Source organism: Papio anubis, chromosome 6 (genome assembly GCF_008728515.1).
Source record: "Papio anubis isolate 15944 chromosome 6, Panubis1.0, whole genome shotgun sequence".
NCBI classification, from domain to species: Eukaryota; Metazoa; Chordata; class Mammalia; order Primates; family Cercopithecidae; genus Papio; species Papio anubis.
This window is the reverse complement of record NC_044981.1, coordinates 140,365,304-140,437,392: the sequence shown is the minus strand read 5'-3', so window position 1 is coordinate 140,437,392 and position 72,089 is coordinate 140,365,304. Positions and strand designations below refer to the sequence as shown.

Here is a 72,089-nt window from a genome sequence, read left to right as displayed (position 1 = left end):
TGGCTAGAATTGTCAACATTTTATATGTAGGGGCTTTCTTTCCTCTAAATACTGGCCTAAGCCATTCCCACCCCCAACCTTACCCTCCTGGAGATATTGGCATGATGCTGGCTGAATTTCTCCTTCATGAATAAGCTCCGAGGAAACCTCTTGCATAAGCGGTGAAGAGTTGGTTTTTCTTCAGATAGAGTCTAGATAGAGTCTCTTGGACCTTTGTCTAATCTAGTACACTTCTGAAAGTGAAAGGGGACACTGTTAATAATTATGCCAGGACACCATGTGTGAATTCGGATAGTGCCCAGCAAAGTAAGCCTTGTGGCTCTACTTACAGTTTACAGACAGTGTAGTCTGTTTCCCAACCCAAAATTTTAGCCATCTCTACCTCCTCCACATTGTTATTGACTAGTCTTTTGCCATCACCTGCTTAGTTCAAGAAAGTTATTAGTCAAGCTGGGACTTGCATAGGGTTAGTGGTCTCTCTCTGATATTGTTGAGTCCACTAACTAAGCCTGTGTTGTTTCCATTGATTTTTTGCTGTGGTTTCTTTAAGAGTCCCAGCTAAAGACAAAATGCTGTTTTCATAAAGGCAAAGCAAAAGAATGATGCTTACTCTAGACAAAAATGCTTAGCACCTCTCTGAAAAAATTCTCTCTGCGAGACTAACCGATTCTCTCTGGTTTTGTAATGAAATCCCAACTCCTCTTCAAAAACAAGCTCTGTCTCCCAGCATTTGCCCAGGCCCCTGCTTTCTGGCAGCCCTGCAGGGTAACTAGGGCTCTGTCTTGCTGTGCTTTTGTACATATCTGTTTTGGAAATTCAGAACTTAAAGAATGGGCTCTAAAGATAATTTTCACCCCTCCCTAAGTGTTCTCCACTGATTTAGCAAATTGAATCTTGGCAATTTACAAGGCTCTGCGGACTCTTGTTTCTTTCTTTACATAGACTTTCATGCACCTACTCAGAAAATTTAAAGCATTCAGTAATTCGCTCACACTCAGTCTCATCACTGTCCGCTGGTTTATCTAGAACCGTATTGACTTTGGAGTCTCCTCCTCCCATCTGTCACCTCAAGATGACTCACTGTGGTGCACATATTTGTCATGGATGACCTCCTATACACAGTGGGTACTGTCACCGGTAGAGGGTCATGACTACAGGTTGTCCAGGTTCTTGGCATTTTGAACAAAGAATTGGATAAAACACCTAGCAAAACAAAGAAGGAATGAAGCAACAAAAGAATTAAAGCAGGGATTCATTGAAAACGAAAGTACATTCCACAGTGTGGAAGTGGACTCCAGCAGCGACTCAAGGGCCTGGAAACAGAATCTTCTTGGGTCCAAACACCCCCCACAGAAGTTTTCCATTGGCCACTTTATGCTCACCTCATGTAACTGAAGTGGTAGCCTGCAATCAGTCTGATTGGTTGCAGACAACAACCATTCAGAGGCCAGAGTGAAGTTTACAAAGTTGCAAACAAAGACTAGACGGGCACTCAGGATGATTTGTTACCAGTCTCCCATCTGCCAAGCAGAAAAGGTCAAAGGGAGTAGCCTCTGGTCCTTTTATTACCTAGGCATGGAAACTTAGGGTTTTCCGTTCAGTTTAGTTATAGGAAGTCAGCGTGAAACAGCCTTAGGTTCCCTGCCTCCAGACCCTATTCTCCTGCCTCAGGTACCGTTATCAGCTTACAAGACTCAGCTGTATAAGAAATATAACTTTATTTTTCTAAATTTAAACTTAGTTTTAAATAGGAGTTCCATAAAGTGGTTTCTGCCTAATCTTTTTCAATTTAGATAAGCTTAATTCACTTAAGGATTGTCTTTAGTTGATGAATGTGTTATATTTCATAGAGAAAATCACACAAATATTTCCTCGTCTTCTTGTCTTCTTTCACACTAAACCCACCAGCTTCCTGCTTCAGTATCCACATGCTCTGCCTTCCTCTTATGTTTTTGTTTGTTTGTTTGTTTTTAGATGGAGTCTCGCTCTGTCGCCCAGGCTGAAGTGCAGTGGCGCGATCTCGGCTCACTGCAAGCTCCGCCTCCCGGGTTCACGCCATTCTCCTGCCTCAGCCGCCCGAGTAGCTGGGACTACAGGCACCTGCCACCACTCTAATTTTTTTATTTTTAGTAGAGACAGGGTTCCACCGTTTTAGCCAGGATGGTCTCGATCTCCCGACCTTGTGATCCACCCGCCACGTACTCCCAAAGTGCTGGGATTACAGGCTTAGCCACTGCACCCAGTCGCCTCCTCCCTATTTCAATGGAAGAAATGTTTCCATGCCTGAGGCAAGTCCTCCACTGTGCAGCAGCTCTCAGACCCTTCCCACTTCTGGATGACTTCTCTTCTGAAATGATCCACTTTTTCTTCATTTGCCCTGAGACCTTCAAAATCTCGACTTTTGTCAAAGGTTCAGGCTTCTTAAACTGAAAAACATTCGCTTTGAAACTTCTTCCTCCTGTGCTCCCCTACTCTCCCACCCCCCACCCACTTTTCAGTGGTAACAATGGATGTTTTCTCTAATTCTTTGAGATCGTTGTTTCCTTCTGTCTCTGTGTAGCCTCCTTTGAAGTACATGCGCTAAGACTATCCTCTTTTCTGTCCCTCCTTGTTAGCCTAAGAACTTCCCCTCACACCTCTTCATTTCATGAAAATTAAATTACCTGGCTCACCACCTATCTCTTAAACTCAGCATCATTTTTGTAGCCTTCGTACCCATATAGAAGATCTATCCAACTCCCAGGACTTGCAGTTCCTGGGTGTCCTTTTCAATTACACTGTTCTCCACCTAAACTCACCAACTTTTCTACTGGTTATTTCCCAGGTATTGACATCACCAATAACCGTACCACTCCCAGATTCTCATTCTCTAACAATCACTTTTTTTTTTTTTTCCAGTTCACTACTTCCAATAGTGCTACTCCAAAAGGCTTTAAACCACCAGGGATTTCTAAGCAATTTACTCTACCATTTCTTCCCTGTGTCCTCTCTCTCACTTCCTCACCTTGTCAATACTTGGCTTATATGTCATTATCTATTGCCGTACTTCCTTGCATATATCATAAAGTCATTTGACTCTTTGTCTCTCCATTGTCCTCACCAAGTGAAACTGAACCCTAGCAAAATTCATCTCTTTTCTTACTCTGGGCTGCATTTGAACACTAAAAACCAGGTACTTCCTTTTATTATTAATTTATATTTCTGTTACATCTCATTATAATATAGTATGAACTATTATATTATACAATATTTATTATAAAGTGTGAATTTTTGTTTAATATCATGATTCTTAAGTGAGAATTCAGCATTTTCTACTTCTCTCAGTATGTTTTTTGAATGAATTCCTTCCCACTTTCTGTGAGGTGCCAGGTCTGACCAGCAGACCCTAGCCAAATGACAGATGAAAAAATGCACTCAGACACAGGTATCCAGTGAAAGAGTGGGTTAGGGGACCGGGCCACTTAAAGACATTGAGGAGGATTTTGTAAAGAGTCACAGCGGCCGTGGCCCTGACAAGTCCATGCTGCGGGCATTTATACAGCACAGATTAATGACAAAGGCTTTGAGTCAACACACTTACACTTATGGGTAATTAACATGGTCACGCACCCACCCCTCCATGAGTGACGGGTGACCACTCACTCCTTAGAGCACTTCTTCCTTTGGCTTCTGATATATGACACTATCCTTGTTTTCCTCTCACTTCACTGGCCTCTCTCAGCTTCCTTGTCTGGATCCTTCCATTCTTCCTGATTTATGAAGGCTGGAGAGTTCCTAAGGCTCAGCCTTTGAATCACTTCTTTGCACTGTCCACATTCACTCATGGGAAACTAAGGATTAAGTGATCTATTAATAATTTGGTCCCATGGCTTTAAAGATCAATCGTATCTTCTGGTTTCTCGTAAATGTATATCTTAACCATAAACCTCTCTTGTGAACTCCAGACTGCTATATTCAAAAGTCTACCATCTGATATCTGCCTTGAATGTGTAATAGACATCTCAAACTTATTTCCAAGATACAGATATTGATTTACCCCGTCCAATCAAGTTTTTTCTTTTAGTCTCCACAATATGCTAAGTGGAATTACAGTTCAATCAGTTCTCCAGCCAAAAGTCTTGTACTCTTTCTTGACACCTACCTTTTTATATGTGGGACAGCATCAGATGCGCTGGGGCTGAGTAAAAATCACCAAGAAGATGACTGAAGACTAAATGTGATACTACTATAAAGATCGTAAATTCCCTTCTGGCCCTTGGCCCCTGACCCTGTCATGTCATCCCCTGTCCTCAGATATTAGATGAAATGTCGTAGAGAAGGAGGAGGGAGTCCTTAAATTGTTTTAGTGAAACGTTCAAATCCCTCAATAATCACAAATTAAACTGAGTTTGCAGAAAAGTGACTGAATAAAGTGTTCTGCTACTAGATACAAATGAGAAGTTGAGTTAATAATGAAGTTCAGATAAAAACAAGACAAATAAATACATTATTACATGTAGATCTGGGCTGAAAATTTATACCCACTATCCTTGAGGCTTCTCTCCTACTTGTGTGGATTGCAGGCTTTCTCTGATGATTGGCTTGTTCCTTTGGGGGATGTGCATGCATTCCAAGGTGTCTGCCAAGGTGCCAGAATAAAATATTAAGGTGCTAGAAGAAGAAAATGTTAGTATTCCCATTAATATTTAATTTTATATAAAATGAGACAGAATTTGATCTTTACTGAGATTTACATGTGAATTGACTCTAGTCTGTTACTTAGGCATGTGTCAGACAGTCACTTTTCATAGTATCCTGTTCTCACTTTTCTTCATTTCCCTTTACTGGGCTTTACTTCGTTGCAATGCAATAAAGTGAATTAAGTATATTTGTAAATTATGTTATCAAGTTTTTTTTTGTTGTTTTCTGTTTTTTTTTTTTTTTTTTGAGACGGAGTCTCGCTCTGTCGCCCGGGCTAGAGTGCAGTGGCCGGATCTCAGCTCACTGCAAGCTCCGCCTCCCGGGTTCACGCCATTCTCCGGCCTCAGCCTCCCGAGTAGCTGGGACTACAGACGCCCGCCACCTCGCCCGGCTAGTTTTTTGTATTTCTTAATAGAGACAGGGTTTCACCATGTTAGCCAGGATGGTCTCGATCTCCTGACCTCGTGATCCGCCCGTCTCGGCCTCCCAAAGTGCTGGGATTACAGGCTTGAGCCACCGCGCCTGGCCGACTGTTTTCTGTTTTTTTTTAAACAGAGTTTCACTTTGTTCCCAGGCTGGAGTGCCGTAGCACAATCTTGGCTCACTGCAACCTCCGCCTCCTGGGTTCAAGTGATTCTCCTGTCTCAGCCTCCCAAGTAGCTGGAATTGCAGGCATGCATCACTATGCCTGGTTAATTTTTGTATTTTTAGTAGAGATGGGGTTTTGCCATGTTGGCCAGGCTGGTCTTGAACTCCTGACCACAGATGATCCACTCACCTCGGCCTCCCAGTGTTATCTAATTTTAATTAAAATGAGGCTAAAAGACTGGGAGGATGTCTGTAAAACAACTGAGGATATAAAAGAATGCTAATACTATGTGTACAGCCTAACAACAAAAGATGAGTGCTGATAGGTGTTCTATTCCTAGTGCAAGTTCTTGTCAATCAAATTCTAAGGTATAAATTTGGGCCATATAAATAGTTTTAATGAAAAAAAAGGCTAAGAAAGTTCATAATTACAGGATGACTTGAAATGTGAATTTATGTCCATTGTTCCTGAAGATAATCCTTACCCTAAGTGTATATTGGGCTTTGAAATTGTAGCCAACAGTATTATGAAGCCATCTACAATTAGGAAGGCAATATATAAAAATATTACTTATGTCATGTTCATCTCATTGTCTCCACACTTGTTTTATATGTTTTATAATGTTCACACTATGTCAGTATGCTAATATGTGCATATAAGTTATGAATAAATAAATATACATGTATCAGGTGGACAAACTTTTTTTGATGTGGTAAAACATAAAAATTATTTAGGGACCACTGCTCAATAGGACAGCAATTAATATGAATGTTTCTAAATCTTAGAGTGGAAAATGGTAGAGCTACACAATGCTCTAGAGAGTTACTTAAAGAAACAAGCTCCCTTGGGAACAACACAATATTCTGTTCTCTTCTTTTTTTTTTTTTTTTTTTTTGAGACGGAGTCTGGCTCTGTCACCCGGGCTGGAGTGCAGTGGCCAGATCTCAGCTCACTGCAAGCTCCGCCTCCCGGGTTCCCGCCATTCTCCTGCCTCAGCCTCCCGAGTAGCTGGGACTACAGGCGCCCGCCGCCTCGCCCGGCTAGTTTTTTTTTTGTATTTTTTTAGTAGAGACGGGGTTTCACCGTGTTCGCCAGGATGGTCTCGATCTCCTGACCTCGTGATCCGCCCGTCTCGGCCTCCCAAAGTGCTGGGATTACAGGCTTGAGCCACCGCGCCCGGCTGTTCTCTTCTTGAGTTTTTCCTTTATAAAGGTATAAAGCAGGGCCACTAGCTTTCACATACTTAGAATGAGTTTCATACTCTCCCATTCATTGATGTATTCAAACATACTTATGAAGCCTTTCCTTTTTGTTGAGTATGACAGTACAGAGCCTAGATGTTCCTCTGGGCCTTTCCAAATGAGGTAGCAAGAATTCTTGGCAACAATTCTAAATTTTTCTCGGTATTTGGCCACAGACTTCCCCCATAGGGTGTGTGCTAGCTATGCAAATTCATCAGAAAGAGGTCTGTCATGCTGAAGCTGAAAATCTAGACATCCAAATAAATTCTAGTTAATTTGATTAAAAACTGATTTCCAGCAAAGGACTATTTTTCTTCCTCTTTCTTTTCTTCCTATTTTTCTCCTTTTGATGCATTAAAATAATGCTACAAATCATTACAAGCATCCAATCTTAATCAGGATTAGTCAGAGGATGCAGAATTTAATAATAGCTAACATGGATTGAGTACTTACTGTGACATTCTTCTAAGCACTTTATTTGTAGTAACTCATTTAGTCCTTACAACTACTGTTTAACTGTGACAATAATGCTTATTTTAAAATTAAATTGAGGCACAGAGAAGTTAACTTAGTTAGTTAATTTTATGTATGATGAGGAATATAAGGAGGCAGGATTTAGCCCCTGGCAGTCTGGCCGAGAATAGATGCTCTGAATAACTATGCTACGCTACTACTCTAACCCACTTATAGTTTCATTTGGAAATGACATTTTGTTTTTGTTTTAACTTTATTAAGATATAATTTACAGGCCGGGCACAGTGACTTATGTCTGTAATCCCAGCACTTTGGGAGGTCGAGGGGTCAGATCACAAGGTCAGGAGTTCGAGACCAACCTGGCCAATAAGGTGAAACCCCGTCTCTACTAAAAATACAAAAATTAGCCAGGTGTGGTGGCAGGCACCTGTAGTCCCAGCTACTCAGGAGGCTGAGGCAGGAGAATCACTTGAACCCGGGGGGCGGAAGTTGCCACTGCACTCCAGTCTGGGTGACAGAGCAAGACTCTGATTCAAAAAAAAAAAAAAAAGATATAATTACCATGCCATAAATGTACTCATTTAAAGTGTACAGTTTAATCATTTTGACAAATGTACACACCCAAGTATTCAAAGAGCAGTCGAGATGGAGAACGCTTCCATCACTGTTAAGAAGTTCCCTCATGCTCCCTTTAAGAAATAATTGAATAATTGGTATTTTAATCATTGTAAAATGTTCCTCTTTGTCTCTAGTAAGGTTCATTGTACTGAAGTCTACTTTATCTCATAATATAACCATTCCAGCTTCCTTATGATTAGCATTTGCATGATACATTTTCTTCATCCTTTTACTTTTAACATATGTGACTTTATATTTATAGTAAATTTCTCGTAGACAGCATAACTTGGGGCCTGTTGTTTTTTTAAATTCTACCATCTTGCTCTTTGATTTCTCTTTGTCCTATCCATCTGTTCTTTGTTTTTTTTTTCCCTTCTGTTCCTGCATTCTTTTAGATTAGCTGAATTTTCTTTAGCATAGTAATTTATAGCCACTTTTGGCTTATTAGCTACACTTCTTTTCATTTTATTTTTACTATGAAAAATATGACTGGGGAATGATTTACATTGTAAAACTAGTCTTTCATAAGTGGTTCTTTTTTACAAACAGCAAATATCTTAATTTGCTGTAACATTATATTGAATTTAAATGACATTTAAATCAAACAATGTTGTTATATAATAGTGGCCAAAATTGATATAATAAAAACTGCAAAATGCTAGAAATGAGAAAATGAATATATAATAGTGGTATATCACTATTATAATTTACATGAAGGCTTTGCAGCTTTGTAAAAGAGTAGTACATGGTTCTTCATTAACTAATCACATTTTTATTAAAATTCATGTCAAAGCAAGATTTATGAGACTTTCAAGTTAAAGTGAGCTTTATTTATCTGTGAACTCAAACACAACTATTTAGTTCTGTCCCTCTTCCCCAATTCTGTCTTTTAAAAGTTCAAAAATATTTTGTATCTCAAAGTTTTATTTTGGTAGAATTGTTTTGATTGCTTTGAACTTGAATCATGACAGCATCTAGATGATTGCTTCCTGAAGTATGAGATAATGTTTTCCTACAAGATGACTGTTAACATACACAGGGTAAGACCTCTTAACTTGTCTGGTAGAGTTTCTATGAGGTTAAATTTGAAAATGAGCCAAATAATGTAGAAATACCAAAGAACTCTAGGACATTAGAGAAAGAAGAAGTCTAAGAGATGATCAAGAGTAACACTGTGATTTTCAGATCATTACTTATATGCTAAAGTAGTTAGGTTATCTAAAGATATACCCTGTGTTTTGAAACTGGCCAGGCTATATCTTTTATGTAAAGATGTACCCTGTATTTTGAACCTGGCCAGTAATCTTTCAGAGTCAAAACAAGAAAATCTTCTCATAATAGGATTTCAATATAGGGCATTCAAAGATTATTATATTAATTGATCTAAGTACTAGATCCAAACAGACTTACGATTAAAAATGCTAATCCTTGGGTTGTAGAGTTTGCTTCATTTTGGTTTTGTTTTAATTATTATGAAACCCATGGCTATCTTCAGGAGAGTAAAAGAATTGATAACACATACTTAAATGTAGAAAATAAATATGTTACCCAAAGAAGTATCAAATTTTGGAATAAATGAAGTCAAAACCTCATGGTCTCTAAATGAGAAGACTTCATATAATACTAATTCAATCCTTTCTGAAAAAGAAATCAATTTTAACTCAATTTCTGGTGTGTTTTTGAAGTTTCAAAAAGAATATGTTCGAATTTAACTAATAATTAATAGCCTACCGACCAAAAAATGTCCAGGACCAGAAGGATTCACAGTCAAATTCTAACGGAGGTACAAAAAGGAGCTGGTACCATTCCTTCTAAAACTATTCCAATCAATAGAAAAAGAGGGAATCCTCCCTAACTCATTTTATGAAGCCAGCATCATCCTGATACCAAAGTTTGGCAGAGAAACAACAAAAAAAGAGAATTTTAGATCAATATCTCTGATGAACATCGATGCAAAAATCCTCAATAAAATACTGGCAAACTGAATCCAGCAGCACATAAAAAAGCTTATCCACCACGATCAAGTGGGCTTCATCCTTGGGATGCAAGGCTAGTTCAACATAGGCAAATCAATAAACGTAACACATCATATAAACAGAACTAAAGACAAAAACCACATGATTATCTCAATAGATGCAGAAAAGGCCTTTGATAAAAATTCAACAGCCCTTCATGCTAAAAACTCTCAATAAACTAGGTATTGATGGGATGTATCTCAAAATAATGAGTTATTTATGACAAACCCACAGCCAATATCATACTGAATGGGCAAACACTGGAAGCATTGCCTCTGAAAACTGGTACAAGACAGTGATGCCCTCTCTCACCACTCCTATACATCATAGTGTTGGAAGTTCTGGCCAGGACAGTCAGGTAGCAGACAGAAATAAAGTGTATTCAATTAGGAAAAGAGGAAGTCAAATTGTACCTGTTTGCAGATGACATGATTGTATATTTAGAAAACCCCATCATCTCAGCCCAAAATCTCCTTAAGTTGATAAGCAACTTCAGCAAAGTCTCAGAATGTAAAATCAATGTGCAAATATCACAAGCTTTTCTCTACACCAATAATAGACAAACAGAGAGCCAAATCATGAGTCAACTTCCATTCACAATTGCTTCAAAGAGAATAAAATACCTAGGAATCCAACTTACAAGGGATATGACAGATCTCTTCAAGTAGAACTACAAACCTCCGCTCAATGAAGTAAAAGAGGACAAAAATGGAAGAATATTCCATGCTCATGGATAGGAACAATCTGTATCATGAAAATGGCCATACTGCCCAAGGTAATTTACAGATTCAATGCCATCTCCAGCAAGCTAACAATGACTTTCTTCACAGAATTGGAAAAAACTACTTTAAAGTTCATATGGAACTGAAAAAGAGCCCACGTTGCCAAGGCAATCCTACACAAAAAGAACAAAGCTGGGGACATCCTGCTACTTGACTTCAAACTATACTACAAGGCTACAGTAACCAAAACAGCATGGTACTGTTACCAAAACAGAGGTACAGACCAATGGAACAGAACAGAGCCCTCAGAAGTAACTCCACACATCTACAACCATCTGATCTTTGACAAACCTGACAAAAACAAGAAATGGGGAAAGGATTCCCTATTTAATAAATGGTGCTGGGAAAACTGGCTAGCCATATGCAGAAAGCTGAAGCTGGATCCCTTCCTTACACCTTGTACAAAAATTAATTCAAGATGGATTAAAGACTTAAATGTTAGACCTAAAACCATAAAAAGCCTAGAAGAAAACTTAGGCAACACCATTCAGGACATAGGCATGGGCAAGGATCATGACTAAAATACCAAAAGCAATGGCAACAAAAGCCAAAATAGACAAATGGGATCTAATTAAACTAAAGAGCTTCTGCACAGCAAAAGAAACTACCATCAGAGTGAACAGGCAACCTACAGAATGGGAGAAAATGTTTGCAATCTACCCATCTGACAAAGAGCTAATACCCAGAATCTACAAAGAACTTAAACAAATTTTCAAGAAAAAAAAATCAAACATGAACAGACACGTCTCAAAAGAAGACATTTATGCAGCCAACGGACACATGAAAAAATGTTCATCATCACTGGTCATCAGAGAAATGCAAATCAAACCACAATGAGATACCACCTCACACCAGTTAGAATGGTGATCATTAAAAAGACAGGAAACAACAGGTTCTGGAGAGGATGTGGAGAAATAGGAACACTTTTACACTGTTGGTGGGACTGTAAACTAGTTCAACCATTGTGGAAGACAGGAAGGGGATTCCTCAAGGATTTAGAACTAGAAATACCATTTGACCCAGTGATCCCATTACTGGGTATATACCCAAAGGATTATAAATCATGCTACTATAAAGACACATGCATACATATGTTTATTGTGGCACTATTCACAATAGCAAAGACTTGGAACCAACCCAGATGTCCATCAGTGATAGACTGGATTCAGAAAATGTGGCACATATACAGCATAGAATACTATGCAGCCATAAAAAAGGGTGAGTTCATGTCCTTTGTAGGGACATGGATGAAGCTGGAAACCATCATTCTGAGCAAGCTATCGCAAGGATAGACAACCAAACACCGCATGTTCTCACTCATAGGTGGGAATTGAACAATGAGAACACTTGGACACAGGGTGGGAAACATCACACACTGGGGCCTGGCGTGGGATGGGGAGTGGGGAGGGATAGCATTAGGAGAAATACCTAATGTAAATGACGAGTTAGTGGGTGCAGCACACCAACATGGCACATGTATACATATGTAACAAACCTGCACATTGTGCACATGCACCCTAGAACTTAAAGTATAATAATAAAAAAAAAGAAAACAAACGACAAAAAAAAGATGTTCAAAAGAAATCATGAACTGTTTCATTTATGACCCATCCCCTTTTTGTTAAAAACTGCATATCTTCCCTTGATGTTTTAAGTCAAAACAACGGCAATTTTGAACATGGCTTATGAAACTGAATACATCTTCCCTGCCCACACCCAAGACCCTTCCCTTTGGAAAGCGATGTGTGTATGTTTGTCTTTCCTATGAGCTGATGATCATTGCCTTAAAGTGTTTGCCATTGTTCAGAATCTAGAATTAATCCTGAGGATTTTGAAACATGATTTGACAGCAAAACTTGATCTTGTCTCAGACAGCAGACTCAAGTCAACTAGGCTGTCAAGACTGTTGTATGCAATCAGACTTTTCTAATTTGCAAGGGAAATATAATTGCAGAGTAAATTGTGTTACCAAGTTCATTGCCTAATGTAGTTTCTTCCTGCAGATAAGTAACATGAAAACATTACAATGAGAATGCGAGTGTCTTCAAAGAGAAAAATCTTTTTTTACAGGCAAATGTAAGGGGGAAAAAATGAGTCCCAGCTTTATCAAAACATCTGTAACATTGCTGTATGTTCGTTTGGTATCTCAATTCTACAATAAAAAAGACTATGGGCAATCATACTGCTTATGACATTATAGGCATCTTTTTCTCTGATTGAATGTTTATTGGATTTTTTCCCCTTATGTTTTATATTTATTGATCTGAATTATATTTGATTCAAAATACTGCTAGAATTAGAAAGTTTAGGTCCTTTTTTCATTAAATCAGCTGACATGGCATTTTGATCTCTATATATAGAAAGTTTAGATAAAGATAAATCAATATAGATATATATCTACGTATATAGCCTATTTTCAGGAAATGAAAGGTTTCCTCAATAATGCTTTTGTTTATTGCATATTCCAGTTGTTTTGGTGTCATTCTTGGTAATCTGTACCTCTTAGGCTGTCTAGTCTGTCTTGTGTAATATTTTTATTTTCACTATTCATAATGTCTCTGCATTCTGAAAATTCTCTTCAAACAATGTCATTCTATTCATTACTGTCTCCTATGTTGATCTGATCCCTTCTATTTAATTATTAATTTTCTTGTATCTTTTCATCACCTCAGCTTATTTTTTAATTTTAGCCTCCCCACCTCCTTTCATCTGGCTCATTTTTAAAATTTCAATCTGTTCTCTTAGGAATCCTCGCTCCTGTGTCATAGAAGCCACTTCTACCTACTGATACGCCAAAAAGAGTTTTTGCTTCTTTTTGCTTTGACAATTTTCTGAGAATATACTCTTATTATCTGTCTTCAAGATAATGTGGCCTTTACTACTTTATTGTTTTTATAGCTCTGCCTACAGATTTGGGCATGCTGGATTTGATTATTTTCTGCTTCTCTTCTTCAAGTAAAGAGAAATATTTATCAAGACCTGAAATTTTGTTACAAACAATAGGAATGGATCTTTTTTTTTCTTTCCCTCAACATGCTGTCATATGGTAACTGATAGAGTTCTGCTCTCAAATATTTAGCTAGAGAATAGGTTTACAGGATCAGCTACCAGTTTAGAAGCAGCTGTGAGATGAGTTGGGATATTTTCTACATCTATTGCCTACTTCCCTGAGGCTTTTTAACATATTGTATGCATATTCATTAGTTGCTGCTTCAAGTGGTTTTTAAGTATTTGTTCAAGATGACAGCAACTTTTATGTAGGCACTATACTTCTTAGGGTACAATATGTTACTTTCAGTCCTTCTCTAACTTCTAGTGGTTGAAGAAAGAAGAAAGAAGAAAGACTGTGCAGGAAAGAAGGAACAAAGCTGTAATTACCTAAAATGTAGTGTTTTTGTGTGCAATATCCAAGGAAAGATATATTGCCGGATTTCTGGTTGGCACAGAGCTAGCATCCCATATCCTGGAGGCAGATGGTAGAGTAGATCAAAGACTTGCTTGTTTTATTTTAGGTCTGAGTCCATACAATATCAGATGATAAAGAACATACAACCCACCAGCATACATATTCATAATAAAAATGATTAGGGAATCAGGAATTTCAGGGCAAGGTTTTACTATTAAGAAAAGACTTTCTATAGAAAATTAACATCTAGAGATGATATAAATAGGTGAACATCAGAAGCATTCCTCGAAAAATCAAGAATGAGACAACAATGCAATGTGGTAGCTTATATTTAAACTTGAAGTCCTCAGTGCAATAATATTGTAACAAATATTAAACTGGAAAGGAGGAAATTAAAATACCATTAATTGCAAATTTTATGATCATTTACGTTGAAAAATATTCTACAAATTATTACAAATAATAGAATAGTGTAGCAAGCAGACTAGATATGTTTGCTAAAGTCAGTTATTTTTCTATATAACAGTAACAAACTATTAGAAAATTAAAGAGAAGACAACATTTTCAGTAGTCTCAGGGGACCTCACTAATCTAAGAACAAATCTAAAAAATATGTAGAAAAGCCCTGCAGGGGAAATTGTAAAACATCATTATACAATAATAATGACTACATATGTAAAAAAGTACATCATTTTCATGACTAGGAAGTCAATATCATAGAAGTATGAATTCTTCCAAATCAATACATAAAATAGATATGATTCCAATGTAAAAAAACATAATTTTTTATGGATGATAATAAAATGATTGTACCATATATACATATATTAAAGGGCCATAAATGGGATATTTCTGAAGAAGAGTAACAAATTGGGAGACTTGCTCTTCTGGTTATTAGGACTGCCGTGAGGCTATAAAAATTGACAGTTTAGCAATGTTAGAAGGTTACAAACCTAATTGATTAGTGGAATTAAATAGGGTTCAAAGAAATACATTAAAATACATAGAGGACTTTGATAAATCACAGAGATGGTATTCCATTTAGGTGGTGAAATGTTCAATAAGTGGAGTGGAAAAAATTATTTCTACATATTAAAAAGTGAATTTGAAATCCTACTTCTTATGATATACAAAAATCTACTCCAGCAAGTTAAGGGTTCAAATGTTAAAACTTTAAATCACTTGGTGGCCAGGCACAGTGGCTAAAGCCTGTAATTCCCCCACTTAGGGAGACAGAGGTGGGAGGATAGCTTGAGCCCAGGAGTTTGGGACCTGCCTGGACAACATAGCAAGACCCTGTTCTCCACAGAGAGGAAAAAAAAAAAAAAAGAAGTGTGAGAGAGAGAAAAAGGGCTTGGTAGAAAATATAAGTGAATATCTTTTGGACCTTGGGTAGGTGGTTTCCTTAAATAAGACATGAAACATATTGACAATGACATAAAATATTAATGCATTTGGCAATATTAAAAGTAAGAACTTTTGGTCATAAGAAACTACTTTAAAGAAAGTGAAAGTAAGTTACAAACTGGAAGAATATATTCATGATTCCCACACTACAAAAATTAAGATCAATAATACAAAATAAGAAAAACAGAACCAACCTATAGGAAAATGGGCAGGAGAACAGACATTTCACAGAGGTAGGAATCATAGACCAATAAACACATGAAAATATGTTCACTTCATTCATGATTAGGAAAATACAAGTCAAGAAAAAAGTTAAATGTCATTGTATATGCATCTGATTGGCCACCATTGGCAATCTGCCAATATTAAGTGTTGGGGAATATGTTGATCCACTGGAAAGAGTATAAATTGGTGAGTCCACTTTAGAAAATAATTTGGCATAACCTTCTAAAACTGAAGATTAACCTATGACCCATCAATGACCCATCAATTTCAATTCAAACTATGTGCCCAAAATAAACTATTGCACATGTAAAAGTTAATTCCTAGCATATGATATAACAACATAAAACATTTTATGAAGATTAAAAACCTATATTAGTATATATGTTTTAAGAAAATATGTAGATGTACTGAACTAAATAAAAGGAAAAAAACAAATGATGAACATGAGATTCAGGGATATGCTTACCTTGAGTTGCAGAAAGTAAGGAAATGGATGCAGGATTGTTTTCAAAATCCCAGGTTTGTTTTGAAAGGAAGATTCACATGTGGGTGTTTATTACATTAATGAAAATAATTATGTAAGTAGCCAAATAAATGAAAATTGGACCTGCATGGACAAGTGATAAGATTATCACACTAACCAAGGGGTATGATTAATACAACTTTGTGCTCCACATAATCAGAATTTTCTCTTAGAGAAGGAGCTGTATTATATTAGAAAATACTTTAATAAGCAATTAATACTGAGGTCATGGATTAACAGGTGTCAAGGAAATAAAAGAGAAGGCTACATTACTCTGGATTGAAATGAATAGGGATTTCATTGTTGAAAACAAGGAGAAAGGAATGAGGATATCACCATTTGAACAGGTTTTGTGTTTTTGCAATATTAACTGTGCTTCCTAAAACTTCAGGAAAAAGTGCCAGACTCAAAAATGCCTCCTGTCTGGTGGTTTCTCTGTGGAAACAAAGGAATGACATAGAGTTCCACATCTGCCTATCATAGTTCAAAACAGCTTGAGCACATGAGGATAGAAAAGCAAACCATACCCTGACATTCTCCATTGGTAGCAGCAGCAGGAATCTTGAAGTGATCCATGAAAACTCACCTCAGGGTTTTGAAGATATCATGATGATGACATGGACTTTCAAGGGAAATCCAAGCCCAATAATATTTTCTATCAACTTTTAATTTCCTTTTATATATTACAGATTCTACAATGTATAAAAGCAGCACTCCTCAAGACTCAATGGTCTTCAAAAATTGCTGCTGACTATAATTTATAAATGATATATTTGTAACATAAATCATAACATAATTTATAAAATTAAATTATATCTTAAGCTCTATTTCTAAAATTACATAAATATACAAAATGCATTATTATATATTTACGTAGCATCATTTTACTTTCCTTCAATTATTAGCACTTTCTTGTAAGTACCAGAGAGGCAGAAATAAATGCATTCAGAAAATGTATTTGGTTTCAGAATCACCTTAACTTACACAGAATCCCTCATATTTATTTATGTCTACAAATGTTATTTTTAGGATATTAAATATTTCCAAAAGGATAGAAAATTAATAGACTGAGCAGAAAACTTAGGAAGTGGTGGCATTTTCTTGAGTCCCAAATGAAGACTTATCCGTCAACAAATTGAGGAGTACAAACATTTGTAGTCATTCTCGTATTCTTAAAAACAGCAGCAAAAATAGTGTAATATTAATGGTTTCAACTAATCTGTTCGGTTAAAAAAGTTGCTTTGCGACGAAAGAAAAAGTAAAATAATGCCCCAATTTTCTTTTATTTTAATTTTATGCCACTAACATTCAAACAAAAGCTTATAATACTATGTTTCCAGCAGCTATTGAATGAGAAATACTGCAGATTTCAATGGCCTCCTTGTAATTTACAATGATGTTATTGATCAAACCATATCAATAGCTTCTTCAACAAATTCTCTTGCGAATAATGTGTTGCAAAGACTTAAATTTCAGTTAGAAAATATTTACAAGAGAATTATTGTTTTTTTTAATGAGAATAAATACATTTCATTCATCTGGAGGTCGAAATGAACTAGTGGCTCTCTTGGAAGAAGACTTTTTAATGTCTTCAGGCATGTTCCCATAAAAGTTAATAGAGAGATGATTAAACTTTGTGGATCTTGGAAATTTATATTATGATTGGGGATAGTCTTAATTGTAACACAGAGCTTTTCATGTTAACATTGGTTTAGCATATGTCATCTTTAAGGTAGTTGTAGGTCATATTTCTTCCCTGCTGCATAACACAAGACACTTTGATATGGAGGCAGTCTTGGCGTAAGCCACACACCATTTCTACGATCATCAGTAGGGTCAAGGAATTAGCAGTAGCATCAGTGGTCTTGTAGTCCTACTTTGTACATAGCGCTGAAGAAATACAGAATCTAAATTTACTAATGTGATTCTGACAGATTGGAATGTACTAGTTTACAAGTTAATAAGACATTAAATGCATTACATACATAGGATTTCAACTTAAGATTTTGTTTTTCAATACAAAGTTCAGCCTTACCCCCAGACTATCGATGTCAAAATCTTGATAAACTTGAAATTTCCATAAATATAAATCTTCCCAGATGATTCTAATGATCTTCCAGTTTTAGATACTACTACTATAGAATATTTTCAAACCTATACAATCTCTGTCTTTATTCTCGCCCTTTAACCAAAACATTTAAAAAATGTTCATTTATCTGTGTGATGGATGGGGTGTGGTAGATTGACTTATCTGATTTATGCTCTGCAGAAGCAGCAGAGTGTAAAACAGTATTTCCAAACTTCCCTATACTTATACTTGATTTAGGTTTTGCCTATTGCATATACTTACGCAATATTCTTGTGTAAGACTAGATTTCAAAATGTAAGTAAGTGGTGAGAGAGAATGCACACAAGTCATACATTTGCTGTTGAGATGCAGCCCATATGGTGTGGTTTCGGAATCAGTATTTCTGAGCAAAGCTCTCATTTCTAGGAAACAACTAGCAGGATATTTGGGAGCCAGCAGGTGGCAAAGCAGGTTCCTGATTTCCAGCTTCCCAATTATATAGAGATACCTGTTGCCTTAGCAGGTCAGCTTATGTGGTGGTGTTCTGGGAGTATTCCTGAAAGCTTAGCTCAGCCTAAAACTTGCTATTTCAACTCTTCCAAGTGTTTTGTAAGCATCTAATTCCCTATATGTTGTCCTTTTTCTGTTAAAAATAGCTACGGTGGTTTCTGTAATCTTCAACTGATCCCAGATTAGTAACTTCCTTTTATAGCTACCTACCTGGTAATCATTACTCAATGTACAGAGTAATCAACAGAGATCAGTAAACAAAAAAGATCTTCAAGGAATATATCAAAGAAAAAATCTGGCCGGGCAAGGTGGCTCACACCTGTAATCCCAGCACTTTGGGAGGCCGAGGAGGGCGGATCACGAGGTCAGGAGATCAAGACCATCCTGGCTAACATGGTGAAACCCCATCTCTACTAAAAATACAAAAAATTAGCCAGGCGTGGTGGTGGGCACCTGTAGTCCCAGATACTTGGGAGGCTGAGGCAGGAGAATGGCATGAACCCTGGGAGGCAGAGCTTGCAGTGAGCCGAGATCATGCCACTCTACTCCAGCCTGGGCGACAGAGGAGACTCCATCTCAAAAAATATATATAGATAGATAGATAGATAGATAGATAGATAGATAGATAGATAGATAGATTTACAAGTGATAATAACCCATAGTAAACAGACCAGAGGATCTATAGAAAGGACAATTACTGTTCATACTTATTGGCATCAGGCTTCCACATATGGCATGGCACAAAACTCTCCTACTCTTGTATTATTAAATCCAGCATGCATTTGAATGCTTACTAAAACTATTCTGTGTGCTTTCATTTCAAAGAAAAAAACCTAAAAACAGTGAGCCTTAATTTCCTCTTAAACATTAACATGATAGGATTAAAGAAGAGGCTTAGATAACTTTCTTTGGGGATCATATATTTTGCAAAGAGAAGAAAGGTTTGGCTGAAAACTTAGAAAAGATCATATGAACTCGAGTTTAAATGCTTATTTTTTTACCCTTTCTGGTTTTCTGTATATTTCTATATTTGTTCATATGTTTGGCATTTGTGGAGCACATATCAAGTGGACTTGATACTATGCTAGACAATAGTCATAGAGCACAATGCAGAATAAAATTGATGTTTCAAGGAACTTGTGTTCTTAAGGTGGGAGAAAGATACCAAACAACTGATTATAAAAGTAACAGAAATTATGATATATGTGTAATACATAAATGAAATCATAGGATGACATAACCATAGAGTTTTGACCCAGCCTTCCTTGAGGAAATATTAACTGAACTAAACCCTAAAAGTGAAATTAACCAGGAGGCTGGAGAGAAGAGTTTTCTTGGCAGAGTTGTGGCATATGAGTGACCCGAGCAGAAGGAAGGTCCCAGGACTTTTTAATAATAAACCTGGAATATGCAAAAAGTTCTCTTGTCAGTCACTATGTCAGATCTAGAAGCAGGCTAAGAATGGAATATTTAAATAATGGGAGGTAAAAGGAGAAAAAACTACAGAAAATAGTAGAGAAATGAGAAGGACATTTCTCCAAAATGCTTCTTTCAAAGGGCATGCCATACCTGGAGATGTATCTCCCTCTGACCTAGTCTATATTGCTCAGGCTGGACTGCAGTGGCACAATCAGCTCCCTGCAACTTCCACCTCCTGGGTTCAAGAAATTCTAATGCCTCAGCCACCTGAGTAATTAGGACTACAGGCATGTGCCACCACATTCCAACTAATTTTTGTACTTTTAGTAGAGAAGGGATTTCATCATGTTGCCCAGGTTGGTCTCGAACTCCTGAGCTCAACAGATCTGCCCACCTCTGCCTCTCAAAGTGCTGGGATTATGGGCATGAGCCACCATGCCCGGCCAAGCCTACACTTTCTAAAATGCAATAAGATAAAAGTTACATATCACCAAGAGACAGAACATTCACTCATTTTTTCCTACTCCCACACCTCTTCACACCATCAAATTCCGTTACTGATATTGCATTTAGACCTTGCTTGAAGATTGGAATCCTCATCCTTCCTGGGCAGGAGCTGGCTTAGCTGGTTGATTGGTAAGGGCAGGCATGATAAAATGTGTACCCATGAACAGACAGGTAAGCCCCTAGGGAGTGTCTGTACCATTGCTTCAGCAAAAACAGTTTGTCTGATCTTCCTGAGGAGAGCAAAGATCACCTGGTGGCCATCAAGCAGATTGTGCAGAAGCAAAACTCTTTTATCAGAGGAATTCGGAAGTAAGTAGACTTCCGTATTATCTAAAGCAGGTATCTGGTTGCAGGCTTCTTTCCCAAACATTTGTAACTAACTAGAATTTCTATATATCTCCAGGATACATGTGAATCAAAACTCATTGTGCAACCCTTGCTGACATTAAGGCACCAAAATGTCTACAAATGTAATCATTTATCATGACCTAAGTGGCTGATATGATCTAAATTACCCTTAGGTTCCTCCTTTAAGGACCATAAATACTCCTAAGGAAAAATCCACTGCTGCACACTCAGTCCTCTTAGTGAGGTGCCCACTGCACTCTTCTGGAGAATTCTTTCTATCTAATATACCTTTTCTTTTTAAATCTATACTATCATCCATAAATTCTTTTTGCCAACTCTTGAGTTGACCACTTCCCAATGCCAGGGTTCTGACACCTTGCCCAGCATTACCTCTCATGGGAGAGACTGTGGGCCAATGGTCCTTTTATTGTATAATTACATTTCATTTCCAGCTACAGAGATATTCAATTATTATTTTATTCTTTGTAATTTGGTAAGAGAGAACCTCAGGCAGCAAGTACTTTGAATGTTATTTAATTTTTGTTGCTGCGTAACCTTGGATATCTTACAAGAAATAATGTCATAATCTCGGTTAGCTTACTTTGCTCAAAACAATGTTAAAACTTTATTAACACCTTCTATTTTGTTAAAAAGGAAAAATTGTTGTATAGCAAGGCCAAGAGATTCAGCCTCATGCGAAGATTCTGCCAGGATCTCCTAAAGCAACTTCTCTTTGTTTCTTTTATTTCACTACTTTTTGTTTTTCAAACAGGTCTTTAAGATGAATTCTTTACCATTAGTGCCCTTAGTTAATAAATAAAGGTAACAACTCTGAGTGAGGAGTCAATCTGTCATAATCTTTCCCTTATGAGACTGTAGATGCATTTGTATGATAAAAGCCACGCAAAATCATAAATTGCTCCCAGGTTTAGAAAGCTTGGAAAAAGCCAGGAGAGGTGGCTCACACCTGTAATCTCAGCACTTTGGGAAGCCCAGGAGGGTGGATCACGTACGATCGGGAGTTCGAGACCAGCCTAGCCAATATGGTAAAACCCCGTCTCTATTAAAAATACAAAAATTAGTTGGGCATGGTGGTGCATGCCTGTCATTCCAGCTACTCAGAAGCAGAGGCAGGAGAGTTGCTTGAACCCGGAAGGTGGAGGCTGCAGTGAGTCCAGATCACGCCACCGTAATTCCAGCCTGGGCAACAGAGATAGACTGGTCAAAAAAAAAAAGAAAAGAAAGAAAGAAAAGAAAGAAAGAAAGAAAGAAAGAAAGAAAGAAAAGAAAGAAAGAAAGAAAGAAAGAAAGAAAGAAAGAAACAAAGAAAGAAACAAAGAACGAAAGAAAGAAAAGAAAGAAAGAAAGAAAGAAAGAAAGAAAGAAAGAAAGAAAGAAAGAAAGAAAGAAAGAAAAAGAGAAAGGAAAAGAAAAAAGCTTGGAAAAAGGTTTATTTGTTGAATGTTAAATCCTTAGCACAACATAGTCTCTGTTCTTTCAGTTTATCTTCTATTGAACTCTTCAATAATCAGAGCAAATAAGCTACTATTTGAGAAAGCAACCATTCCTAGATATATAGCCATTATATTCTGAATAATGTAAAATAAGTCAAATATGTCAGTATATGGAATTATAGAACAGTTCGCCGCTTTATTCAACATGGTATTGGAAGTCCTAGCCAGGGCAATTAGGACAAGAGAAAGAAATAAAGGGCATCCAAACTGCAAAGGAAGAAGTCAAATTGTTCTTGTTTGCTGATGACAGATGATCTCATATTTAGAAAAAACCTAAATATCTTCCAAAAAAGGTTAGAGTTGATAAATCTAGGAAAGTGTAGAATACAAAATCAACATACAAAAAATCAGTGTACATTTCTATATGCCAGCAATGAACAATCTAAAAGATACTGCTGAAGGCAATCCCATCTATAACAGTACAAGAAACAAATACCTAGAATATACTTTAACCAAAAAGTGAAGGATCTCTCAATGAAGACTATAAAATAATAATGAAAAGAAGATGAAAAAAAACACACAAAAAGGGAAATATATTGCATGTTCATGAATTGGAAAAATAATATTGTTAAATTGTTCATACCACCCAAAATGATCTACAAATGCACTCTGGTTAAAATACCAATGACTCTTTCATAGAAAAAAAATCCCAAAATTCATATACAATTACATAAGACCCACATAGTCAAAGCTATCCTAAGTAAAATGAGCAAAGCAAAAGAACACATGGAAGTGTCACATTACCTGACTTCAAAAAAATACTACAAAAGCTATAGTAACAAAAAGGCAAGGTACTGGCATAAAAACATATAGACCAAATGGAACTGAATAGAGAACCCAGGAAATAAGTTTTAGTATTTACAGTTAACTTATTTCCAACAAAGGTGCCAAGAACATATACTGTGGGAAGGATGATCACTTCAATAAATGGTGTTGGAAAACTCTTCGAGCAACCATATGCAGAATAATAATGAAATTAGACCTATTCTCACTGTATATGAAATCAAAATTAAATGAATCATAGACTTACATATAAGACCTGAAACTATGAAACTACTACCAGAAAACATTGGTAAAATACTTTCAGGACATTGGTTTGATAGATTTTTAGTAAGACTCAATGCACAGGTAACCATAGCAAAAATTGACAAATAGGACTATATCAAGTTGGAAAGCTCTTGTACAACACAAAACAAACACTAAACAAAGCGAAGAGAAAACCTACAGAATGGAAGAAAATATTTGGAAACTGTCCATCCACAAGGGAAGATATAAGGGGATTCAAAAATGATTGAATAGCAAAAATAAAATAAAATAAAAATCAAATTATCTGATTTGAAAACTAAAAAGATCTTGAATAGATATTTCTCAAAAAGAGATAAAAAATGGACCACAGACATATGAAAATACTCAACATCACTAATTATTAGGGAAAATACAAATCAAAACCACAATGAGATATCACCTCATCCCAGTTAAAAAAGGCTATTATCAAAAGACAATAAGAATGTTGGATAAAGGGGCAATGCTTATACACTATTGTTGGGAATGTAGGATCAGCCACTATGGAAAACAATATGGAGGTTCCTCAAAAACTAAACTAGAACTAACACATGATCCAATAATCCCACCGCGTGCTATATCCAAAACAAAGAAAAATCAGTATATCAAAGAGAGATATCTTGTAAGCTTCATGTTTATTACAGCACTAGCTACACAGCCAAGATTTGGAATCAACTGTGCATCAATGGATGAATGGATAAAGAAAATGTGGCATATATACACAATGAAATATTATTCAGCCACAAAAAAAGAAGGAAAGCTATTACTTCATTACAACATGGATGGAGCTGGAGATACTGCAAACCAAGCCATGCAGAGAAAGAGAAATATCACATGTTTTAACTTATATGTGGAGCTAAAAAAATTAATCTCTAAGGAAGGTAGGAATAGGAATGATTAAGCTACAAGAGGCTGGGAAGTAGTAGTCAGGAACATGGGATGAAGAGGAATGGTTAATGGGTACAAAACACCGTTAGGTGGAATTAATAAGTTCCATTCTTGATACCACACAACAGGTTTACTATAGCTATCAATAGTTTATATATAGCATTTTTCAAAATAGTCAGAAAAGAATATTTAGAATGTTCCCAACAAAAAGAAATGATGAATGAGGTGATAAATACTCGCCATTACTCAGATTCAATCATTATTACTCATGTATGCTTGGATCCAAATATCATAGGTACCCTTATGGCAACATGCACAACTATTATGTATCTATAAATGATTAATTAAAATAATCAATTGGCTTTTTCTAAAATTTCTATTACAGATATTCAGATGGCAACATGCATTCTTTCTCGCCTATTACAAGATTAATATGCAACCAAAAAACCTGCCTCTCAAAATTGTGGGCTTTGTTTTTGATAAAGTTTAAAGGAATCAGAATTGCAGGAATATATGCTCTACTAATAAATATGTCACCATCTCATATTCTTTTTTATCTAGAAAGTGGAAGAAATAAATGGGTATGCACAACATTTCAGCACTCATCAGGATCTATAAAGGTTTAAGATAAAGATGTATAATACTTGGTTCCTGCTCTCACAATTTTATGTTCTTAGAATACAAAAGGAAATGATATATTATATTTTAGAACAATACTTACACATTCTACCACTTTAAACGTGGTTTTATTAGATGAAACACATATAGCAATAAATTGTAACAAAAACAACCCAGTTTGAGAATCTTTACCAGAGATAGCTTGCATAGATGAAACAGTCATCTGAATTTTAGCTGTAAACTGAAAAATAAAATCCTAAGCACTCCCACATGGAGCAGACTTTGGCCAACAGAAACCCTCCCCACCAAAAAACCTTAAAACCTGAATTCCTGGCCACAAGGAAGGGAAGTCAGATATACTTCTGACTTTTGGAATATAGAACAACTGACAGGATTCATGTTAAAATAGAGATTTATGAAAAACTGGACAAACAGGACTCCCTTTGTGGCAATAAGACACCAAACCATAAATAAGATCTAAGGTAATGCAGCAAGAATTAGGCCATTAATCTTGCTACATCGCATCCTTATGTTAATTTAAACGTTTCTTTATGTCCAGCCTGGGCAACATGGCAAGATTCCTTTGACTTCTACTAAAATACAAAATGGAAATGGGCATGGTGGGTACATATCTGTTAGTCCCAACTATTCAAGAGGGCTGAATGGGAGGATTGCTTGAGGTGTGGGAGGATGCTGTTTTGTATTCATGCTGCTGCACTCCAGCCTGGGTGACAGAGCAAGACCCTGTCTCAATAAATAAATAAATAAGAAAATAAAATAAATAAATAAATAAATAAAATAAACATTTTTATGTGGACTCCAAGTTTTAGACAGAGCCTTACTCCTTTAACCAAAGTGCAAATTAAAGATCTGAACTCATCCATAATCTATAAGCCCCCAGCTTCAAGATATCCCAGCTTTTGAGCTGAACTAATGTATGCCTTCCAATGTATTGATTTATATTTTTGACTGCACTTCCACAAGCCTAAAATGTAAAAACCAAACTATAATCTGACTGCCTTGGGACCACTTTCTCAAGACTTCTCTGGTTTGTGTTTTCCCAGACCTCAGTTGCTCACATTGGTTCAGAGTAAACCTCTGTAAAATGTTTTACAGAGGATTTGGTTTTTCTGGTAACAAAGCAAAAATTAGGCCTTGACATCAAGTTTGATTTAGTGGTAAAAGTATTAGAAATGATTCAGAGGTCTCTGGCTTTGGCCTGCAGTTAGGTGCATGGTAATTTATCAGTCACAAATAAAGTGAAAATTGGAAGGAACAGCAGTTGTGAAGGAAGACTACAGTTTTTATTAAACAAGCACCCTTGAGACACCAAAGAAGGCATGTGAAGCCAGTTAGGGTAGGAGGCCTTCGAGCCTTGGCTGTTGGATCTGGTGTGGATTGGGTAGAAATGTGCTGGGCTGCAGTTTGGTGGGGAGAGAAGGGAGGGAATGCCAAGTGGGATTCTCCTGCTCTGTCCCCAGGAGGCAGATGGCTGCTTTCATTGCTAGTCGCACCAGTAAGGCAGGAAGGAATCTTTGGGTGAAGGGAGTTTCAGAGACTTCCTTCAAATACTCTACTTAGAACCCTCAAGGTATTTGCCATTCTTGGGAGCCCCGAGTCAGGGCAAATTGAAACAATATTCTTCTGATTCTACTGCTCCTTCCAGTTCCTGCCCTTCCCCATCATTAACTCCAACAAATGTACAATGTACTGGGTGTATTTATGTAGATGTGGCCTCAGAAATCAAATGTCCTAGAATGCAGGTAATTTAAAGTCTTACCAAATAATCTTCTGTCAGTTTTCACATGATTCTATAATCTGTTATTCAGGTGGGGAAGAGCATTCTTTTCTTTATTTTATACCTCATTAGTAAGTCCCCTAACCATACTCTTCCTTAGATCCTTTTCCAACTCAGTCTTGTTCTCACATTTTTTAGAAAGGACAGCAGGATCTTTAAATTCTCTCGGTTTGTGTTGGAAAGGATCCAAATAGTGTGCTTCCTCAGAAAATCAGAGTAGCCTTCAAGCGGTATATGTAGGAAGGCATTTACACCTCCTCCCCCTCCTCTTTTTCAGTTTGGCATACTCTAGCCTGCATTTTGCTCTCCCTGTAACGATGAGAAAACAACACACACTATTCACTCTCCTTTGTCTGCAAAGTCTGGCATTTCAGTGGTTTTCTTTAAGGGGTCCTCATTTGTGACCAGCTTTGCCATTAGCCGAATCAATCTGAATGCCCCATTGTGCATCTTCTTTCTTTCCTTGCAGTCTGAGATTGCCTTTGCCAAGTTTTTTTCTCACTGAACTTGAAGACCTTCTCTCATTTTCCCGTTCCTGCCTCCAGCCCATTGAATCCCTGCAGAGCTTTCTCAGGCATAAGGGCTGTAGTGTGATGATTGGGAGGAACTCGACCTACTCACAGCTAACCAAGTGGCCTAGGCCAATCACAAAGAGGATTGGGCTTGCTCGAACGCTCCTTCCCTTCTCCTCCTCTGTGACAGCCTCTTGGAGAGAGAGGGACACTGGAGGGTGTGTTTAATTTAAATCATTGGATTTTTGCCCACCCTCTTTCCAAATAAGAAGGCAGGAGCTGCTTGCTGATGTGTGAGGTCTTCCTGAGGCTGCAGTGGCAATTAGACCAGAAGATCACAAGCTCCTGTCTCTAAAAAGGGGAGAGGGGCAAGGATGGTGGAGCTTTCTGTGCTACCTGGAAAGCTGGCCGACAGTGGGAACTTTGATGAGTACATGAAACAGGTAGGTAACAATAAGAACGGCTGTTCTCTTCTTATCGTGCTGCTTTAGATACTTGCAGATTCCATTTTCCTCATCAGGTCAGCAAGGCAAAGACGAATCCGCGTTGTCCTGATGATCAGTTGCTAGGCTATGCATTTTCCACTGAATGGATTTTAATGTGGCACTTGTTTGCCTTCTTACCCAGAGACCCAAAACACAGGCATCTGCTATTCTGTGGAGAAAGTGAAGCTTCTCTCTGACTTTTTGGTTTTCTTCTGCATGCACTTATAATCACAGTAGTGTTTTTACATGATTAATGGCTAATCATGTTCTAATGAACACTTTAGAACCTGGATTCCATAATCAGAAAGCAGATTCTTGCCTTTGTGAGTTATTTTGAAAGTTGCTGCAGACTGTACTGTTCCCTTGCTGTGTTTTAGGCGTGGGCTTTGCCACTAGGCAGGTGGGAAATGTGACCAAACCAACAGTAATTATCAGTCAGGAGGAGACAAAGTGGTCATCAGGACTCTCCAGCACACATTCAAGAACACGGAGATTAGTTTCCACCTGGGAGAAGAGTTTGATGAAGTACACTGCAGATGATAGAAACTGTAAAGATTGAGAAACTGCTTCTTCTCCAGAGTGGGGATGGGAGGGGGAATAAAAATTTCCAGCCATGCTTTTTTTTTAAGATGTTGTTGGAAAGTGTAGAATATTTTCAATATTTCAATCCAAGGAGAAATACACCAAAGTTAGTTTAGTGTGCATGGTATATATTTTTGAACAATGGGTACTTGCTATAGCATGTAAATCTCAATTGTTTTGTCTCTTACCATATACTGTTCACATTTTATATCAAGCTTGTATTTCAGAAACATTTAATAAAGTTTGTTTGAAAGAGAGAGTGCATTTTGTTTACTTCCCAAGGTTGCCTCCAAGATTGACTAAATGGGCGAGTTTGCCTCATTCTAAGGCTTTAAGAGGACGACTAGCTACAAAGCACTAGTTTAGGATTTTTGTTTTTAATATATTAAATTTTTGTATTTAGATGTGTATTTTTAATCCAAATTATGAATTATTCAAATTTACATAATAATCTAGAAGTAATAGAGATAACAATAGGATAATTAATTGATCATGATTTATTCAAAGATTACACAATTCTTTCAAAATCACATCATTTGTCTTCCGTATCAGAAATCTGAATTGTATTTATTGCTGTGTTTTGCATTTCATTGTTGGTCTCAGTCTGTTGTTAGCCTGGATGGAGACAAGCTTGTTCATGTACAGAAATGGGATGGCAAAGAAACAAATTTTGTAAGAGAAGTAGGATGGCAAAATGGTTATGGTAAGTAATGACAATTCTCCATTCTTCCTTGTTTTTTACTCCTCTCCCACACCTCTCACCTCCTTCCCTGCTTCCTTCCTCCCCTTCCATTCTTCCTCCTTCCTTCCTTCTTTAATAATACATCACTGGCAAGGTTCTTTAATTATATATAAAACAGAAACAAAAAGATCTAGCTAATTGTCTTCTTCAGCTCAACATTTTTGATTGCAAGAAAAAGAGAACATTTCATGTGTGATTAAAAAATAAAAGTTGCCATTGGTTGCCTAAAACTGTGTCAAAAAAGATTTTTTGTGGGATAACTATGGATGTCTCTCAAATAAATTTAAATATAAAAGCCATAATCACTGAAGCTATATAAAGATAATTGCTATTATAAGAGAATCTCAGACAGATGACTTTATAGCTCCTGTAATAAGAGAGATCTTTGGCTTATATTTTAATTTATAAAGTTACAAAAGTTCAGTGCAGATAATTTAGAGATATAACAGAAAAGTATAAAAAGTTAAAATCCCCTCTAATTTCTCATCAGAGATAACCTTTTTTTTTTTTTTTTTTTTTTTTGAGATGAAGTCTTGCTCTGTCACCCAGACTGGAGTGTAGGGTGCAATCTCGGCTCACTGCAACCTCCATTCATGAGCTCCAGCGATTCAACAACTTCAGTCTCGAGTAGCTGGGACTACAAGTGCAAGCCACCAGCAGGCTATTTTTAAAATATTTTTATAGAGGCGGGGTTTGTCATGTTGCCCAATGTGGTCTACAACTCTTGAGCTCAAGTGATGCTCCTGCTTCCTGCCTGGGGCCTCCCAAAGTGCTGGAATTACAGGCTGCGCCCAAGACTCCTGACTCCCGTGAGAGAACCATTTGTTGCTTCTTTTCCAGTTTTTTCTTGAATGCATAATATGCCTTTTAAACACATCTATTTAATACTAGGTGGCCATTAAAATATTTTTCAATCACCCTCTTCTTACTTACTAGGAATTATCTGTAAAAGAGGATGTATTAGGTGTCCTAAGGCTGCCACAACAAAGTACCACAAACTTGGTGACTTAAAACAACAAAGTTCCCAGCACTTTGGGAGGCCCGAGGCTGGCCGGATCAAGGTCAGGAGACCGAGGGACCATCCTAGCTAACAAGGTGGCCCGTCTCTATAAAAGTACAAAAATTAGGCCCGGTGGCCGTGAGCCTGTAGTCAACTACTCGGGGAGGCTGAGGCAGGAGAATAAGCGTGAAGCCCGAGGCCGGAGCTTGCAGTGAGCGAGGTCAGCGCCCTGCACTTTCCCAGCCTGAAATGACTAAAGCGAGACTCTGTCTCAAAAAAAAAAAAAAGTGGGCTCTCAGTTCTGAAGTCTAGATCCCTGAAATCAAGGTGACCCTAGGGCCACTGTCCTTCTGCGGGCCCCCTCCCTTGCTTCTTCCTACTTCCTGGGTGGCTCCTGGCAATCCTTGAGGTTGTTGGGCTTACAGTTGTATCACTCTGATCCATTTCTGACTCCATCTTTACAAAACTTTTTCCCTATATGTTGTTGTCCTAAATTGATCAAACATAAAATAATTAACAAATAATTTCTCTAATGAGGGAGTAGTATCACAAACGAGAAGAAATATTATGCCTTGACCAAGCCCTCCTCAGACACTTTTTGTGTGACCTGCAATGGTATATTGATGATACTGACATAGGTGGTTAGGCTCATTCAATTTTAGAGGAGGGTGTAAGAATGCTTTACACGGTCCTTGTAAGATGACAGCAGAGAAAGTTTTGTTGTTTAAGACTGGGGACTCATGTTTCCTTCTCCATTTGACTACTGCAATGAGCACTGTTCTACACTGAGATATTCATGTTTCTGTGGAGATGGAGGTGGGGAGCAGAGGGACAGTTTTCCTTTCATGTTAAAGGATATTTGCTCACATTCTTTGGCAACAATCGACAAAAGAAAGGACTCATTTCTAAAAGATTCGCTCTGAAGTTCTCCTTTATGCTTTTACCTCCATTTTTTTTCTTGAACACAGAAAAGTAGATAGCTCAACCGTGGCATGCATGACTATGATCAGGCAAGATTGAGTTCAAAAAGGAAGATTAAAGCAATAGACTACAAGGATACACTATACTCCTGAACACCCCATCAATACATGAAAACAATGAGCACTAAACCCCCCTAAGTTCTGTAAAGTGGCTTTATAGCAACTCTTCAAGTTAGATTTGACATTAGAGTAATGGAGCTGATGTTCCACATCCTATCCAGCTACCTACCTGGGTTCACATAGGCTAAGCCATGACAACCAAAGCAAGAAGAACATTTGTACCTTTACATTTTCCTCTTGAGTTTGGAACAAGTCATTCCAAATACCATCAGCTCAAATGATTGGATTTTCTAATGACTGTTCAAAATTTATCTAGGTTATGAATTGAAAACTGTTATGCAAACCTATTATACAACTCATTCACTTTTAAAGCAGAAAGCTGAGAAAAGAATATAGACACTCCATTTCCCACACTTAATCTGCTCAATTACCCTGATAATTTAAGGCTAAAGAAATTCTTTTGACCTGAATCTAAATTGCTAATCTCAGTTTTTGCTTCATTCTCATTTCAGAGACATAAACTATATATCAATATAGCATCTCTTTTCAAGATGTAAAATGCTTATGCAGCATTTAATGTTTGTAAATGTCATTCTTTCGCATGATACTTAGATTACATATATGATGATCTTTAAAATTCAGTGACTGATGTTCCTGTATAAAAAGATTTGATTATCTTTTGAACCTTGCAGACCCTTACTTTTGGTGATGTGGTTGCTGTTCGCCACTATGAGAAGGCATAAAAAAGTTCCTGGTCTGGGCTTGGAAGAGCTCTTCAGTTTTTCTCTTTCCTCAAGTCTCCGTGCTATCCTATTACAGCACGGCTGATCATTAATTAGAAGGTTATCCTTGGTGTGGAAGTGCAAAATCATGATTTAAAAGCTTGTTACTCCAAGCAACTAGCCCAATTTTAATCTGAAAATTTATCATGTTTTATAATTTGAATTAAAGTTTTGTCCCTCCCCTTTTTTTTTATAAACAACTGAATATATTTTATAATTTCTTTTGGAATGTAAATCAAATTTGAATAAAAATCTTACATGTGAAATTTTGTTGTTGTTTTTAATATCATTAATCTGGCTAAGAACTCTATATTAAGACAATTTTAAGTAAAATAGTCACTCTTACAGCATAAAGTAAGGCTGAAAAAGGTAGCACTTTGTTTAAAATATTAATTTAAAAAATAAACAAAAGCCTTAGAAAATACGAAAATGCCACAGTTTTGGTTGAACCTTCCATGAAGAATCTGTGATAGTTAAATTCATTTGGCCAGGACCCAGAGATGCCTTGTACAGTGGGTTGGGCTATGGAAGTGGTGTCTTTTTTCTTTTCTTTTCTTTTTTTGAGATGAAGTTTCACTCTTGTCGCCCAGGCTGGAGTGCAGTAGCGCCATCTCGGCTCACTGCAACCTCTGCCTCCTGAGTTCAAGCAATTCTCCTGCCTCAGCCTCCTGAGTAGCTGGGATTACAGGTGCTTGCCAGCACATATGACCAATTTTTGTATATTTAGTAGAGACGGGGTTTCACCATGTTGACCGGGCTGGTCTTGAACTTCTGACCTCAGGTGATCCACCCGCCTTGGCCTCCCCAAGTGCTGGGATTACGGGCATGAGCCACTGCGCCCGGCGGAAGTGGTGTCTTTAGAAGAAACAGTTTGAAGAAACAAAATGATGTATATCAAAATGTCTTATTAAAAGGTAAATATAATAAAAATATCATGTAATCAAAATTTCTTATTGAAAGGCAATAGAGAAAGGGAGTGAATTTTATCCTGGATTATAAAAAATGTTTCTCCAGACAACCAAACTGAGTTGGATAAAGTCAGTGAGAGTGCAAATGCAGTGTTGTGCATAAAGACACTGAAAATTTCAGGGTTGGGGGAGTAGGGCAGGATGAAGAAAGGGAAGGTGATTGAGTTGACCAAACCAAATTAAATACCTGTTTGTATCTGGCTAGGGTCTGAATTTGTGAAATACAAACAAACAAATATTATTACATATTTCATCATTTACGAAATACTTTTTATACATTTTCTCAACTGTACAATGTTTAGCAAGAAGGCAGGTATTATTTATTTTTACTTTACCAATAAGGAAATTGAAGGTTAGATTTGCATGTCCAAGTTCTCATGACTAGTAAATAATATTGAGAGCTGCAAATCTTGCAATATTTCCCTCTTTTTCCTCTCCAAAATTAATATTTCAGCTAACTTTTCTTCTGAAACAAAAACACAAGATTTTATTCTCCCTGATCATTCCTTTTCTTTGTTAGCCTCTTGGGAGGCTAAGGAGGTAAATTTATTTCAGCACTTATATGTAATACTGTATTTATTTTTAATCAGCCCAGTGTTTTCAGCAAGTTTTTATAAATTAATTCAAAGTTCAATTAACTAGCCGGGCATGGCGGCTCACACTTGTAATCCTAGCACCAGCACTTTGGGAGGCCGAGGAAGGTGGATCACGTGAGGCCAGGAGTTCAAGACCAGCCTGGCCAATATGGCGAAACCCTGTCTCTACTAAAAATATAAAGATTAGCCAGGTGTGATGGTGCATTTCTGTAATCCCAGCTACTCACGAGGCTGAGTTACAAGAATTGCTTGGGCTGGGTGGTGGAGGTTGCAGTGAGCCAAGACTGTGTCACTGCACTATGGCCTGGGTGACAGAGAAAGACTCTGTCTCAAAAGAAAAAAAAAAAAGTTCAATTAGCTTACAGCTATAAGTATGAGAAAATTTTCTTTTTTTTTTTTTGCCTAAGAGATGGGGTCTTGCTTAGTTGCCCAATCTAGTCTCAAACTTCTGGGCTCAAGCAATCCTCCTACTTCAGCCTCCTGAATAGCTAGGACTACTGGCACACACTAGTGCACTCAGTTTACCTGCCTTTAAAAGCATGAAACAGAACATGAACAGGGTGTTGGCTCCAACTGTTCCGACAGCCACCGACTCTGCTTCTGGTGGAGGGGCTGCTTAACTTGGGATTTCAGCCTACGCTCTACCAGAAGCTCAGATTCTGGCCTCTCTATTATTAAAGATACAAAGCCAAAGACAGAGATTTATCTTTAGTTCATTATAATGAAGCCAAATAACACTGGCACCAGTTTCCATAACAGCTGTCTCACAGAGTGAGGAATGAAAAGGTTTTTGGGTGGCCTAAATGGGAAACAAAGATGCAATGGTCTGAAAGATCAAGGGTTGCAGTGGTAGAACAAATGCATTTTAAGGGGGAATATAATTAACATGTTTGCTTCCTAAATTTTTCTGGGTAGTCGCAAATCATTTTTCTTCAAACCAAATTCTATTTCACACTGTCAATCTGTCAATGCACTAACTTTTCTGGTTTGCCGTCTTTGTTTTGTTCCTTAACATAGTTAAGAAACATAATTAAAGGAAAGGAAAAACGACCAAGACCAAAGGCAATTTGACCAACAGGCCCTGGAAGAACATTTCTGAAATGATACAAAGGTCTCAGTCTCAATGATACAAACTAAACTAAGCTAAGGCTGTTTTGTGAAGCTTCTGCCCTTCTTTCATGTGATTTCCCTCACCCAGATACACACACTCAAAATGACATGTATGTACACCTGGAACATGGAGACCTACAAATATATGCCCATGGTTGAGATATACCTGTAGAGATGTTGGGACACTGTAGTTTTTTGCTTCTTAGTGAGTATTAAGAAAAAAAAAAAAAAAGAAAGAAAGTGGAGTGAGTAAAAAGAAGGATGGTGTTTCTACTCACTAATTTTAATATACTGTACTTTTTAGGATTGCAAGTATTTCTTAAGTTTCAGGCCGGGCGCGGTGGCTCAAGCCTGTAATCCCAGCACTTTGGGAGGCCGAGACGGGCGGATCACAAGGTCAGGAGATCGAGACCATCCTGGCGAACCCGGTGAAACCCCGTCTCTACTAAAAAATACAAAAAACTAGCCGGGCGAGGTGGCGGGCGCCTGTAGTCCCAGCTACTCGGGAGGCTGAGGCAGGAGAATGACATGAGCCCGGGAGGCGGAGCTTGCAGTGAGCTGAGATCCGGCCACTGCACTCCAGCCTGGGTGACAGAGCGAGACCCCGTCTCAAACAAAACAAAAAAAAACAAAAAACAAACAAACAAACAAAAGTTTCAAAATGTGTATGCCTTGTTTTATGCTTACTGAGAAACTATTTCGCAACCAGTTACTTCCAGTAAAGAATATTGAAATTGGAAAAAAAGGAGTGAAAAGAGCTATTTTTATAATTTATCCTTTTCCTAGCTTTCAAATGTTTGGACTAAAAACTTCTCTAAGTCGTTTTGTTAATCCTTACAGTTGTTTTCTCTCGCCAGCTCACCATTTTTTTCTGGCTCCATTTTCTCCCATACTCTAGAGGTTGTGAACTGAGACACTCCAAGGACCATCTTGTCCACCACTGGAATGCACTCCGGTTCCTGCAAACTTTGGAATCATCCAAAAGCTGAATCAGCCCAAAAGGACTTGGGCTGCCCTGGCAGGACTTGAAACTGTAAACCGAAAGTACCTGAGACAGGTCTCAATCAATTTAGAAAGTTTACTTTGGCAAGGTTAAGGATGGGCCAGTGACACAGTCTCAGGAGGTCCTGACATGTGCCCAAGGTGGTCAGGGTACAGCTTGCTTTCATACATTTTAGGCAGACATAAAACAGCAATCAGTACGTGTAAGATTTTACATTGGTTAGATCTAGAAGGGCAGGACAACTTGAAGCTGGGCAGGGGGTGGGTGTTTCCAGATCACAGGTAGATTTAAACATGTCCTGATTGTCAATTGGTTGATTGAAAAAGTTATTATCAATAGAAAGGCTGTCTGGGTTATAAGAGGTTGTGAGACCTAGATTTTATCACCCAGATGAAGCCGTCAGGTAGCAGGCTTTAGAGAAACAGATCTTAAATGTGTCTTGTCAGACTTAAGGTTTGTGTTGATGTTAATTAGGTATGTCCAAACCCCCAGCCCCCTTTTTATGGCCTGAACCAGTCTTTCACGTTAAATTTTAGGGTGCCCTGGCTGGGGAGAGAGTCCATTCAGATGGTCGCCCATTCAGATGGTTGTGAGGGGCCTTCAAATTTTATTTTTGGTTTACAAAACAGAAAATGGAAGCACCTTGCTTCCCACTTCAAAACCCCTTTCATGAGACATGCTCCCATTAAGTTACATGGGATAGAAAACAAAGCTTTCTATGATGGGAAAGAAATACACTCTACAACATCTTTTTTGAGGTTAGTAATTATGGAAAGCATTTTCTTCTGTAAAGGAATTCCACGCCCTATAAATTTAAATTATTAGCTTGTCATCTCCAAGCGATCACCGTTCTCATAAATGGTGAGAAGGAACATAGAACACAGAATCCAGCAGTTTCGGGATTATTCATCATCTTTGCTTACTCCTTTGTACACTTCTTTGCCAGAAGTATATTCAAAAAAGTTCCTTGGAAGCATCAAATCAACCACCTCTACTTATGATTTCCATGCATCTCTAGAATGCATAAAGTATGATTTTCAGACATGTTCTAATTCTAAGACCCTTCTCTTCCCGGCAGTTTAAAAAACAAAACAAAACAAAACAAAAAAAGGGGTATCTTTGAGCATTGGTTTTCAAACATCACAATCACTTTAACATGACTTGAAATGCTTGTGAAAACACAAACTGCTGGGCTCCAGCAAGTTGCTGAATCAACAGATTTAGGGTGGTGCCTGGGAATTTGCATTTCTAACTAGAGTTCCCAGGTGGTGCTGATGTTCCCAGTCCAGAGATAACAATTCCAGATCCACTGCGGTATCCAGAACTTTTGCTGATTTCCTGTAAATCATGATACTTCAGGGCTCTCTCTGCATCACCTCTACTGAGGAGCCCTCCCTGTTAAAGCTGGGGTAGGTTGGCCCAAGAAGGGAACCAGGATCGTTGAGATTTCAGCACCGCAGCATTTTTTTTAGTGACTGAAATAATGAAAATTCTGATCAGGCTCCTGCTTGTTTGCACATTTTAACCACTAGCTTTTTGCCCAATATTCTCCTTGTTTCCATAATATAATTATAAACTGTTGATATACTGCTTCCTCGTCAAGAACAAAGAGGTAACTTCAGGGTCACAAAAATGTTTGCAGAAGGGATGAATACCTCGAAGGGCTTTGCAACCAGCTGCGGATACCTGGACGTCTAATTGCTCAAGGTATTATCTGAGACTGAAGAAACAGACTTTTCCCCTGGATTATTTGAAACTCCCCCTCTCTTATTCTCCAGCAGTATAAAAACTCCCCACTTTTTCCTTTTTACAGACGAATTTGAGAGATCTTGCTCTCCCTCCTTCTGGCTTTCATCAAATTGAATGTCTTTCTCTATCCCCAAGCACCAGTGTGTCAGTGTTTGACATCAACTGCACCACTGATACACGAGCCTGAATTTGAGCTTCTACAAGAACATTCCTTCCTAGGCCAAACACCGACGCTAAGAAATACGAGAACAGATCATCGCTAAACAGCAGCTGAAGGCCAGGCGAACTGACTCGCTGCGGAATTTGTCTTTGCACGTGATCAGTCGGGCGTCTATACCCGCAGCCGTCTTCTGACTCCTCCTCACCCTCAGGCCTGACGGTCCGAGTGGAGCTGCGGGACAGCCCGAGCCTCCGGGTCAGCCCCGCGGTCCTCCATGGCGCTGCTGCACGCGCTTGTCTGCTGCCTGCTGACTGCCTGGCACTGCCTCTCCGGCCTCGGGCTGCCCGTGGCGCCTGCAGGCAGCAGGAATCCTCCTCCGGCTGTAGGTGAGTTGTCCGCTACCCTTCTCTTCCCAGCCAGAGCCGAGAGCGGGGAGCGACGGCGCCTGCGCACAGCCGGAGAAAGTGCGGGAGGGCAGCTGCCCCCGGCAGAGGCTCGGGCTAGCCGGGGCCCTGACGCATCCGGCGTTCACTACGGCTGCTGGGCGCGGGGAAGGCGACCAAGGGACTAGAGCGTTAGGGCGTCCAGCCGGAAGACCGGGGCTGGGCGGGGGGAAATGCCAGCGCCGGTGGGGGCGCTCCAAGGGCGCGTCGGCCGGATTTCAACAGCCTGGCTTTTGTTTACATCCTGCATCTCAGTTGGTTTGCTCCTTGGGGAAGGAAGGAAAAGCTGCGGGACTCAAGGGAAGAGGAAGCTGGGAGTCGGATGTCCAGCACTTCAAGGGGCCCCGAATCAGTCCTGAATGGAGGGGGACTGTAGTTTCCCCCTCAGCTCAGGGATGTAAATTTCAGCGTGACTCAGACTATCTTATGTCTTGCTCGACCGAGATCGGTGGCTTTTTGTGCCGCTCACCCAGCTAGAGCGCGAAAGCACCCTCGGTGTAGACTCGCCCCTTAGTCAACCGTGGAACTCACGGGGACTTCATTTCACCTGGATGTCCACCTGCGGCCGGGACCCATTTTATTCACTCCCAACACTTAACACAGTGCCTGTTACAGTAGTGATTCTCTAAGTGTGGCCCTGGACCGGTGGCAGCACCCGCCGCACCTGAGCTTGTTAGCATTGCAAATTTCTAGCCCATCCCAGACCTACTGAATCTGAACCGCCGACGTTGGGGTTCCACAGTAGCTGTTTAACCCTCCGCATGATTCCTTCCATTCGGCTAAGTTTGAGACTCACTGGCCCAGAATAGATACATTTTGATGGGAGATTGTACAATGCCATCTGAGCCTCCAGTTTCAAAAATCAAGGTGCTCACACCTCCTCAACTCCCTTTAAAAATAATTGCACTGTTGGAGGAAAAACAAAATTAGAGAAGTGGAGTTCTGTTTTCTTTGGGGGGAGAGTTGTCGCTGAGACTCGGTGGCAGCAACTAGTGCTGAAACCTCTCTCTTTGCTCCCTCTGTGCTTTCTCAGGACTTGGGAAATCTGTAGGGCAAATATCTTCTCTTTGAAGGCCAAGTCCTCATCACTCAGCTGTCAGGAGGTCTGAAGCAAAAATTGTAAATCTGGTTTCCCAACTGTGGCAAATGTCAGTCATTACAAGAAATTTCCCCAAAATGTTTATGTATACTGGTTTCTGCTTTTATTACAGCTTAGCTTGTGTTACTTTAATTATGTGACCGGTTAGGATTTTGAAATAAAATGTCTCCGGTTGCTTGAGGCCACACAATGGCAAATTCACCTGTGTTTTAAGGAGGCCTCAAGGAGCGCTTTCTGGGGACTATGTGAGTCTTCACACCTCCGTTTTGGATGGGAAGCTGCAAGGTTGAATCCCCACATACTGAAGGGGAAGGAAGAGGGATTACTGGAGTTCAAAGGTCTGAAGTGTTACTGGAATCACTGGAGTTCAAAGGTCTGAAGTATTCACTCAGCAGTTTCACAATTCTCCTTGTTTGTAGTATTTTGCATATTTTCCACTTGATGTGACAACTCCCCTGCCGCCTCCTCTCAGCCCCAAATGCTCAGACTTCCTTTCAACACCCTGTCTGGCTACGGCTTGCTTGTTATGTGTTTTTGCTTTTAAGTTCCCAGTCTTAAGCTTTCTGCCCTCTCAAGTCCTGGTGGTCGGAGGACAAAAGTCCTAGGAAGCTTCACGTGTGTGTTTTTGGCTACAGTTCTTTAGATTTAGTAGGCTGGGACTGGCTTGACTGGTACTGTTAAAGCAAACTAAATACGGCCTGAGAAGGACTCCTTACTTCTATATTTGAATCCTTGTGAATGAACTGTAACCTAGCTTAATAGTCAGATGAGACTGAAAACCTAACTTAAGAGTATTCACTGGTAACAATAGCTAAGTTTGGCCAATCCCAGCAGCCATACTTCAACCATTCATATACTGCTGAGTGTTCAAACTGTTAAAATAAGGAATAAGGCGAGCTGAATTATGTCTGAACTATGGTTCATTGGGTTCTTGAGGAGAAGTTATAATATTTTCTTTAGATTAAAAGATTTTCTGGTATAATTTTGGAAGTCTTTCCAGATATGTTGAACACACATATTTTTGGAAATCGTTTTAAAGATGGTTTGCAGGACAGGAAAACGTGGTGTAGTAAAAAGAACTTTGGACTTTGAACTAGAAACATGGTTTGCAGTGTGAGCTCTGCCACAGGCCAGACAGTGGAAACACTCATGCACACTCATTTTTTTATACAGTTTCGTTAGGGGAGGGAGATGAGACTTCCAGATGTTCATTATTCATGAGTCCCAGGTTAAGAACCTGTCAGATCTCTGTTCTTGTCTTCTATTTAAAGACATCTTTCAGTGAATTTAAATGACTATCCCCTAATTTATCTGTCTGGCAATGCCATGCAGTAGAAAGATCACTAGACCGAAAGTCTGGAGAGACTGGTTCCAGTTAAGCTTTCATTACTGAGTCATCATATGATCTTGAGGATATCATGAAATTTGCCTTTGCCTAAATGTCATCATATGTAAATTAAAGAATATTTGTTGAAGGGCAACTATAAGTCATTGCATATTCTAGGTGCTGGAAATATAAATCTAGGTACTAAATTATATCAGAGGAGTGTCCTCTTAATGCATTTCAGGTTTGGGTTTACTGAAACAGATACTGAATATTTTTATAGTCTTTTTTTCCCCTAATCTTCACAGTATCTGGTGTGTAGATATTGTCATTATTGGCTTTCTTTCTTCTTCTTCCTTTTTTTTTTTTTTTTTTTTTTGAGACAGGGTCTCTGTCACCCAGGTTGGAGTGCTGTGGCCCAATCTTGGCTCACTACACCCTCAATCTCCCTGGCTCAAGAGATCCTTCCTAATTTTTGCATTTTTTTGTAGGCATGGGGTTTCACCATGTTGTCCAGGCTGGTCTCAAAATCCTGAACTCAAGCAATCCTCCTGCCTCAGCCTTCCAAAGTGCTGAGATTACAGGCATGAGTGCCCGGCATCATTATCTGTTTTCATGTGAGGCAGGTGAGACTGGAGATGAAAACACAGAGAGGAATTGTATGTGGATAAGGGCAATGTGGACTCTGGAGTCAGATTTTCTGAATTCATAGTTTAGCTCTGTTGAAGATGATGCATGTAACTTGAATTTAATCTCTATGTGCTTCAGTTTCTTATCTGTAAAATGGAGTATACATAATAATGAGTTCATACATGTGAAGCATAAAAAATAGTACTAAACATGTAATAAGTACTTGAATTTTAAGTATTACTTGGAAATGGGGTTTGAAGTTAAAAACAAAACAAAACAAAACAAAAACAGTAAAACTAACATTGAGCTTACTTGGTGCCATATACCTTCTAAGGGCTTTACTTCTGCTAAGTCACTTAACCCTCACAGTAGGCACTATTATTATTCCCATTTCATCAATGAAATAGGCCAAGATCATACAGCTAGATTAGTGGGTGGTGGAGCTTGGGTTGGAAGTCAAACAGTCTGACTCTGGTCTCCACTCTTAACCACGACACTGTATTGTTTCATGTTCATTTATTATACCCTTACATTCTCGAGATAATACAAATACATGTTCACATTAAAACGATTCTCTGGGATGACTCTGAGCTATTTTCCATCTTTACTTTTTGCGCTAGGTAAAGTATATATAAGATGGAAGTAAAGATTGGGGTATTTTCTGCATTATGGAATAAAATAAAATTGCTTTTGGAAGATATTTTCAACTAATGACTAAGTACCAAGTAATTGACCATACTACTACTTTCTTTTGGATGTTTTGTCTACCATTTCTTAATTGTGAACATAAATGTGTTATAAAATTATAATGACAATTATGTTGAGAAGAAACAACAACCAAAAGATAACTCACCCCTTTTACCTTAACATATCAACTGTTTTACCTTATTATCCCAGCTTTGGGTTTAATTCAGTTGTATCATATTGGTATAGTTTAAAGTTTGCATCCTACCTGTTTGCTCTGTGCTTCTGGTGCAGTACATGCTACTTTGTCACTTCTGATGTGTTTCTAGTCATAATCAGAGTAAACTCGAAAACTCAAAAGTGTGGAAAAAAATCTATTAGAACAATTTAAACATGGTCTATAAGGATCATTGAGTATATATGTAAATGATGTATAAACAAACTTGGAGGCCCGTCAGTATGGGAGTTCAGATTTATTTGCTGTGTATACTTTAACAAATTTTCTATTTGACCCAGCACTGGTTTTTCAATTCTAAAATGAGATAATTCCCAGTTCAGAGAGTAGTTTTGAGAATCAAATGACATAATATATTTAAATTGCTTATCACAGTGCCTGGCACATAGCAAATACTTAATAAAGAGAGATACCACTGTGATTATTTGTTCTAGTATTACCTTTAATAAAGGAAACTTTCTTGGCCGGGCGCGGTGGCTTACGCCTGTAATCCCAGCACTTTGGGAATCCAAGGCAGGCAGATCAGGAGGTCAGGAAATCAAGACCATCCTGGCTAACATGGTGAAACCCCGTCTCTACTAAAAATACAAAAAAATAACCGGGTGTGGTGGCACACACCTGTAATCCCAGCTACTCAGAAGGCTGAGGTGGAAGAATCGCTTGAACCCGGGAGGTGGAGGTGGCAGTGAACCAAGACTGCGCCATTGCACTCCAGCCCAGGAGACAGTAGGAGACTCCATCTCAAAAAAAAAAAAAAAAAAGAAAACTTTCTTAAGATGATTTCCAAGTAAGGATGCTATTAAATGGGCCTGGCTGCTTCCTAAAAACCCAATGGAAGCATCCTTTTAAACAGTTGCTTCCCTTATTAACATTTTATACGAGTGTATAACAGAAGATGTACCTCTATTAAATAGCTTTTAAGAACCTTTGGGAATTCCTATTTTTGGCTTAAAGCTTGTATTAGAGATTTATGTTCTTTGAATTAATGTTCAGAGGCAAGGTTTACAAGAAAGTAAGAGTGATAGATAGTTCCTGGTTCTGCTGTCTGCTTACTCACTGTGTAACCTTAACAAACGACAACATATTTATATGTCAATTTTTCTACAAGAAGAATGTAAATAATTTGTGAAATCTTAAATTCTTAAAGGAGACACACTCTTAAGACACAAGATGATGTCATCATTGGCCTCTCCAAAGGATACTTTCATACATTTTATTATGGAAACATAGCTTTGCTAAATACTCTTTGTTCAGTTATCATGCTGATACTAATACTGAGCTCATCCATTCTTTTTTTTGAAACGGAGTCTTGCTCTGTCGCCCAGGCTGGAGTGCAGTGGCACGATCTCAGCTCACCGCAACTTCTGCTTCCCGGGTTTAAGCGATTCTCCCACCTCAGCCTCCTGAGCAGCTGAGATTACAGGTGTGTACCACCACACTCGGCTAATTTTTTTATATTTTTGGTAGAGATAGGGTTTCCCCATATTGGCCAGGCTGGTCTCGAACTCCTGACCTCAAGTGATCTGCCTGCTTCAGCCTCCCAAAGTGCTGGGATTACAGGCATGAGGAACCTCGCCTGGCCTGAGCTCATCAGTTCTGACACACTTAAGTAGTAAATTGTTCCTGCAGTTCCTTGAAGCTCATCTTCTCACAGAGAAGGATTGTATTTAACTTCAAGGCGCATGAACATTTAAATTACCAAGACTTTCCTCCATCACAGGGAGGAACAACCGTCTCTAGTCTTATTATAAATATTTATATGAGAATTCCAAAGGAGAACAAGTAGATTTATCTGCGTTTTTTGTCTAATCAACAGGACAGTTTTGGCATGTGACTGACTTACACTTAGACCCTACTTACCACATCACAGATGACCACACAAAAGTGTGTGCTTCATCTAAAGGTGCAAATGCCTCCAACCCTGGCCCTTTTGGAGATGTTCTGTGTGATTCTCCATATCAACTTATTTTGTCAGCATTTGATTTTATTAAAAATTCTGGACAAGAAGCGTCTTTCATGATATGGACAGGGTAAGTGATTATATAAGTACCATTAATTACTCAATATTTATTTACAGTGTCCTAAGCTTCATAAGAGTGCTGAATTCCATAAGAAGATTAGTTACATTTTAAGAGTTATTTGAGTTAAAAAACTCTAGGTCAAACGAATCAACATTAATAGAAGTAAGAACAATTTTAGAAGTTTTTTTTTTTTTTTTCTGGAATACAGATTTCAGAAATATGTCAGTGTTAACTAAGAGATGAATCCATAAACAGCATACTTGCATCAATATCTTGAGATGTTGATACTAGGTCTTCATGAAATTACCAAAGACGAAAGACAATAATGGAAGTTTACCTGTCATGACAATTTTGTAAAGCATCATCTTCTGGCAGTATAACTAACTGGTTCCCTTCATCATTATAGAGTGAAGAGGCCCATATTTCTTTATCTGGAATAATGACCGTAACTAATATTTGTAGAGTATTTACTTCGGGCTTGGCACTGTTTTAATTAACTTATACATTGTAACTTATTTAATTTTTACAATGGGTATTATTATTCCCATTTTGCAGATGAGGAAATGAAGGCACTGAACATCTAAGTAACCTACCTGAGTATACGCAGTTGGTAATTGGCAAAACTGGGATTTGAAATAGGCATTTGGGCTCTGGTTCAATTGGCATCTGCTTTTAATTATTGCAGTTTTTAGCCTCTTATAAATCTTCAGTCAGGTAGTGAAATAGACTGGGATTCCCAGCTTAATTTTTGTATTTTATTTTGTTAATTTTCTTTTATAGGATTCTCTGTAGGGAAGAGGTAGGTGAAGAGTAGTCTATCAACTCTTTAGCTGTAATCTGCTGTTTTAAAATGGAAGTCTGCAATAATAGGTATAGCAAGGCATCATGCATAAGTCTAGTAACTCTTTATGAAACTGATTTTGTTCTTTACAATCTGTCTCTTTTTCAGGGATAGCCCACCTCATGTTCCTGTACCTGAACTCTCAACAGATACTGTTATAAATGTGATCGCTAATATGACAATCACCATCCAGAGTCTCTTTCCAAATCTCCAGGTTTTCCCTGCACTGGGTAATCATGACTATTGGCCACAGGTAAATTTAATAAACTTTCAGAAGTGCTTAAATAATTGTTCCTATTAGTAGTGTCAAAATTGTGACAATAACTAGCTAGTGATAGGGCATGGGAGTGGGTCTTATAGAGGGAGAATGTGGTCTTAATCCTAACCATCAAGAAAGGCAAAGACAAGTACTTTGGGGACTGTATAAGGATTATTTTAATATTTCATGAGAAGTTATACTAATAGTGACTTTTCAGAAGCAAATTATCCAGTTTGTGGATTATTAATTTATGTTTTCCTTCATAATCTTCTTCAATTTCTCTTTTCTTTTGAATGTTCATTTGCATGTCCATGACAAGGTTAGCAAGTAAGGTTAATATTGATAAATATTTACTTTTTCCAGAATTCTTATTAGGCCTGCAAAGATGTGCATACCCTGATCTAAGCTAGACTATAAATAAAAACAAAAACATTACAAATTACCATAAGAAGCAAAGAGGAAGGAGGTCTATGTTCAAGTCTAGTTTATCTAATTAAGACATGATTCAGGCCGGGCGCGGTGGCTCAACCCTGTAATCCCAGCACTTTGGGAGGCCGAGGCGGGTGGATCACGAGGTCAGGAGATCGAGACCATCCTGGCTAACATGGTGAAACCCCGTCTCTACTAAAAATACAAAAAACTAGCCGGGCGTGGTGGCGGGCGCCTGTAGTCCCAGCTACTCGGAGGCTGAGGCAGGAGAATGGCGTAAACCCGGGAGGTGGAGCTTGCAGTGAGCCGAGATCGTGCCACTGCACTCCAGCCTGGGTGACACAGCGAGACTCCGTCTCAAAAAAAAAAAAAAAAAAAAAAAAAAGACATGATTCAAAGCAGAGACCGTGTTCAGAGCATTTAATGCCTAGATACCCCTGGCTCCAACAGGTTTTTATTTGAGAACCGACCTGTGCATAACAGCCAGATAACAGTCCTGTTTACAGCATCCTGTTGTAGTAGTGTAAAATTTTAGATTTGTACCCAGCGATTTTTGTTTAGTCCAGGGCTTGGAAATTGTCTCCTGTGGTACAAATTCAGCCTGTTGCTTGATTTTGTAAATAAAGTTTTATTGGAACACAGCTATGTTTCCATTCATTCTACGTTGCCTTTGATTGCTTCATGTTTCAGAACAGAGCAGTTGAAATGGATAGAAAAAGTTTGCTGACCCCTGATCTAGACCTACCCTTCATTTTGTAGGTGAGAAAATGAAGGCTCAGAAATGTGAATTACTTGTTCAAGTGCTCAAAATCCATTGCGAGCAGAGCCCAAACTCTAGATCTTTTTACTTCAGATCTGTGTTCACTTAAAACAACATCCTTTTGCACATCTCTTGCTCTTGCCTGACTAACATACGTAATGTTTCCCAAACATATGTACTTTCACGCCTCTCTGTGTCCACATTTTTCTGTTTGCTTAGAATATCTTCCATCTCATGTCAAATGAATGCTGAATGGGGGTTTTGATTATTTTTAGTTAGTCAAACCTAAATACAGTAATTTTGACGAGTTGTATTCTAGAACAAGCTGAGGTTTCAAGTGACTTCTTGGCCCTGGCCTACTGTCTTGAGATGAGTAATATGTGAGTCTTTTTGAGTCAGCAAAAACAAACAGCTTTTGTTCCTGTTGAGATATTAGACCACCCAGTGCAGAGGCTTGGGAACAAATGAGTTCCAGCAGCCCAAGGTCACACACATTGTGTTTATATGTCTTAGGTGGCAGGAAGGCTGGAATATTGGAAAACACAGGGGTTAGAGTCATAGTCACTAGAATGTAAATCTTTAACCAGCCCTGCCTTCCACCCCCTCCCTCCCGCCACCACACCTCCCTCCCAGCCCTGCTTTTAATAGCTTGGCCAACTTGGGTGATTCACTTAACATCGCTGATGCAGAGATCACTCATTTGTAAATAGAAGCCATAGTACCTACCTTGTAAAGTTTTTGTGAGCATTGGTGATATGAAAAGGGCATAGCTTACTATCTGCCACAGCATAAGCCCTCAGTAAGTGGACTTGTGGTGATTGTCACATTAAGTGGTGACAGGGGATACATGTTTGTAACTCCTTTGAGGATTTGTTTCATTTTATTTTTATGTCTGTCCTCTTTTTGTCAAGTCAAATCTTACAATTCAAAGACAGAAATGCTACCTAACTTCTATAACATATCCTATTATATTAATATATACAGCTAGGGTAAATTGGGCAGCCTACATACCTTTAACAGTTAATTTTTTTTTTCTCTTTCTAGCTTATGGTCTTGTATCTAAAAATGTTCTTTCTGTTATTCCACTACCATCTTTCCACCTCACAGTTTTGGAAATGTCAAATGTAACATGAAAGCTCCACAACAAGTTTTCCTAGAGGCTGATGTCTGAGATCTAACTCTGGAGAATGTTAGAAACAAATACATTTCATAAGTGCTGTTTTCCCACTGAAATCCCATGTTCATGCAGCATAGCTACATAATATACATATACAGATGCATGTCCCCACCCATGACACCAGAAGTAGGTATCAGTGTGGACAGCCTGGAGAATTCTTCCTGTTGCCACCCAAGGAAGAGTCCCCATTTACTCCTACACTGGCAAGACTGGTGCCACTGAATTTGTGGGTGGGTCACTTTCCATTAGGCTTCATTTCTCAGCAGTGGTTATGTCACAGCCAAAAAGGATTGGGAAGGAAACATGTAGCAATAGACAACTGGCTGTGAGAGTGATCATGGGATTTAGACCCGCCCTGAGACTGACCACCTATACCTGGACCAGCCGTCTAACTTCTCTGGTGCTTGTATTTCTCATTTTTAAAATAGAGAAGAAAGTCTAAAGTGATTTTTCCATAATTCTAAGCTTTTCCATCACCATACCATACTTGGCATCCATCCCAAAGTAAACAAGACTTTATGGCCAAGACTTTATGGCTTTTTATTATATGATGATAATGATGCATACCAATTTTTAATGAGAATCTAGATTGGCCTAAGCTGTTGTGTAATTCTTAGACAGGTGACCCTGATCTTGGATACAAACTGAAAATACATGTTTAGTCCAATTAAAACAAGTCTTTTGGTTATTACTTGCCCTGGATGTATCTATACATTCATCATGTATTAGATGCATGCATCAAGAACTACTATGACTTGGGCATCTTCTTGAAAAATAACTTTTGATAAACTCCTCTCAGAAATTGGTCTATTTTACCAATGTACAGAAGTAAATGAAAAGAGTGAAGAAGGGGCTTCAGTCATTTAACATACTTTTTTAAAAACAAAATTAAAAACAGTTATCCAATTCACAAATGATTTCTGGGTTTTTATTCAGTATTTACCTTTTTTTGTTTTTTGTTTTTTGTTTTTTTGAGACAGGGTCTTTTTCTGTCACCCAGGCTGGAGTGCAGTTCAGTGGCACAAGCATAGATAAATGCAGCCTCGACCTCTGGGGCTCAAGCTATCCTTCTGCCTCAGCCTCTCAAAGTGCTGGGAATATAGGCATGAATCACCATTCCCTGCTTCAGTATTTACTTTCTTAAAGTTTTGTTTGTTTTCCCCCAGGCGAGGGTCCCCATTTACTTCTACACTAGAGATTATGTCATCCTGAAGACACTTTATGATAATAAAAATGTTTTATACTTAAAATGTATTATTTAAAATATCAAAATATTTTGATATAATTTATGCTGCCATAAAGAGACTTATCCACATCAAAAGCATGTGGTTGTAAATCTTTCTTCAAAAAGTTAAGAAGCTTATAATAATTTGAACAGTTCAGAAGACTTTGTTAAATTCTAAAACATGGTGTTTTCTTGTTCCCTCAGCATGCTGCATCAGGCAATGCACGTACAGGCTCAAACCTGCCTTTGGCGTCTCTTTAATGAGCACACTCCCACATCCTTCCTATATCCTCGCTATGCTAAAGCATGAGCTTTTCTCTGTACATGGTACACACCTATGGGACTCCGTGCCTGTGCCTGTGCCTATGCCTGTGTTTGTATCTGGGCCACTGAATTTGCTTTGATGCCCTTTTGTTAAGTTGATAAAATCCTTATGTAAGGCCTGGTTTAAATGGTCTCTTCACTCTCTACTCTAATTCCCTGGGCTACACTTTTGTTTGTTTGTTTGTTTGTTTTTTGAGCCAGAGCCTCAGTCAGTTGCCGAAGCTAAAGTGCAGTGGTGCGATCTTGGCTCACTGCAACCTTCGCCTCGTGAGTTCCAGTGATTTTCCTGCCTCAGCCTCCCGAGTAGCTGTGATTATGGGTACTCACCACCACGCCTGGCTAATTTTTGTATTTGTAGTAGAGATGGGGTTTCACCATATTGGCCAGGCACTTCTTGAACTTCTGACCTCAAGTGATCTGCCTGCCTCGGCCTCCCAAAAGTGCTGGGATTATAGGCATGAGCCACTGCACCTGGCCCTTGGCTACACTTGATTGTTCTTGCTTCTAGGCTCCCAGACCTCTGGGTAGTGCCCAGCACATTGTCTTATAGTCAAGTGGTTACATTTTGTCCCCCAGTCTCCAACTAAGTTATAATTCCTTGAAGATGAAATCTATCTAATAATCATCCTTGCATCTCTGGATGCCTAACATAGTAGTCAGTGCTCAGGTAGTGTTTACATTAATTCAGCTGTGTATCTTTAAATTTCAATGGTGGATTATATTGTTTGTGGCCAGGATCAACTGCCTGTAGTCACCAGTAAAGTGTACAACGCAGTAGCAAACCTCTGGAAACCATGGCTAGATGAAGAAGCTATTAGTACTTTAAGGAAAGGTAAGTGAAAGACTTACTTATTCCTATTTTGCCTCAGTTTTTATTCATGTTATTTAGACTTAAATTGTTAATGTTTGCTTGAGTGTGCCAATTCTGGAGCGCAGCCCCCAGTTTTTGTGGGGGACAGTGAGTAGTAATGCTGCCTGTGACACAGGTCACGAACCTGTTTATCTTGCAGGGAGCTCTTCCTGTTCTTCTTCTACTCTTTTTTTCTTCTTCTGCTTTTAATTAGGTAGGTATGTTCCCGGTGGAGCAAAAGCTGAACTTGGGATTTCAATGTAAATAAAAGTATATGTTTCTAATTGGAAAATTGATTGAGAAAAGAGAATGGACACTAACTTCTAACAAAGCAGCACAGTTGTATAAAACAAACAGCTGGTAAAGTGAGGATAATTAAGCTTCTAACATGGACTTTGAGGTGCTTGGGAAAGTAATGCATAATTAGTGCATAGTAAGGCCTTCCCTGGGTCATGTCTAAAGGCCCTCTGCTTCAGTGGCTCTTGACACATCGTTATGTAAATCCCTGACATTTCGTGAGCTTAACTGAGGTGCCCAGCTGTTAAACTAAGACTTTGGTGTTTTTAGAATGTTGAGACAATATTAAGTTAATGGCGAGATTTCTCTCGGTTAAAACACTTCTTTCAGTATTTTTGTTAACCCTTTGGCTTTTGCCACTATTTTTTTTATTGTTTTTGCTAGCATGCAGCAAATCATAGTATTTATGAATTTGAGACATGATAGATTAGAATTAGACTATGGTTCTGATTAATCTAGGGAACTATATCTAGTCTTTTTTTTTTTTTTTAGATGGAGTTTCACTCATTGCCCAGGCTAGAGTGCAATGGTGCGGTCTTGGCTCACTGCAACCTCTGCCTCCTGGGTTCAAGCAATTCTCCTGCCGCAGCCTCCTGAGTAGCTGGGATTACAGGCACCCACCACCAAACCTGGCTAATTTTTGTATTTTTAGTAGAGATAGGGTTTCACTATGTTGGTCAGGCTGGTCTCGAACTTCTGACCTCAGGAGATCCACCTGCCTTGGCCTCCCAAAGTGCTGGGATTATAGTCATGAGCCACCATGCCCGGCCTATGTCTAGTCTTATACTTCACATCCTACAAGACACATGGAGAGCTTGTGCAGGTTGAAGGGAGAGCCATAAAGAATGATCAAGATTCCTAAAGAAATGCTCTGCCTTCTAAGAAGACTCAGCATAAAGCAGGGGAGGCAGAAAAAAGCTGAGAAGTGGAATGCAAGGCCCTAAGAAAAAACCATATGAGTTTCATAATAATATCCATTCCAATGATAGCCCTCAAAGCTCCAGTTAAACACTGGAGTATAATATTAAGTTAAAAGTCGTAGAAGGCATCCTGAGAAAGTCTTAAAGGCAAAAGTGATTTGGAGCCGAGATGCCCTGCATGAGGGGCCTCAAACTTTGTCATCCCAGAGGCCCTCGTGAGACCTGTTGTCATTTTCTCCTCCTAGGACATGAAAGGCAGCTTCTCAAAAATAACTTCTGACAAATTCCAACCCAACTGCCCTGCTAATACCGTAGTAAAAATAATAAGGTGTTATGACTACAAGAAAGAATAGAGAAAATTAAAGGGGCAGTGATCAATCATGATTGAAAGCTAGGGAAAGCCGTGCGTAGTGAGTAGGCTCGGGGCAAAGAAAGCTGAGCCAGATCTTAGTGCCTAGCTCTGAAAGTGCCATTGCAGCAGACCCTTGGGTGTCCCATCACCAGTGGTTCAGAGGCATGGGTGGAGTGATGCCTTTAAACTTCTTCTCCCCCGAGATTGTAGCAGCTGTGGTTTGTCTGACTTTTTTTTCCAAGTAGTCTCTAGCAAGATCCATATGTGTTACCATTTTTTTGGATTTTATATTTCACAATGTCTCTCATCTTAAACCCCTAATCACAAAAGTAGAAGTTGATGTGTAAATCATTCTTTCATAAAATTCAATCTCATTACTTTACTGCCCAAACACTTATTTATCTTTTCATGTGAATATTGGATACAACTGTTGTTATCTCAATATGTTGGAAGTGACAGCACCGGGCCTGGCACCATAGCAGGTTTTCAGTAAATGCTTGTTAAATCTGATTCTGATCTAATGACAGCCTATCTATGTGCAAACTAAGCAATGGGAAATAAGCACCAACCTCCTGACTGGATTGTAAACCTCAGGAATTTGCTTTCACAATGTGTGTGTGTGTATGTGTATGTCTTCCTAAATGTGTTTTAAAATTGTTTTTATAGGCGGTTTTTATTCACAGAAAGTTACAACTAATCCAAACCTTAGGATCATCAGTCTAAACACAAACTTGTACTACAGCCCGAATATAATGACACTGAACAAGACCGACCCAGCCAACCAGTTTGAATGGCTAGAAAGTACACTGAACAGCTCTCAGTGGAATAAGGAGAAGGTAGATCCCATAGACCAAAACAATCTGGGAATAAACAGAAGGCAAAATGTGTATGTTTATTAAACTTGGGGTGGACTCCAGTGTCAATAAAAGTATTAGAATTTGAAGATTTTTTTTTTTCATAAACACTTTGTAACTCATGGATTTTCTTTCTTTCTTTCTTTTTTTTTTTTTTTTTTTTATTTTTTTTATTTTGAGATGGAGTCTCACTCTGTCGCCCAGACTGGAGTGTAATGGCGTGGTCTTGGCTCACTGCAACCTCTGCCTCCCAGGTGCAAGCGATTCTCCTGCCTCAGCCTTCCCAGTAGCTGGAATTACAGGCACCCATCACCACATCTGGCTAATTTTTGTATTTTTAGTAGAGACGGGGTTTTACCATGTTGGCCAGGTTGGTCTTGAACTACTGACCTAGGTGATCCACCCATCTCGGCCTTCCAAAGTGCTGGGATTACAGGTGTGAGCCACTATGCCTGGCCAACTCATTTTAGTTTTAATTTTTTTTTTTTTTTTTTAAAGAGACAGGGATCTCACTCTGTTGCCCAGGCTAGAGTGCAGTGGTGCGATCATGGCTCACTGCAGCTTCAACCTCCTGGGCTCCAGTGTTTCTTCCACCTCAGCAACCTGAGTAGGTGAGACTACAGGTGCACGCCACCACACCAAGCTCATTTTTTTTCTGTTATTTTTTGTAGAGACGAGATTTCACCATGTTGCTCAGGCTGGTCTCAAACTCTGGGCGGCTCGAACTCTGCTTTGGCATCCCAAAGTGCTGGGATTACAGGCCTGAGTCACCTTGCATTGCAAGTTTTATTTTGTCTTGCTTTTACTGCTTTTAGGATTAGTAGACATCTACTGGTATAAAAAGAGGCCAGTTCAAAACATTGTGACTGAAGTCACAGTTGCCTTATATCATCAAGAGTGTGCAGATAGAGTGACCTTAATAGTTTTATAATTTTGTCTTTTTGTTATAAATAGAAGAGACGACATATTTGCTTTGTAAATTTTAATTAATATACTTTCAATCTTGGGTATCCAAATGTCATTTGGTTGTGACGAATGTGCAGAAAGATTCTCATGAGGCCTCCTTGTGTTTCTTTTTCCAGGTGTACATCATAGCACATGTTCCAGTGGGGTATCTGCCGTATTCACAGAACATCACAGCAATCAGAGAATACTATAATGAGAAATTGATAGATATTTTTCGAAAATACAGTGACGTCATTGCAGGGCAATTTTATGGACACACTCACCGAGACAGCATTATGGTTCTTTCAGATAAAAAAGGTAATGTAATGCTGTGTTTGCATCTCCCCAGTCTAAGAGTCTAGAGCAAAGCGGTGAATATCTAGTCAATTTGCTGATTGAGTAAATTAAACATTTTATTTAAAAATCTGCCAGCGCTAGCCTTTTCTGAATTATCCTCAATGGTTGTATGATGAGTGTCCAAATCATAACATTAGGCCTGCAGCTGGATTTCTTCAACATAAGCTCCTGTTAGCTCCACGGGGCCAGCGTTATTTATCTGCTGTCAACACAAAAGCCACAGAAACCCTCAGCTCACTCAAATTTTCTTTTGAATCTTCGAGTTTAAAGAAATATCACTCTATTTTAACTGCTACACTCAAGTTTCTTTTGATGTTACTTGTTTTATTTCTCAGAATTTAGAAAGCAAAGCACAATTTACACAACAGCTTAAAATAAAATATATTAAGCTCTTACTTGCAAGTTCTTATTGATACACATATAAGCAGAGAGAAGGATACAAACAAACCCCCATGTACTCATCACTCAAATTCAACATCTATCAAGATTTTTCACTTTTCTTTTTTGAGACGGAGTCTCGCTCTGTTGCCAGGCTGGAATGCACCCTGTGATCTCGGCTCATTGCAACCTCCGCCTCCCTGGTTCAAGCGATTATCCTGCCTCAGCCTCCTGAGTAGCTGGGACTACATGTGTGTCACCATGTCCAGCTAATTTCATCATGTTGGCCAGGAAGGTCTTGATCTCTTGACCTAGTGATCTGCCTGCCTCGGCCTCCCAAAGTGCTGGGATTACAGGCCTGAGCTACCGCACCTGGCCTTATATTCTTTTAATTTTCTTGCTGGAGTATTTGAAAGTGAATCTCAAACACTGGATCTATTTCAGCACTACATATTCTATATTCATTGCTAAAATATACGGATAATTTACATAACCACAAACTTACTTAACAAAATCAACAATAATTATCTGGTATCAGTAACAAAAATACCGCTATTTTCTCAAAATTGTCTCTTTATAGTTGTTTCAAGTCAGTATCCATCAATGATCACATATCACTTGGCTTTGTCTGTTGATCTCTTAATCTGGAGCCTGTTTATATTTTTAATATAATTAAACTCTATTATTTAAAAATGTTTGTTTATGTGCATATGTTTTGTTCAGGAAGTCCAGTAAATTCTTTGTTTGTGGCTCCTGCTGTTACACCAGTGAAGAGTGTTTTAGAAAAACAGACCAACAATCCTGGTATCAGACTATTTCAGTATGATCCTCGTGATTATAAATTATTGGTAAGTTGGCAGATTTCAGAGCTGACCCCATATTTATGCATATCTTTGTAGTTTTCATTAGTTTAGTTGAATTTTTCTCAGGACAGTCATGTGAGATGTATTTTATGTTGAAATCTCCTTGCATCCTTCTTCTTTTTTATACTTGCAATGTTACCAGGACTTACTAAGTGTGAGCTGATGAAGTTAGTCTTTGGAAGGCTGTTTCTCTTCTTCTAAGGACTTCACATTTATTTAGATGCTTTCATTGGTTAGTGCCAGGTTTGTGGACTTGTATACATACTGTTTCACTAAACCATGTTCATTCTTCTTCTCCGGAATATAAGTATCAAGAAGAGTGTAGGCTCTGTTACCATTCCCTCTCATGAACCATTATTTCTAAACTTCTCTGTGTCCCAGTGTATTTCTCCATGAAATGGGAATTAAAATATTATTTAATTCACTAAGTTGCTATGACGATTGCATGAACAAATCTATGTAAAGCACTTAGAAAAATGCTTGGCTTATACTAAATGCTTAATAAATGTTAAACAAGATTCTATTTTCTTGTTCTTGTTTTGTAACCCAGGTTTGGCTCATACTAAATGCTTAATAAATGTTAACAAACAAGATTTTATTTTCAAGTTCGTGTTCTGTTACCCAGGCTGAAGTGTAGTAGTGTGATCATAGCTTACAGCAGCCTCAAACTCCTGGGCTAAAGTGATCCTGCCACCTCAGCTTCCCACGTAGGCAGGACTACAGTCATGCACCACCATGCCCAGCTAATTTTTATATTCTTATTGTAGAGATGGAGGTCTCCCTGTGTTGTCCAGGCTGGTCTCGAACTCTTGGGCTCAAGTGATCTTCCCACACTGGCCTTCCAAATTGCTGGTATTACAGATGTGAGCCACTGGGCCCACCCAAAAAATTCTTTTAAAGGAAAAAAAATTGAATTGGATATTTAGGACAAAAGCTCTTTGGAGCAGCTTCATGGCTCCCTGCTTTAGAACAATTTAGCACAAAAGACTGGCCATTTAGCTTATGGGTACTTCAGTTTGGGTAACTTCCCCTTTCTAGAAACATAATTTCAAAATAATTCACTTCAGTTAAAGCCATTATTGGTATAACTGCTTTTTTTTTTTTTCTAGATGAATTTAAATAGGTGATGGTTCTGTTATTCCTTGGAATAACAGAGGGAGGAGGTACAGTGGCAGAAATCTGGTCTGGGGAAATGAAACAATTGTGTGATAAATTATTCCAAAAGAATTTTTTCTACAACTTTCAGTTGCCTAATTTGGGATCTGAACCTCAGATATATACATCCACACACACATGTATATATCCATCTATATATATGTTTATGTATCTAATACACAGCATCTGAGGTTCAGACCCCGCTGTATAATAAATAATTTAGAAATTATTTAGTGCTATATCAGGAGAATCTTCCCACATGTGTACATATGTACCGATGTGGGAATATTCTCCTGATATAGCACTAAATAATTTCTAAAAATATAAAAATAATTTCTTGTATAATTTCTAAATAATTTCTTAAAATACAACTATGTATATAGTAAGACTCCATTTTTTTGAAAAAGCCAAAAATGTAAGTATGCACATTCCAAATATTTATCTTTGTTTAGATATAAAGCCTAGATTACCACACATATACTGGAGTACTGACAATTGTTTAACAACTGGTTCACTGAGGGGAAAAGTGCCTTAATTTGTAGTGTTTGCCAATATTCATGACAGAAATACTCACATCATGGACAATTTCAAGCTACCAAAGTAGCCACAGATTTCCTTTCCTTTTTCCTTTCCTTTTTCCCTTCCCTTCCCTTCCCTTCCCTTCCCTCCCCTCCCCTCTCCTCCCCTCCCCTTCCCTTCCCTTCCCTTCCCTTCTTCGAAGTCTTGCTGTCACCCAGGCTGGAGTGCAGTGGCGCAATCTCATAATCTCGGTTTACCACCACCTCTGCCTCCCGGATTCCAGCAATTCTTCTGCCCCAGCCTCCTGAGTAGCTGGGATTACAGGCACCCACCACCATGCCCGGCTAATTTATGTGTGTGTGTGTGTATTTTTAGTAGAGATGGGGTTTCACCATGTTGGTCAAGCTGGTCTCAAACTCCTGACCTCAGGTAACCCACCCGCCACAGCCCCTCAAAGTGCTGGGATTATAGGCATGAGCCACAGCGCCCAGCCTGAAATGTCACAGAAATGTAAACATGAACACTTCTTGTTGTCCAATGCCTTATGTGCCAAAAAGTGAACCAGGTTTCGTTACTGTTCTTAACTACAGGATATGTTGCAGTATTACTTGAATCTGACAGAGGCGAATCTAAAGGGAGAGTCCATCTGGAAGCTGGAGTATATCCTGACCCAGACCTATGACATTGAAGATTTGCAGCCGGAAAGTTTATACGGATTAGCTAAACAATTTGCAATCATAGACAGTAAGCAGTTTATAAAATACTACAATTACTTCTTTGTGAGTTATGACAGCAGCGTAATATGTGATAAGACATGTAAGGCCTTTCAGATTTGTGCAATTATGAATCTTGATAATATTTCCTATGTAGATTGCCTCAAACAGCTTTATATAAAGCACAGTTACTAGTATTTCACAGTTTTTGTTAATAGAAAATGCTGCTCTGATTCTGAGATCAATTTGTGGGAATTTTACATAAATCTTTGTTAATTACTGAGTAGGCAAGTAGACTTCTTGTCTTTGCTTTCTTTCTTTCTTTCTTTCTTTTTTTTTTTGATACCTAAATGTAGATATCTTTATCATTCTGAATTGTATTATATATTAAAGCTGCTCATTAATAGAACAATGGATGTAAATTGGATGTAAATATTCAGTTTATATAATTATACCTAATTTATACCCTTGTTGAAATTGTCATTTATACAATAAAGCAAATTCTTTATCTCTAAATGCGATGAAGTTTTCTTAACATGATAATTTTAGTTAAAATCTGTGTGTTAACTGAGGTCCAAGTTGTTTACCTCTCATATGTATACAGAGATTACCACTGTTTACATGCACTATCTACTCTTGGGAAAATACCATGATCATTAGGACCATGCTCAAACATCACAGGGCATGTATTGCCTAGCTTTCTTCATTCTGTGAGTCTTTGGCATTGCTAACTTTTAAGGATGAGAATGTCACACATACTTATTGCAACTGTAGTACTAACATAAGGCCTGGTCCTAGTCTAGTGCCTGGTACCTAGTAAATAATTGTTGAAATGAATTGAAAGCTATGAGTTTTTTTCAAAGAAACATCCTAGATTGCAGTGGTGGCATTTTCTTTGTCACAGTATTCCAAGACAGGACAAAAATGAGCCTTTTATTTAATGGGATTGTTTTTAGGACTCTCCAATGGCTCAAGCTGTTTTCTGCTTTCAGGTTAAGTAGGAGAATTAAAGTAGAAATGGAGGGGAGAGTGGGAGGGACTGGGGGATTTAAAGGAAGAGAAGATTGTATATCCCAATTTTTTGGCATACTGGAGAAGACTGTTAAAGAAAAAAAAAAAACTCATCATGACACTTGTTAAAGATGTTAAGGCAGACGTTATCCAAGGTAGACCCCAGTGAGAGGTATAGGGACCACTGCAATGGAATCTCACAGTGAGGGAGAGACAGTGGACTCAGTTCTGACTTCAACAAGGCTGAGTGGGGATTTATAACCAAGGAGCAGGGCGGGGATTAGTGAATGGAAAATTACCAGGACGAAAAAACATCAAAGGTAAGAGGTTTCTGGCTATACCAACTTGATAGGATTATTGCTGAAGGCAGGCCAGTGTGATAGGGTATCAAGGGTGGTCAGATACCAAGGGTGGGGCATTCTCCCTAAGCCAACTTAACAGGATTCTTGCTCAAACTGGATCCTACAAGAACAAAGAAGGAAGCCCAGTGTTGGCCTAATCAAGCAGAGGAATTGGAGGAGCCTGACTAAAGTTTTGGTCAAAAGAGAGAGTCTTTGTCAAGACATAAAATGAACAACCTTAGATTGAGGAGAATGGAACTCATCATCCTTATGACTGGCTTGACTTCGTATATTAAAATGTCTTTTAGATGTAACATTGCATAATAATGAAACCAAATTATCCTGATTTCCAGAGAGCTAATAAAATAAGTATTATAAAACAAAGATATCATATCTAAGAAACAATCATGATTCATTAGGTAAACTTTCTTTTAAAATTTTTACTTTTTAGGTTTCAACACATAAATTAGTTTTAAAAGTGAGAATGCTGAAGCAAAGCAAAAATGCGTTATAAAATAGTCACATCATTTAGAAAACTTCATGCCTGCAATTATATTTAAAGTTGGTATATTCAAATGACTAGATTGTGTATTCATACATTTTTTTAATTTTTAATTTTTATGAGTACTTAGTAGGTGTATATATCTATGGGGTACATGAGATATTTTGATACAGGCATGCAATGCGTAATAATCACATCATGAAAAATGGGGTATCTATACCCTCAAGCATTTATCCTTTGTGTTACAAACAATCCAATTATACTATTTTAGTTATTTAGAAATATACAATATTCACATATTCTCATACTTATGGACAGAGGTTCTAAGAAAACAAGTTTGCAATATGTAGGAAAATTTAGAAACAGTGAAAAGCAAATATGGTTTTAGCTGACTTGGAAAATGAGCCCCAGCACCGGAAATGTTTGCAGGGTTATTGTGGAGAAAATTTCTGCATCTGTTGGGAGTTTGGTGCAGTGAATATTCAGGGTCTATCCTACTTTATTCTAGAGTTTTTACATTTTTAATTACACATTTTTGTATTCAGTTTACTTTCTTCTTGAAATAGAAATAAATGATTTTAAAATCTGAGTGACATTTAGGGACATTATCAACAGTTAAACTGATCTTTCCATTGTAAAACCAGAGCATGTTACAATTATTTATTGTGGTTTATTTCAGATTATGTTCAGATAAATTATGAATTTTATTATGTCCACAGTAAAACTTATCTTAATTTGCCTCTGTTTATTGGTGGTGCTTTGGCAAATTCATAAACTGTATCATAAAGTGCTTTGGCAAATTCATAAACAGATAAAGACACTGCTACTTTGAAAATGGTTTTGAATGAACATTAACCATATATTGGTAGGAAAAAAGGGGACTGGGAGCGATGCCTCACACCCAGTGCAGTGGCTCACACCTGTAATCCCAGCACTTTGGGAGGCCAAGGCGGGTGGATCACCTGAGGTCAGGAGTTTGAGACTAGCCTCGCCTACATGGTGAAATCCCGTCTCTACTAAAAATACAAGAATTAGCTGGGCACGGTGGCGGGTGCCTGTAATTCCAGCTACTCAGGAGGCTGAAGCAGGAGAATCGCTTGAACCCAGAAGGCGGAGGCTGCAGTGAGCCGAGATTGCGCCACTCCACTCCAGCCTGGGCAACAAGAGAGAGACTCCCTCTCAAAAAAGAAAAAAAAGAAATTGTTACAGATAAACATGACTTACTTCTAGAAGTGTATTATCTGCCCCGTCCCTTCTGATACTGCCTAAACCACGCTAGACAAATGTTGAGGAGATAAAGGAAAGGACAGATAAGATGCTTTGTGTTTTTAAAATTTGTTTTAATTTTAATTATTATGGATACCTAATAGTTATAGAGTGCATGTGATATTGTAATACAAGCAGACAATGTGTAATGATCAAATCAGGGTAATTGGGATACCCATCACCCTAAGCAGGTATTATTTCTTTGTGTTAGGAAATTCCAATTCTACTCTTTTAGTTATTTGGAAATACACAATAAACTCTTATCAACTATAGTTGTCCTATTTTGCTACCAAACACTAAATCTCATTTCTTCTATCCAACTGTATTTTTGTACCCATTAACTATCCCCTCTTCATTCTGTCCCACCCCGCCGACTACAATTCCCAGCCTCTGGTAACCATCATTCTGCTCTCCATCTCTATGAATTCAGATTTGTTTACTTCCCACATATGAGTGGGAACATGCTGTATTTGTCTTTCTCTGCCTGACTTATTTCACTTCACATAATGTCCTCCACATTCTTCTATGTTGTTGCAAATCACAAGATTTCATATTTTTATGGTTGAATAATATTCCATTGTTTATGTGTATCACATTTTCCTTATCCATTCATCCTTGAGAAACAGTGTGATTTCCTACCTTGGCTACCATGAATAGTGCTGTAATAAACATGGGAGTACAGATATCTCTTTGATGCATCAATTTTCTTTCTTTTGGATATATACCTAGCAGTGGGATTGCTGGATCATATGGTAGTTCTATTTGTAGGATTTTTTTGGTTTTTTTTTAGAAACCTCCATACTGTTCTCCATAGTGGCTGTACTAATTTACATTCCCATCAACAGTGTACAAGGGTTTTATATATATGAATAAAAACCTCTGTCTATGTGTGTGTGTATATATGTGTGTATATATATGCAAAGGACCTGAAATTATATATAAAATATGCATTATATATTTATTATAAATTTAAATAGAATATACATATTAAATATTATATATTTATTGTACAGTTATATTGAATATGCATAGTAAATATATAATCATATATTTATTATATATAGAGGGCCTCTGTAGATTTTTATATATTATATTTATATATAAATATTTATATGTTTATATATTACATAGAGGCTCTCTCTATATACATACATGTACATATAGAGAGAAGTTTTATATATGTAAAATATATATAGTGAGAGACTTTATATATAAACATATATTTTATAGCTATAACTCCCCTCTTTCTCTCTATATATGTGTGTATATATATATATAAAACCTCTCTCTCTACACATGTATAATATATATTATATATTGATATATTTCTGTATTACAAAGATATACATATTTATATATTTTTCTATAGATAAAATATATATTATATTTATATATGGGTAGTTCTATATATATAAAATACAATATATAGAGAGGGGGTTTTATATATAACATAATATGTATTATATTAATAATACGTAACTATATGTTATTAAATTTTATGTATATATAGAAAGAGATGGTGTTCTCTTGAACTCCTGGACTCCAGTGATCCTCCCACCTCAGCCTGCTGAGTAGCTGGGACTACAGGTGCATGCCACTACACCTTGCTAGAAATAGTTTTAATTAAATTATTGATGAGCTCTCTAATTTTTTGGGTGGAGAATGGGTTCCCTTCTCATTTAGAATCCCCTACTTGGATTAGTTCTCCTTGGAGCAATTATATGGATTAGCATAATGTGGGTAGTCACTCCATGGAACACTGGACACAATAATGAAAAGATAAGGATCATGTCTATTCTATGACTTCAATTTTCGAAGACATACCTAAAGTTCCTATTGTACAAAATTATCCTTATTAAACATCAGCATGATTCAGCATCCTTACTCATTAATAGAATGAATTTATTTCTATAATATGTATTTGTTCTTTAATTTAAAAAATGTAAAGCAATATAAACTTTTTATCTTTTATTATAAAACTCCAGATCCTTTGCATTCTGTTCTATACATAATGCATTTCCGTTGGAAAGTTTGGTGTCCTCAAACTTTTAAGAATTAATGATTTAGGAAGATGGCTGAGAATATCCCCTAACCATTGCCTTGTAGGCCTGGAGGACTCCTTTTCATACAAGACCAGGGATTGATATGGCTCTATTGGTTTCTGTAGCTTTTTTTTTCATTCTCAGTGCAGACTCCTACATCTCCCATCACCAGCCATATTCTAATTAATTAAAACAGATTGTCAGTTTCTAAACACAAATGCAATACCCATATCTTTACCTTTTCTCATATTATTCCTTTTCCAGTCTAAACTACCCTATTTCTTCCTCTCCAAAACTATTATTTTTCAAGAAGACCCAACATAAAATTTACCTCTGTTGTTAAGACTTATCTAATGTTTTTAGGTATAATTAATCTTTTCTTCTTGAGGCCATCGCAGCACTTTACTTACAATCAGGAGTGCCCCTGATCACACCTCCTTTTCTCTATTTTCCTCACCGCCATTACTTCTGAGCAAATAAGGGCTCTGCTTTACTTGACTTTGTATCCCTACTGTCTAACACAGTGCTTGACCAATAGGTAAGGAATTTTATTGTGCCTGGCACCACAATAAAATCCATGGACTGAGTGGTTTAAACAAGACAAATTTCTCACAGTTCTGGACACGCCAAGATCAAGGCTCCAGCAGGGTCAGTTTCTGGTGGGGCCTCTCTCCTTGGCCTGCAGACAGCTGCCTTCTCTTGGTGTCCCCACATGGCCTTTCCTCTGTGTGCTCTCAGAGAGACAGCATGTAAGCCCAGAAGTGAGTGAGCTCTGGTCTTTTTCTCTTCTTATGAGGACACTAGTCCAATCAAATTAGGACCCCAGTGTTATAGCCTCACTTAACCTTAATTACTTCCTTAAAGGCCCTCCATTTACAAAATGGAGTCACATTATGGGTTAGGGTCTCAACATATGAATTTTCAAGGGGGCAAATTTCACTGCATAACAGTAAATTTTGTAATAAAAAGTATTGAATGAATGACATTATTCTTATTTTCAGAAATGTTTTTCTCAATTACTTGCAGATGTCTGAATTCCTTTAGAAATAGATAAACGTTGAGCAGCAGAGATGAATGGTTTAAGATAGAAATGTTTGGGTGAGGCAATTTATTGAAAATCATTTACTCTAAAGTGTAATGAGTTGATGAGTCACCATTCTACATGACTGAGTGCACCTTGTTCCAGTTCAGAGAGGATGGATTCTGGCATTGGAGGGTTGGGGAAAGTGAACTGCAACTGAGAAAGATGGGGATATTGAGTTATTAGAAAAGAAAAGACAAAATATTCTCTCATGTTCTGATAGTGATGAAGACTGAGTGACTAGGAGGTAAGTTGGAGGTGATATAATAAAGCAATGATGGCCAGAACTTCTAGAGGCATATGAGACTGAACCCAGCTCCTCCAATTTTTTCAATTGCAGCCAAGTTATTTACCTATCTATAATTCAATCTGCCTCATCAAATAAATGAAGGTTATAATATCACCTGATTTACAACTTTGTGGTGGTGGTTAAATAAAAACGTATAATGCATATTCCAGTTTCTGGACATAGTTAGCATTATAAGAAATTAGAAATATTGATACTATTTTTAATATTATTAGATGCTCAAATGAGGTATTAGTGATACAGCACTGAGCATAATAGACAAAGATTCCTGCTCGGGTAGAGCTTGCTCTAGTACAACATCTGTGCATGTGTGTGTGTCTGTGTGTCTGCTTGTATACAGCTTCGAAGTAACATTGATTGTCTTTGAACACACCACACATAACAAAATTGATTTAATAATTAATGTCTTCTTACAGGGTCACTTTCAGTGTAATGGACTTCATTCCCAGAGCACTAATTTATAGAGGCTGTGATTGTCAAGGCACAAAACAAAAATGCTGGAAATACTGTCAACTATATTACAAAGATGTCCACTTGAGTTTTAAATATTTGGGAAGAACGATGAAAAGTTACTAAAATAACTACTTTGTCTAAAACCATGTAATTATATAAACATGGAAATGATTATCATAATATGGAAGAAAAATCTATTTTCTGATTACTTTCATTGGCAGATTTTATTATTTCGCTGATCAGTGTTGAGGCACCTTTCTGATACTTACAAAATCCATTTTTATGGATGTTCCTTCAAAGCATTTATTCTCAGATCACTCAGACTGCAAATGGAATTGTGTTTGGAACAATGACTAGTGTTATGTGGAGCATTTTCCTACAGTGTTCATTTGTCTTCTTTCCTGTTAAGCCCTTAAATTGCTGCCAAGTGGTGTCAAAGAACCATAGCAACAACAGGAGGTAGTTTCTATTCACCTGAAAATTCATTAATCACAATTTCCCTTCGAATCTAGGTAGAATCTTTAGCTGAAATGTATGTAGTTTTTTATAATCTTTTGTTAGGGAAGGGTTGGTAGTAACTATTTTAGAATACATAAATATTAAATCCCCTGAATATAAAAAATGACTTTAAAAATTCAAAATGCCATTTACTAATTATTTATATTTTAATCAATATGTTTGTTTCACCAGAAAGAACCAAAATTTTCCATTTGAAATTTTTGTGCTTTGGAAGCAAAACAATATTACTTCAATAAGTGCACATTTAAGATTCTATTTATCTTCTTCAATGGGTATCTGTAAGCCACAGATAATTAAATTTGGGGATTCTTTGTTTAGAGGCTACAAATGTGTTTATTTAAGTCACTCCTATGTTCAACAACTATTTTCGTAAAAGGGAGGAGTGGGCTCATACATTTACTCATCAAGCATTTTCTTGGAGCCTGTTATGTGCAGGGCCTGAGCTAGGTATGGAGTACAAAGATAATTAAAACATGAAACAAAAGGGAAGATAAATACTTAAGTAGACAAATAAAAAGGATATATATTATAGAAGTTTTGTTGATTGAGCTGGCACGTTTTGCCCAGTTCTTTGTAGTTTTGAGTTGTGTTTTTTTGTAGTTTTGATTTATAGTTTTCTGCACTCAATTGAGGCTTTTAATAAGTTTCCTTAATTTATTTTTGGTTCTCACGATGAATTATTTTAGAAATGTAATACCCCTGTGAGTCTTAAGGGTAGTGTTTTCTTTCATTTTGTTGTTATTTTTCTATAATATTCATGGTGGACCTTTTCTGTCAGTCAGCTTCAAATGATGTACACTTATTTCTGTATTTTACCACGAGAAAGAAAAGAGTGTTTTTCACTTGTGAAGTAGAAATAGTAATAGTACTTCACATAGAGTGGTGTTGTGACAATTAGAGTTAATTGTTTAAAAGCATAACAATGTCCGGCACATAGTAAGTGTTGCAAAATGTAGTAAAATAAAATAAATAAAATAAAATATACCTTATTCTCCATTCTAGTCATTGTCTACTTGCTTGTTGTGGTTGACTTAAGTCAACTTACTCTTTCTTTTTGGTAGAAATGGTAGCCATCCCAAAATTCTTGGGTTTCAAGTAAAAGTGAAAGCAAACTTCAGCCAAATTATACCACATATACAGGCATTTATTAACTAAATATTGATTAGTAAGAGAACATATAAAACAAAAATTAAAACAAATATTTTGTACAACTCATTTTATAGTTTCTGGATAGCTCCAGTTCTCCAGCCATGAAGTGCTTTGATCTCTACCCTGAACGAAAGATTTGCTAGAACCAAATGCTCACATTCTAGAGGCAAGACATTTCAGCTTTGTAGACTCAGATGCTCAGAATCAGGATAGTGAGGCACTTATCACAGGTGCGAAATTTAAGGAGGTGCCAAAAACTCAGTAATCAAGAGTAGTAATATTTTTAGAAATAATTCTTTTAAAAAAAGAATTTATTTATTTAGAGACTGCGTTATGAGACTAGCTAATTTTTGTATTTTTAGTAGAGACACGGCTTCACCATATTGCCAAAACTTGTTTCAAACTCCTGGCCTCAAGTGATCCACCTGCCTCAGCCTCCCAAAGTTCTGGGATTACAGGCATGAGCCACTGCACCCCACCAGGAGGGTATTTTAAGGCAGGATTGAAAAAAAAATTCAAAAAAAAAAAATCATAAAGAAAATACCAAAATGTTACATAATGGGAGGCTGTTTGCTTTATGTCTCTGGGTTGCTGTGCAACAAGAGAAGTTATATCCAAGTAACCAATGGTTCTGGGGCTGCCAAATGGCTTTATAGGGGTTGACAATGGCATGAATTGACAATGACATCCCCTTGGGCATCACAGCAGATAACACGGAGCTTTATATATAGCCACGTTCTTTTACCGTAGAGATGTTATTAACTTGTTTCACTTAGTTCAAAATATGGGAGAATATTTTTGTAAATGTATATAGGGGCACATTTCTTTTCTTTGTGAACTCCGATTCTAGCATGCCTTGATGGGGCATTGCTCAGATCCCTCACTAGTTCACCTCTGGAGGTAGGAGGAGGTAGAGATTTAGTCCAAGGGATTATCCCTAAAGGCAAGATTTTTGGCCTTTCAGGGTTCTTCTACTTTGTCATGCATATTAAGAGGAGTCAGTGTTCTGTAAAACAAACAACCCAAAAAACCCAAAACTACATACTTCAAGTATTTTAAATTTCATCATTGAGAGTTTCATCATACTACATGCTAATCTACTGGCCATTATATCCACCTATAAAAACCCATTTCTGAGATCCAATATGCTAATTAGCAAAGAGTAACAGTTCCTGATTAGAGCTCTCACTGACTGCCTGTGGGCCCTGCATTCTTGATGGTAAATTACGTGACCACTCCCAAATGTGAAATTTGGATTACAGTGAAACCACCCCTAGATTTGAGTTGGTATCTTCTTTTGTCTCTACTCGTTGGTTTTCTGAGAAGCTAAAACATCAGAATTATGGGAAAATCCATAATTTCCCACAGGCAGTAGTATTTGGGCTCATCTTGACTCCATACATACATATAATTTTATTTAAGGAGACTACATCTCCCAGAGTTCAACAAACATTTCTCTTCCATAATTCTTGCCCAGTTATTTTCTAGGGATTTTAGTCCCTAATTTTACATAGAAAGAGATAGACTTACTGAGGCTGCAGGGACACCAACACATAGGTTTCTGCACTCTGTCTGGTGAGAGGTATATTCCTTGATTTCTAGCTGGTATCATAAATGCCTTGTACTTCTGTGCCAGTAGCAGATAGAGGGGTAAAGACAAAGCATTTTCTTTTTCTTTCAAGGCAGCAAATTTTCATTGCTTGAGCATATATTGTGCAGGGGTCAGTAATTGTCTTCCCTCCCAACTGTCAGTTGTAATTCTTTTCAGATTCTGGTAACAACATGACTCTTAGTCCTGGTTAGTTAACTTACTCTTTCATCAAATGTTTATGGAATTTTTCCTACATACGAGGTGCTATTTTAGGCACTGGGAACACAGATAAAATATGCCTGCCTTTATAAAGCTTAAATTCTTGTTTTGCCTTTTCATCTTATTCTGTGAATTCATGGAGTAGCAATAAGAAGAGCTGCTAGATAGATGTCATTTGACACTGAAGCCCAACCTAAAACACTTTGGCATATCTAGTGAATTTTATTTATTTTTTTTTATTTTTATTTTTTTTGAGACGGAGTCTCGCTCTGTCGCCCAGGCTGGAGTGCAGTGGCCGGATCTCAGCTCACTACAAGCTCCGCCTCCCGGGTTTACGCCATTCTCCTGCCTCAGCCTCCCGAGTAGCTGGGACTACAGGCGCCCGCCACCTCCCCCGGCTGGTTTTTTGTACTTTTTAGTAGAGACGGGGTTTCACCGGGTTAGCCAGGATGGTCTTGATCTCCTGACCTCGTGATCCGCCCGTGTCGGCCTCCCAAAGTGCTGGGATTACAGGCTTGAGCCACCGCGCCCGGCCGTATGTTCTATTTTTACAATAAAGTTAGAGAAAATAAAATGCTATTAAGAAAATTATAAGGAAGAGAAAACATATTTACTATTCATTCAGTGCAAATGGATCGTCATAAGATCTTCATCCTCATCGTCTTCATGCTGAGTAACCTGAGGAGGGATGGTCTTGCTCTCTTAGGAGTGGCAGAGGCACAAGAAAACTTGTGTGTAAATAGACCCATATGTCCAGACGTGGTAGCTCACACCTGTAATCCCAGCACTTTGGGAAGCCAAGGTGGGTGGATCACCTGAGATCAGCAGTTCAAGACCAGCCTGGTCAACATGGTGAAACCCTATCTATACTAAAAATACAAAAAAAATTAACCGGATGTGATGGCGGGCGCCTGTAGTCTCAGCTACCCAGGAGGCTGAGGCAGGAGAATCGCTTGAACCTGGGAGGCGGGGGTTGCAGTGAGCAGAGATCGCGCCACTGCCCTCCAGTCTGGACAACAAGAGTGAAACTCCGTCTCAAAATAAATAAATAAATAAATACACCCATAAAGTTCAAACCCATGTTGTTCACAGACGCCAAGGGGCAGCTGTGCTCTGTACAAATGCTGAGTAAGCTCTTTCATTATAACCTGCCATTTTGCAACTCTGAAAATTTCGAAAGTATAAATTAATATATTTCATTGATTTTGCATAAGACAGTAAGTCATCACAACCACATACACAAAATAAAGCTTTATAGTTTTCTCTTCTAAGCTTCCAAGGTAAGCTAAGAGAAGCAGTCTCTTTTCTGCAAGGAAAATGTAGCTTACCATTATACAGACTACTTGTAGAGGACTACGTGCTCACAAACAGGGTGTTCCCCATAAGTCCTGCTCTCCCAAACGAAGCAGGGCGTTCCGACAAGTCCTGCTCTTGCAAACGAAGCAGGGCGTTCCCAGTAAGTCCTGCTCTTGCAAACCAAGCAGGGCGTTGGGGGCCTGTTTATATGTAAACATCTTGAAAATCCAGAAAGTCAGGGAAAGGTCAGAAAAACAACAATGTGTCTTGTGACTTGGCAACATTCCACAAACGACTGTATAAAATAAAGCGGAGCGCGCCATTGGGGCGGCCGCCATGTTTGTCTTGTCTTGTGTTGTCTTGTTTTTTTTTGTTTTTTTTTTTTTTTTGAGACGGAGTCTCGCTCCGTCGCCCGGGCTGGAGTACAGTGGCCAGATCTCAGCTCACTGCAAGCTCCGCCTCCCGGGTTTACGCCATTCTCCTGCCTCAGCCTCCCGAGTAGCTGGGACTACAGGCGCCCGTCACCTCGCCCAGCTAGTTTTTTGTATTTGTTTAGTAGAGACGGGGTTTCACTGTGTTAGCCAGGGTGGTCTCGATCTCCTGACCTCGTGATCCGCCCCTCTCGGCCTCCCAAAGTGCTGGGATTACAGGCTTGAGCTACCGAGCCCGGCCGTCTTGTGTTGTCTTGTGTGTTCATGCCTTTGTTTAGGAAACACGCGGACCCCAACACTACTCATTGCAAAATTAATATAGGAAATAAAGAAATATTTTGTTTTGGACGATTTCTACAGAGGGACCAGAATCCCTTAAAGAGATGTTGAAAATGGAAAGCAGACATGTTAAGCAAGGTTGTCCATTTACAGGCTCAGGAAGAAGCGGAAAATGGCTGTGGGAAAGTAGCAACAATGATTTATACAAATCTTGAACTTGGCTTTTGGGAAAACGAATATATTCTACTCTGTGTTTACAGCATCTAATCCCAATCACGTCTGCAAGAAAGCCTGTAATGAAAGCCGATTACCTCACAACATGCCACTAGAAAGAATGATCCATCTAATTTCCATTATTTACTGAGTTACAAAGGTTACCATGGTTCAGGAAGCCCCATTACAAGCGATGCTAAATATGCAGAGTGTGAATGTAGATTACATAAAGGCACCAGGGATAGCGCTGTATAAAATCTAATGGTTCCTTGTTTTATAGCAACAAAAGTTTGCTTAAAAGGTGAATATAAGGCCGGGCGCGGTGGCTCACGCCTGTAATCCCAGCACTTTGGGAGGCCGAGGCGGGCGGATCACAAGGTCAGGAGATCGAGACCACGGTGAAACCTCGTCTCTACTAAAAATACAAAAAATTAGCCGGGTGCGGTTGTGGGCGCCTGTAGTCCCAGCTACTCGGGAGGCTGAGGCAGGAGAATGGCGGGAACCCGGGAGGCGGAGCTTGCAGTGAGCTGAGATCCGGCCACTGCACTCCAGCCTGGGCGACAGAGCGAGACTCCGTCTCAAAAAAAAAAAAAAAAAAAAAAAAGGTGAATATAGCAAGAGAGAGAAAAATCTTCAAGAAAACATAATTAAGTTAATCTATATGAAATTTTGTAAGCTACCTAAAACAAGAAGTAGTTTATGACACTGAAACAAAAACAAAAAGTTATTTCAGAGAGCTCGCCATAGCAGAAGGATTGTAAATAAAATAAGTCTCACAAATTTTGTTCCTCATCTTTATAACTTGGTTGAATTATTTCATTATTTCCAAGACACAGACAGGAGGAATGACAACCATTGTAGTCTTAATTTTTGTTCCCTTTTGCTTTGCTTTGTTTTATTTTTTAGGTACAATGTTTTTCTTGAATTAACTTTTTCATATTTTATATTTCAACTTTTTTATTTTAATGCATATATATTTGTATATGTATATGTACATGTATATGCAAACACGTATTTGTATATTCATAAACTACTTTTATCAAATTCAGGATACTTAACATTAATGTAATATTATACTACACACAGTTGATTTTCAATTTTCACCAATTATCTCAATAACATCCTTTATGAAATTTTTTGTGTCAATCCAAGATCATGCTTTGCACTTACTTGTCAGGTCTCTTTAGTCTCTCTTGACCCGAAATGATTCCTCCGTCTTTTTTTCTTTTTCTTTCATGACATTGACCCTTATGAAGATTACGGGCCGGTTGTTTTGTAGAATGTCCCTCAATGTGAATTTGTCTGATGTTTCCTTAACTGTATGTTCATTTTACGTATTTTAGGCAGGAATGGTATATCATTCGTGCATCGCAACAGGAGGATCAGCTATTTGTCCCATTATTAGTGAATTAACTATGAATACTTGGTTAAGGTGGCATCTGCCAGGTTTCTTTACTGGAAAGTCACTGTTTCAATTTTTGTAATTGGTTTGTGAGCTGTAGAAAGAGATTTTGAGATAATACAATATACTGTTCCTATTCAGATTTTCACTCTATAGTTTTAGCAAAGATTGATGATACTTGCTTGAAATAATTATTACTCTGTAGGTTGAAAAATCATTTTAATATCTTTTGAAAAAACTGTATTAGTAGAAACTAAGAAAAGAGTTCTGGGTTGTGTCATTTCTCACTTTTATGCCTTTAGAAACGTATTGAGAGATACTTGGACAATTTGATCAAACATAAAATTTAATTGACTTTTTGAGAAATATAGAAATATTTCTTTCCCACTCACATATCTTTGAGTGAAAAGTCTTTCCTCTTGTAAGAGTACCTTAATGTGGGTGTAAGTATGTGTGTGTGTGTGTGTGTGTGTGCAGCAGTTATTATTCATGTTTCTTCTATTCAGAGAAAGTTCTGGGGCATGATATAAACCATATATCAGTATGTTTTTCCTAATATAATTATTGTTCTTGACATGCAATTGTAGGGTTTTATTTTTCTTTTCTTAATGAAGGTATTGGTAGATGGGTGTCCAAGGTCTCTTTTAATATCAGATGCTCTGGGGACTTTGATAATCCCGTACCAATACAGAAACTTGAAAACCATTCCATAGACTGGAGCAATCGAGCTTGTAGGAACTAACTGTGCGCCTTCCTTAAAATGGATGCTTACTAGACCATGCTAAATGTGTAACTGACTGAGCCTCATTAAATATGTAATGGGCTGTTAGAGGATAAAAGAAAGCTTTCTAACAACATATTTGAGAGTCATTATGCATTTAATATATGAAAATCAAGATTGAAAAATATCTA

General features: G+C 38.1%; 2 protein-coding genes across 2 annotated transcripts; both read left to right on the top strand.

Moving 5' to 3' along the window:
* Positions 1–27,578: 27,578 nt before the first annotated feature.
* Positions 27,579–32,101, top strand: FABP7 (fatty acid binding protein 7). The gene is given in 7 exon segments (XM_031667614.1): positions 27,579–27,651; positions 28,067–28,126; positions 28,129–28,217; positions 28,219–28,254; positions 28,875–28,954; positions 28,956–28,974; positions 31,746–32,101. Coding segments are annotated over 7 exon segments (408 nt in total). The 3' UTR covers positions 31,797–32,101.
* A 3,868-nt stretch (positions 32,102–35,969) lies between these two features.
* On the top strand, positions 35,970–57,591 carry SMPDL3A (sphingomyelin phosphodiesterase acid like 3A). The gene is made up of 8 exons (XM_003898237.5): positions 35,970–37,807; positions 43,653–43,866; positions 44,807–44,951; positions 49,608–49,704; positions 51,958–52,127; positions 53,228–53,408; positions 54,549–54,673; positions 56,953–57,591. The coding sequence occupies exons 1-8, from the start codon at positions 37,696–37,698 to the stop codon at positions 57,268–57,270; spliced, it is 1,362 nt and encodes a 453-aa protein (XP_003898286.1). The 5' UTR covers positions 35,970–37,695; the 3' UTR covers positions 57,271–57,591.
* Positions 57,592–72,089: the final 14,498 nt, after the last annotated feature.

What these genes read in the sequence shown, in the direction of transcription:
- SMPDL3A (XM_003898237.5), top strand. Translation starts at nt 37,696, where the DNA reads ATGGCGCTGCTGCACGCGCTTGTCTGCTGCCTGCTGACTGCCTGGCAC. An exon ending in TCTTTCATGATATGGACAGG is followed by an intron (nt 43,867 to 44,806) that starts GTAAGTGATTAT and finishes TCTCTTTTTCAG; the next exon opens with GGATAGCCCACCTCATGTTC. An exon ending in CTCGTGATTATAAATTATTG is followed by an intron (nt 54,674 to 56,952) that starts GTAAGTTGGCAG and finishes TCTTAACTACAG; the next exon opens with GATATGTTGCAGTATTACTT.